The sequence below is a fragment of the Dipteris shenzhenensis genome, chromosome 17 (assembly GCF_047967505.1).
Source record: "Dipteris shenzhenensis isolate YYH24624 ecotype China chromosome 17, Dip_SZ_1.0, whole genome shotgun sequence".
Taxonomy (NCBI): domain Eukaryota; kingdom Viridiplantae; phylum Streptophyta; class Polypodiopsida; order Gleicheniales; family Dipteridaceae; genus Dipteris; species Dipteris shenzhenensis.
In genome coordinates, this window is record NC_141612.1 from 54,970,265 (window position 1) to 55,035,516 (window position 65,252).

Genomic DNA, 65,252 nt, shown 5'->3' on the forward strand with positions numbered 1-65,252 from the left:
TAATGCATCCAACTCATTCCAATCATCCTCAGACATATTTGCAGGCTTAGCTTCAATCCCTGCCAAGGGTTTAATCTGCTTCTTTTGAATAAGCACATCCCTTATTTATTCTTTCCACAAAGAAAACTTTGTCCCATCAAACTTTTTAATGCTGAAAAACTCCTTTTCAGACATGGAAGAGGATGCCATGATGCAAATGAAACAAAATCCCAAATGCTAGTGCCTGCAAGAGAGAATCACACCAAATACCAGGTGCACCCAAATGTGTATGCCACAATAGAGTGAAATATCACCAAAGCTCAAAGCTCAAAGCATCAAAAGATGCATCTGACTCATGTGCATATACTATGCATCTATATGAGCAAATCTGGCCCAAAAGAAAATGCCAATAAGTGCCAAATGACTCAAGCATAAACATTGTCCACTGGCATATGCATCAATAATATCTCATCCAAGAGAGCATAGCACTATCAGTGCATCACCTGCAATGTAATAGCATCCATATGCAAAGCGTCCATAAAAATAGCATCCCACAAGGCAATTTGGGCCTATCAACACATCCAATAAGGACCGCAATGCATCCAAATGGCCTATAAATCATCCACTACAACCCAATGCATACCACGAATGAGCGCACACTGCTCAAACTACAAACAAAGTGATCTGCATAAGGTATGCTCAAGAAATTATAGTCCCACGGTAATGACCGCTACTGAAAATAGAACCTGAGATGCCTCAAAACATGGGTGCCATTGCATAATTGGAATCAGCAAGAAAATTTGCAAATATCTCTCTTCTACCAGAACTCCAAAATTCCAACCAATGAGTGAGAAATGGGAGTCAACACTTATCCACTGCCATGTGGCATAAATCTAAGCTTTCAAAACCTTAGAATGAAAAATGCATAAGAGAGAGACAAAATTGAATACACAGAGATCTATAACTTTGAAAATCCTCCAACGAATTGCACAAGAACTGATAGGTAGGGGTTTTTGGGCGTCCAGAACGCAATGGGACAGACGGTTTTGGAAACCGTGGTCTCAATCACTGGGTCCAACACACAGACTGAAAAACGTTTTTGGAAATAGAGCTGTTTGTAAACTCCATCAGAGTGTGAATGATGAGCAACATAGAAGTTTTAGGACGTCCTGAGTCCACCGGAACTAATAGATCTGCAAATGGTTGCTTTAAACTTGAGTTCCAACACCTGGGCAAAAAACGCAGAAACTGACACAGTGAGTCAGAAATCCAATGAAATGATCCTAGATTCAAGAATGAAGGTGTTTCCAAGCTCCTGAAGTGAAGTGGATGCCAAAAGTAAGCAAAAGTTGCCTCTACAAGTCAATGTGGAGTCTCTGTCATCGAACGGAACAGGGAAAAGCTAAAAAAAAACGACTTTTTCTTTGAAAAACACTTAACAGGCTCTCAAAACCACTTCGCAAAGCCAAAGTGACTTTTCCAATGGTTCCTCTAAGGTCTCTGCACACTCAGATGCAAGTAAAGTCACCCACAAAGCTTCCCACAATGCTTCTCCTTCCTCCCACGGAGCTACTGAGCTTCAAGCATTCACACACGCTCAGCTAGATCACCCAGGATTTGATACCAGTTGAGAGTGCTATCAACGGAAGCAAGAACAGAAGAAGGAGAGAGAGAGACAGAGAACCACACAAGTTTTGGTGGGTGCAGAACCACCCTAATCTTCTTTTTCATTCATTTATATATGTGTTTGAGTATTGTACATAACCGGGGTAAAGGCACAGTGACCTTTAACCCCCACAATGACATAGGAGAAACACTTCATGATTTAAAATTTGATCCTTTCATGTATGTATACATGTCATCACATGCACTTTTAATGGTCCCACACCACGCACTTGGAAGTCAAACACCAAAATTGATCCACATACTCACTTAGCTACACTAAAACTAATCCACATAGTCAATTTTAGTAGTCAAACATGGAAATCGATCCACATAGCTAGCCGATTACACTTGGAATATCATCAATAAATTAGGGGGAAAGTGAAAAATATGCATGGTATTAATATTTCCAACTAGCAATGTGAACTAGACCTATTCTATTTTCCTTATCTTATGTTTAGTCATCCATACATTAAATACAAACCTCGTCCATCTATTTATTGGAGTAACTATGCATTTTTACAATATACACATTCAAGTCCACTTGTGTATTAGAGTAAGCAAGGTTAATGCATGGTAGATGGGGCAAACATCAAGCCTCCAACACAACTTTTAGAATCCACAGATCATGTTTTGGAGCATTGTGTGTAAGTTTGGCATTGAAAGTCTAGCAAGAAATTGTGAATTTGTTAAGATTCAATCATGTCAGTGTGCAAGAGATGCAAGGTGGTTTGAAGACCTGACTACTTAAGCTTTTGCAGGGACAATCGAGCATTAAGCATGCCATTTTTAGTCTCCCAAACCACATAAAAACCCACAAAATGAAAGTTAATAATTCAAGCATGTGTGTACTACAAGTACTTCCATTCTTGTGAACGCTTTTCATGGTATTTCTTCAGGCAGGGAGTGTTGTGCTTGTGTACTTGTATGTTGTAAGGCCCTTGTAGAGAGACCTACTCACCTAGGAAGGCATAAAATTCAAAAAGCATCAATAGTTTGAAATGAACTTCCTAGTAAAACCTAATCCTAGCCATTTGAGTTAAAAGGAAGTGAATGTTTCATTTGAATTAAAAAAAACTAAGCCCTCAATCATAATAAAACTGTTATCTCATTCATCCATCTTGAACTCATTTAGGACACCCGTCAATCAAAAGGTAAACTAGTCATTGAGATTGAAAAATATTCCCAAAAAATTATAGGTTCTCCCACTTACATTATTTGCAAACAACTAGGCTCTTTGTTGGTAGCCTCATGCATCCAAAGATCAACCTATAGAGAGATAAGTTAGATGGCAAGGGTATAAGTAACGGGGGGTGGCACTAGAGGGCAGGTCTTGACAAAGGTGTAAATTACACCATAGAGGTAGGGTTCATGAGGATAAACCCTAACCCTAGCACTAAACGGTGAGCATGTATATATTCAAATTGCTTTAGAATACAACATATTGTATAGTTAGTCATCTTATATGCACTCCTTGCTATCTCACTCTCTCCATCTCCTTCTACATGGTAGTATGAGCTCCATCTTTCTTTGTGAGAGTTAGGCCCTTGCTTTAGTCAAAGCATGAAGACCTTCTTTTGAGGCATTGTTCTACTTTTATTTTCATCCAATAAAAGTTGCACTTTACCAAATTGTATAAAAGGATGACATGTTCTAGGACGGTCATGACATTTAAATAAACTCTTTTCTATATGTCATTTGTATTAGGTATACACACTTTTCCCTTGCAAAATAACAATCCCTTCCAAATTGTGCACTGATTCCTAGCATATCTTAAGAATCCTTATCTATTTTGGAGCTACCATCGTAGACATCTTGCTAGATTGGATCAAAACACTCGTCTACCTTGCATTGGTCTTTTACATAATGACAAATATTTGTTTTAATATAACCTAGCACTTTAACTTCTCCAATCAGCAAAAAGCATCAACAACTTGATTCTAGCTACCTTTATGATATCTAATCTAGAATTCAAATTCTTGCATAAGGTTTGCCCATCTTGCCTTTCTCAAGTTAGGCTGATTATAAAAGTACTTAAGAGGTTCATGATAAGCTAATATGTCAAAATTCAAGCCATACAGATATTGTCTCCATGCTTTCAAGGCATGTGTAACCACATATTCTCTTGTGTATTGTTTTAGTTCAACATCATTCAACCTTTTGCTTTCAAGCACAATTGGTCTCCCATCTTGAAACAAGCAACACTTATTGCAAAGTCGCTCACAACCCTGATTGCCAGAAGTCATTAGTATCTATTTTAAGCACAAACAATTTATTAGGATCCACAATAGCTAGCATAGGTGCAATGTTGCATGCATTGAAAACTTAGGTCTTCTTTGCGTGCTTTGGCCAACTTGTTTTCTTCTTTAAACAAGTAGGGTTCTAGCTATCTTTTTTGAAAATAGGGAAAAAAGATCTTTTCATTTTGAAACCACCCTTCTTTCCATTGGTTGGGGATTTGTAGACTTGAGGGTGGCCACAATTGTATAACCATATGCAGCAGGTGGTTGCAATCTTAGGCTTGTAGGTAGTCGTAATTGTATCATCATAAATCTTAGCAAACCATATTTCATTCATTTCTATGAACTTTGTTTTGATAATCACGTGTAAGTCCTCTTATGAACATATTGCAAATCATAAGAGAATCTATGTTTTTGGAACCTTAGCACTCAAATCATGAAACTCTTAGATGTAATGATCCAAACTTGAGAATTGATTTGCAAGCTTCTCAATTTGGTATAGTGATATCCCCTTGTAGAATGAATTCCTTGCAAAACAATTCTTAAAATTCATCCTTCATGAGAGGATTTGTCTTCAATTTATAAAGACTTGAATACTTCTACCGGGTGCAATTTGATAAAGGAAATATGTCCTTCCCCAAGTGTGTTGCAAAACTTAAAACTAGGAGCTATGTATAGCTGTGTTGCCTTTTGTTGGAAAACTCCAGACCTTAGAGCTTGGACTTTACCTTGATGATAAGGCCAATGTTCTAATATTTTCCTGTATTGCTCTGAGTGGCCCTTGCAATCTATTTTTGAAACTATTGTTTTTGAGCATTTTCTTATCCATAGTTTTTATTCATCCACTATTTATCAATTCTACCAAAATAATGGACATGGATTAATAGAATATGCATTCAATTACTTATTTCCAATGGCATTTTTCATCATCCCTCTTTGATTATTTATAGCAAAGAAGCAAGTTTGGTGGAACTCATCATCATATTGAGTATCATATCAATATGTTGAAGGAGCAAGGCCCCAGATCAATGTACTTTCTTTATACGAACAACATTAATATACTAATTTAAGGAGATGGGATTCCTTATTTGCAAGTGACAAACCCTTGTTACCATAACATTTTGCCATACACATCATGTTGTACCAATACTATACACAATCAAGGAAGGGTTGTTCCTTGAGATTTACACAATTTGATAGATGACATGCACCGCCTCTCTGTCCACTCTGTATGTGGCAAATGTGTATATAAATGTGTGCATTTTTACATGCACTATGGGATTTGGGAGAACAAAAGGTAGAACCTTGTTGTCCTAGAAGCTAACCAATCTTGTCTTGTGATGCATGCTCTTGAGAGCAGGGAACTTGATAGGGAATCAATAGAAACCAATACATAATACGTTAAAGATTGTAGCAATGGTGAGGTCCATATCAAAGTCTCATAGTTGCACTCGTAAGTTTTCATAGAAATTTCTAGTCTTGGGGTGAGTCGAGGACTTTGAAGTTGCAAGGTGTAGTTTGTAGAGAAGGACTTAGTCCCTGCTACCCCTGCTACTCCAATCAGTAAGGACCGGCAGCAAGATTAAGTCAAGTGGGGGAAGAGCTGGCACTGGAGCAGTACTTGTTAGGTGAATAGTGGTGACAAATATTGATATTGTCAATGCTTCTAAAGCTGGATGTGATTCATTGCTTTGGTATAAGAGAAGAGAGATTGAACCAGTGTGTCTAAGAGTGTGAGGCATTGAGTTGGCTTGCAAAGAGGCCAATAATTTGGCAGAGTGTTGCAAGTCACTCGGCAATGTTCCGAATGGGTTTGGTTGTAGTGAGGCAGCTACACAAAGTAGTTTCTTTACCGAGACGAAGCTTTTGGTATGTCATTTCACATAACATTGCTATTTCATTGTAGGTTTAATCACTGAGTCTTTGGGAAACACCTTCAATCTCGACTATGTCGGCCTTTTGATGAACTCTTTCACAGATTCGATTCCCAAAACCTTCTCTAATCTCTCTAGTCTGGTGTGGCTTTGGCTCTCTAGTCGTGGGTATTCTCCCTGCTTGGCTCTTCAGACTTTCCTTGGCAAATCTCAATTTAGGATCCAGCTCAGCTCTGGTTTCTATTCCAAGTACTCTTGCTAATCTCATATTGTCTTTGGACACGCTAGATCTATCTAACAACAATCTGACTTGTCCTTTTCAGCCTAGACCCTCACAAACGGGAGCTTTCAACTTGCTTCTTTAAATCTTTCCAACACTCAATTCTCTAGGCATCTAACATGTTTGGAGTCTTTTGCTTGCCAAAATTAGCCACCTTGGATTCCTCTTTTAATTATTTCTCTTGCCCATTAGACACATTTCAAAATTGCATTTCACTTCCTACAGTTGCACTTGGGCATAATCAACTTCATGAAGTTTTCTGGAAATAATCAGCGGGGTGTGGCCAAACTTGAAACACTTTTGGCACTTGATACCTGACCTTTTTGTAGTTTCCACAGTTTATATTTACCATTTAAAGCTGGATGATGGCTCACTGGTTCTCAATATCCTATAGAAGATGAAGTCATTTTGCAATGGGTTCCTCAGCAACCTAAGATCATTGTACATGAAATTGATTAATTGGAGAAAGAGCTTAGTGTTCCACAACATCGACCTGAGATTATTATTCAAAAGAAGGATCAATTGCAAGATGAATTGTGGGAAGGCCTTCAATATTACAAGGACCCATAGTTTGCGAAGTATGTTGCTGAAGGCTCCCATTGCTCTCTATGTCGTGCCACCATCCTGAAAGCCTCGATCGAATATAAAGTTATCCAAAAATGGCACACTTAATCTCCTGGAACTTCAGTTATATTATGCTTCTGTTTTCACCTTCTTTTTCTTTTAACTTCAACCTTAAATTGGTTAAAAATGTATAAAAGTAAATCTTGAATATATAAAACTTGGATCTTTTGTAAAAGTTGAGCACTCCTTCATTTGTTTACATGACGGTTTTCTTCTATTATTATGATATGAATACTATATAATTGATTTATTCAAGATTTTAAATTCACTTGCAATTTATTCATTTACGAGTTTACATAGATTCTTGTAACATCATTTTATAACCAAGAGTCCATTTTAAATTGTAGTCCTAGAATTTTCTAGAGTTATATAGCTACTATGAGTCTATAGCATACCTAAAAAACTTTGAAATGCTTATTTTCTGCTTAATAGATAAATTTTTTACAAAATTGAACTTAAACAAGATCTTGCACTTGATCTTTTAGAACTTTAATTGCTTTATTTTTTTGTTTAACATAACCTTTTATATTATATTGTGAGATTATATATGATATTATATATTGTAAGTTTCTACTTGTTTGCTATTTATGATATCGCTTTTAATAGTACTGATATTAAATTAACATATTACTATGCACTTTAACGATTGCATCAAATATACTTTATCTAGAATTACTATAACATGAGCAATCAGATGTGTAATCATAAACAATAATCTAGATCATCTTGATTATGTAATGTTGTTGCATGTTTTATGTTCTAGATTACACTAGCTTGATGATATCTCTTTAACTAGTAATTAGTAATTGGTGTGAGTTTCAAAGCTTCAAAGATAGATAACTATTACATAGTGTATATCTAATTTACACTAGTATTAAATATGTAGTACTATTTGCTATAATTTTTAACTTCTAAATGTATGTGTATTTTATCGATATCCTATTTACTTATATAAATACTCCATTTATATATGATATTATCAGATTGTAAGCTTTCACTTGTTTGATGTTTAATGACGTAAATGTTAACAGTATTAATGCTAAATTCATATGTTATTTTTTATTAAATGCGAGCTTACATCCAGTTTAAAGATAAATCGTTAATCTGCATATTATATTACAAGATTATAAGCTTCTACTCATTTGTTGTTTAATGATATCGATGTTAACAGAGGTAAAAGTCATGAATACTACACAATTCGTTTATTTAAGATTTAAAATTCATTTATGATCTATTCATTTGGCAGTTTACATAGATTCTTGTAGTGTTATTTTATAACTAAAAGTCCATTCTAAATTCTAGTCGCAAAATTTTATAAAGTTATACAGCTACTACAAATCTATAGCATATCTGAAAACCTTTAAAATGTTCATGTTCTATCTACTAGATAAAATTTGTACAAAACTAAACTTAAAGAATATCTTGAACCTAATCTTTCAGAACTTCAACTGCTCTATTTATTTGTATAAATTGATCTTCGATATTACATTGCGAGAATATATACCATATTATGATATTATAAGTTTTTACTTGCTTGCTATTTAATGATATCGATGTTGATAGTACCGATATTAAATTAATATGTTGCTTTGTATTCTAACAATTGTATTAAATATACTTTATTTAGAATTACTATGGCATGAGTAGCTTTTATGATTTATTACTAGTGCTACTTGGTAGAATACTTACATAATGATTGTTGATTGGTCTAGATCATCACGCAATGATGGAGAGCAAAAACTCAACAGAGGGAGATAGTGCGAAGTTGAAGTTCAAGATTCAAATGCTTATTCATGAGCTTTTAATCAGGTATGTCATGGCATTGACCAATGAGGAAATTAGATCTACTATGACTAGTAAACATTTGCTAGATGAAATGCAAAAGCAAATATTTGAAAAGTTTCACATTGCTTGCAAAAGCGTGGACAGAAAATAGGACCTGAGATCCATGAGACAGTAAATGGATTCTTTCCTAGAATACTTGGGGATATCACAACACAATTACAAATACTACTTAAGGCAAAACATATTATCTTACCAATTGATGGATATGATAAGTTAAACCTATGGACAATTCTTTGGAAAGAATCATATGTTGCTATCCATAGGAAAAATATCAAAGACAGAGGATCAATAGGAAAAGCAACTACCAATGCTCTTGTTCATTATACTAAGATGGCTAGTGGATTGGAGGAAAACACTAATACTGCAGACATACAAGGAAGGGCACAAATTGAACTATGCACTCAATTTGTTGAATTGTGTTCTTCTACCATGCATTTTCACCAGCAACATTAACAATTCATGAATATTTAGGTGGTGGAATAGAAGGAAGGGTATACCGAGTGCAAGTTCAAGGTGTTTCAACTTTTAGACCAACATTATCCTATGCTAGCAAAAGACTTCTAAAGGATAATGCAAGAGCACATTCGTCACTAAAGACAGAGTTAGTAATGAGTGTGACACATAAAGTTGTGTGTCGAGCAATAGGCTATGTGCATGACAAGGAGCTTTGACTAGTTAGTCCATTTTTCAATGGTGGCACTATCCATGCATGACATGCTCATGTCTCTTCCTCTATCTTCTGGATCATACATCAATTGGATAAAGAAACAAAATCCTTTAGAACAACCATGTTTCTCATGGCATTCTACAATCACCAAGATACAAGTAAGATTGTTTTGCCAGAATGCTTTACAAATTGCAAGTGCGATCACAAGTGCAATGGGTTCAGTGCACGAGCAAAATTTCACACATACTGACCTGAATCCTTGCAACTATGTTTTAGATTTTACTAGTGATGATAAATCAATAAGAGTAGGAGTCATTGATTGGGGAAAGAGTTTACACTACTGGATTGAGAGTAGACCTGAGCCAGATCATATATTTGTTTCCTCAAACAAGTATCCTTGGCTCGCACCAGAATTATATGCAAGTGTTAAAGCAGGGCCAAAGCATAAGGGTGACTGGTCACAAAAGTCAGATTCCTTTGTTGTGGATTGGCTATTTGGACAAATAGCTACGTTTATCATAGATTCTACAGATGCATTACATGATAACTTATATATGAGAGGAATTGTTATCAAACTCCTCATGGATTGTCACAATAGTCTATGTAACAAAGATCATGAGAAAAGAGCTACAATGAAAGAGATTTTAACAAAACTACATATGCATCATGTTGATGAGAACATTGTAATGCGACCTATAGAAGAGATGAAATCATGTTTGTAAAAGTTTTTATTTTAGCATCATGTATATATATAGTTTCAACTACTTTTACAAAATGTTTCAAAAGTAGACATCTTAAACTCTCTAAACAAACTTATATTTACATTTAAGCATTCTATGTATAGAGTTTCAACTACTTTTACAGTATGTTTCATAAGTAGGCGATTCAAATTCTATAAGTTACATACACGTGTTCCAATCTTTTATGACATGTTTTACAAAATTTTCTAAACATACTTGCATTCATTTAACCAATGCGTGTACAGTTTTAACTTCTTTTACGATATGTTTTATGGATAAACAATTTAAATTCTCTAAATCATTTACATGTATTTCAATTTCAGTATTCCTATATTATATACTTGTATTTCTATTTATATTATACATTATGGCTTTTTACAAGTTACTTTTTTTTTAGTAATGTTTTTTCGAAGTAATTGAACATTTATATAATAAGATATACATACAAAAATAACATGATGATTCATCTTTACATTTTTATCTTGTAAAATCAAATATGTTTCATAAGTAAGTGATTCAAACTCTCTAAGTTACATACACGTGTTCCAATATTTTATAACATGTTTCACAAAATTCTCTAAACATATTTGCATTCATTTGAGCATTATGTGTACAGCTTCAATTGTTTTTATGATATGTTTCATGGATAAATGATTTAAATTCTCTAAGTCATTTACGTGTACTTTAATTTCCGTATTCTTATATTATATACTTGTATGCCTATTTATATCATACATTGTGACTTTTTGCAAGTTACTCTTCTTTCAGTAATGTTTTTTCGAAGTAATCGAATATTTATATAATAAGATATACATAAAAAATATATATATAATGATTTTTTTTAACATTCTTACCTTGTGAAATCACAGTTAAATATTATTATTTTTTAAACTTTTAATTTGTTAGATTACAACCAAGTACTAATTTTTAATTGCTGATTTTAACGTTCTTTCGTTTAACTTTATACAATTATATAATTGTGTAGAATGGCAGCTATGCAGCTACACAACAATAAGTTGAAAGTTGTCAAGGTTACAGACCTCATCGAATGGATGCAAGGAGTTGCATTTGAGGGATTAATCCTTAATCATTACGAAACATTTGACTTCAACAAAGAAAGTTCATATTTAAATGTCCATGCTGACTTGTAGATGATGAAGGACTTGTAACAGTTACATTATAATTTGACAAGGACTAATAGAAAAGTATGAGCAATATATACAAAAGAAACATCATATAAGAATAAAAAATTTCATTGTTTCGGGAAAAAATACATCATACGATAAAGGAGACGCTAATATAACAATAAGAATTGCATACTATACAAAGATATTCAGACTACATCCAAAGGTAATCAAGGTTAAATTCTACCCTAATACAAGTATCAAATCATTAACGGGTACATTCAATAAGGAAGCAGAAAGCACTCTTGTCATTGCTATCTTGGAAGATAGCGGAAAAAGAGACACTCACAAGACTATGATATTCTACATCCAAGTTGCTGATGGCGTGAATGAAATAGACAATGAACTGGTAACTAGCTACACTTCTGTTAAAATATTTGGTTAAATCTAGTACTAAAGCTATACTAAAACTATGATGTTTTTTTCATTTTTTGGAATTTTAGATTACCTTTTTCCCTGAAACAAAAAGTGAAAGAAATTGGATGGTTGATGTGCTACACTCAAAGGATTTTCCTATGTGCATTTAAAAAAATGTACATGTAAGTACATACAGTAACAAAAGAAACATTCAATTTCGAACATCCAGTGTTGTTGCTCCAATAAATGATGCTGCAATACAAGAAGAGTTGATCCAGGTAGCAAGACATTGGAGAGAGCAAATTTCTTATAGAGAAGTATATATATTTTTTGTGCCCGTACATTTACAATCAAACATTAAAACACCTTTTAATGTCCTTAAGTTTTATTAATGATGTTATTGCACTTGTGTAGGTTGAAGGTGAATTCAAATTTACTCCTACAAGAAAACCTTTTTACCATGTTTGTTCAAAATGCAATTCAAAAGTTCAAATCAATAAAAACTTGAATAACGATGCTTTCTATTCCTTGAAGTGTCAAAGTGATGTTGAGTCAAGATCAATGTTTTCGTCAGAGACCAATGGCTTCTATCATTTCTAGGAACTAATAAACCAATTGAAACCTACTATAACGAGAACCAAGCAAGGTTTCACAAAGAAACTAATCCAAAAAGGATACATGGACGGTTCATGCTAACTGGGGCAAACACAATTATTGGATACGATAACATTGAAAGAAAGAAACAAAAAACAAAAAGTGACAACAATACAGAAAGTAACAAGGGAAAAACAAAGATTGACTAATCACAGGCTAGCCTTGGGCAATAGAATTTGTTGTCACTAAGTACCATGATTGGTGGTTACTATGACAAAGTGAGGATCCTACTCTCCTAGTCACTAAGACAACATCCTAATACAACACTAATCTACGGAGGATGCAACCTAAGTGCAAGCATAATGAAGAGAGTGCTCATGACATGTATCTCAAGTCAATTAGGTTCCAAGATAGATTAGCTTGGACTCATAAAGAGAATCTTGAGATAGTGCAAAGTGCTTGATTGATATTACTTCAAATGAATCTCCCTTATATAGGTGAGGGTACTTACATCCATTTTGCTTGCTCACATGTGGGATATCTCCTCCATGCCATGTGGCAGCTTACCCTTTGCTCATACCTTTGCTCTACATGTGCTCATGGCACCACAACTCTCAACACCTCCCCTTGGTGCCATAATCCTTTGGCTACTGCAAGGTGGTCAGATGTGAGTTACATTCCATCACCTCCCCTTAGTGCTTGCATTGCTACTTAAGGTGGTCAAGTGTGGCTTTTACATGTCAATACCTCCCCTGGGTGCTTTCATAGCTACTCTCAGGTGGTCAGGCTTGATTTACAAAACATAGGCAAGGTTGGCAAGGTTTTTGCTTTTCAATACATTCCATTGATGTCACCTTTTGGCTCATGGCTTGATGATGACTCCACGTAGTTGACTTGTTGATTCTTCAATCTGCAATCTTCTTCCTTGTGTCCGAGCTTCTTGCAATGGTGACACTTTGGTTTGTTCTTCAATCTGCAGTCACTTTGATAGTGACCCATCCTTCCGCAATGGTAGCATTTCACTGATGTTTTACTGAATAGTGCTTGTTCTTCATTATAGCTGTTGTGTGTTGATGTCGATGTTGATGTCGACACTTTCAACTCTCTTTCTTTTTCGAGAAGAGAGGATATACATTCTTCAAACTTTGGATCTGGCAAATTCTTCAAAGTGGTTGTCAATGCACTATACTCTGCAGGCATGCTTTTAAGGAGAATTGCAAGTGCATCTTTCTCTCCTACTTTTGCATTTATGCCCTCTAGTTGAGTCATAATGCTTTTGATTTTGTTGACAAATTGTGCCATGGATTCATTGAAGCCCATGTGCATACCATAGAATTCAATTTTAAGATGGATTTCTTGGTTTTTGGCTTTTGCACCAAACACTGTGTTCAACTCATCCCATGCATCCTTGGCATGATCCTTAGAGTCTATATGATGAATTATGTTTGGACCCAAGTGCAATCCAATGAGTGATAGTGCTGCTTCATCTTTTTCCTTCCAAGCATCATTTTGTGCAGTGGGTATATCTTCTTTTACAATCTTCCAAAGCTTTTGGTGCATCAGAAGATATCTCATTTGTGTAGACCATGTGTGAAATCCATCCCCGGTGAACTTCTCAACAGTTGGAGTGCGGATTGCCATTGCAAAGGTCTTACCAGTTTGATGATACTTTCAAATCTGGCAGTGTCTAATTGCATACAGAAAATCTGAGTTGACAGGTGCGTAGAGCTTGAAAAGACGATCACTTTTCCTTTTTGGAGCTTGTGCAAATTCTTCCTGGATTGCAAGTTATGGCTTGTTGAAGCTTTTGTGAAGAAGAGGGCCTTTGATGATGTGGCACAGGGATTCACATGCTGAATTCAAACTGTGCTTAACAAGAGGCTGTGCTTAGAAGGCACTGCTGACTGTGCATGGTTATGTGGCTTAACTAACCCTATCTACTTGCTGACCAAGGTTAATTCTACCCAAGTTAAGTTAACCAGCAGTCAATGACCACACCTAACTAACCAAGTTTAACTGTGGTTGGATTAACTTAACCATAGTCAAGCCTTATCCTGCCACGTGGCTTTTTGTGGGAAGACCTTGGAGAAGGAGATGGCTCCGTCCGTCGATCTGATGGCGTCGCGTGAGGAGAGGCATTGGCGCTGTGAGCGGATCTGTGAGCGGCTATTGTTGCAGGCTTCGTAGAAGAACCGCAAACTTCTCTCTTGCTTGGCACATCGCATAGCCATTTGGTGGCTCGAGCTATTGCTCGCGTGGGCTTTCCACCTGCGTCTTTTATTGCAGCGCTGCCCCATCGTGCCTGCGTAATCCTGTGAGCTCTCGAGCCTTGCAAATGGAGCTTCTCAGCTGGCTGCCCTTGGAGTCCATCGTGATTACCTGCAGGTGGCTGTAGAGGTCATCTAGAGAGCCGCTCTTGTGGTCGACTCGACTTAGTCGGTTAGGGAGTTGCTGGAGTGCTAATTTCGATTGTCGTTGAGAAGCTGCTGGTTGCATTGGAGCCTTCGGAGGATGGCACAGCTGAGCTGCTGTTCTATGAGCCAGGAGTCGGCCTTTTTGCAGACGGAGTCGCTACTGCTAGAGATCAGTCGTAGGAGCTTCGTTCTAACCAAGTTGATGGGAGGCGTTGTCCCTGGCTGTAACTGTGATGTTGCATTGTGGAGCTGAGCACAGTTGGAGAGGCGCACTCACACAACCAATTGGAGAGACGTAGGGAGTCCGAATGGAGAGGTTGCTGAAACAACACAGGGGCGCCCACAGATGAGCTAGAGCCTTAGTTTTGCTTTTGCTCTTTGTATACACAGAGTCTCATTTACTCCTCCTAAGCCCTCCATTGATTCTTTCTCCCTCAAAACTCACGAGTCTTAAGAGAAATGCTCTCTTTGTTTCTCTAATCTAGAACTCAGATCTCTCTCTCAACCACTTGAGTGAACACTCAAAAACCTCAATATCTCATAGAAGGAAGAAGAAGAAATTCTAGTTCTCACAAGAACGGAAATATCTCAAATTTTCATGGACGGAATTCTCTTGATCTAAAACTAAAACTAACCTAGGAGAAAACGTGTGCTCCTAATGCAACCTACAACTAATCTAGAAGACTAGACCTAAGCTCTGATACCATGACAAAGTGAGGATCCTACTCTCCTAGTCACTAAGACAACATCCTAATACAACACTAATCTACGGAGGATGCAACCTAAGTGCAAGCATAATGAAGAGAGTGCTCATGACATGTATCTCAAGTCAATTAGGTTCCAAGATAGATTAGCTTGGACTCATAAAGAGAATCTTGAGATAGTGCAAAGTGCTTGATTGATATTACTTCAAATGACCCTCCCTTATATAGGTGAGGGTACTTACATCCATTTTGCTTGCTCACATGTGGGATATCTCCTCCATGCCATGTGGCAGCTTACCCTTTGCTCATACCTTTGCTCTACATGTGCTCATGGCACCACAACTCTCAACATACTACTTGTACGTGAACAGGAATACAGTCAACATGTTATCTGAAGAATAACAAAAGATAGAGTAGACCTTCATCTTTGTTTCCACCTTAGGAGTGTTTCATATCTACTTCAACATAGAAACTCTTTTCCTAGTCACATGTTCCTAGCAAAATGGTTTTTAGTTTTCATTGACTCTTTATCATTTTACCTTGATCCATCAACACAGTTTGTTGAGTTGTAAGAAGTAAATTTACCATGTTTCCCAGCTACATGTTCCTAGTAAAATGTTGTTTTGTTTTCATTGACTCTTTACTATTGTACCTTCATCCATCAATATTATTTATTCAGTTGTAAGAAGTAAATTTACCACGTACATACACATTTTCTTTTAGCTTAATGCCATTCAAATTTAGACATTGTGCTATGTTCTTTTCTTTTTTTACTAACTTGTCATTATTCTAGTATTTGATTCTAATTTAAATGACCTATTACACAGTAAAATTTTAACCGCATTACGTCTTGTTCTTTTTTGTTACCTACAGGTTCCAAATAAAAGTATACATACAAGCCATGGATAGAATAGATAGAGCCCTAAGCCTGCATGGCTTACATCATCCCTCAAATTGTAAATACGTACTTGGTGATTGTTTATTTGATACTTTAAGCTTTTAATGGGTTTTAAGCAATCTACTCCAAACATACATAAAATCATAATCGATAGTTTCCTAGTAGCTCTTAAAAACAAAAACCACAATGCAACCACATGCATGCGTACTTTCTTGACACTTGATGTACTTTCAACTTTACATGGAGTATACACAAGAGAAGAATACTTTCACCGTATACGATTACCAGCTTTAGCCAATGGATTATGGGGTGACCATTTCTACATTTTCTGGTCAGCAAGGTGTTTTGCTTGTTCAATCACACTGTGGTCCTCAACTCACATAAAACCATACATTACATATATCGACAAATGCCACATGCTTTCCTTCAATATTTTATACGATGACCAAACTGGACATACAGGACACTTCGAGCCATTAACACATCTTGAACACTTTGTACAAACAACATGCGAAGATCAAATCACAACACAACTGGACATGCAATTAGCAAAACACGATCCACAACGAATCCAAGAATATGATTATATAGATGGAGATTCGCTTTTTGATAGTAGTTCTTACTTACTTGAAAAACGTTTTACCTCTCAACAGGTATGCTTTGAGGCTATTAAATAGTTACAACTCGCATTTCAATACTCAGATATTACAGTTTATAGTATACAGTATTCCTTTGACCAAGAACTCTTCAAGTTGCATGGAATTAGTACCATGGATGAATACTACGTTAACATGTGTAAAAGCGTTATTGAAGGTGGTTCAAAAGGTGACTTCTTCATGCTATATTGGATAGTAGAGTGGATATAAAAAAACATAATACTTTGGTCACATGCAACAAGTCAGCCATTTCTTCAAATAAATATCAACCCTAATCTAGAGAAAATGCATTTAGTATACTATGATACACAACAAAATAACGGTCACTATGAACTAGTAATTATTAAAAATAAAGCGAAAAGAAAATTTGAAAACTTTGAGAAAGATGAAAAAATACAAAATTGTAAAGTTTGACAAAATAAAAAAGTAGAACATGAGAATGAAGATCCTAACAACTATAACAATGTAACACCATCCCAGAATACAAACACAAGTATATCCATACTAGACAAAATATTACATGAAAGACGATTAGTGAGAGTACTAAGCTATAGCTACAATGTAGGAGATTGTCTTTTTGATAGTATCTCTTATATGTGAAAATTTGTTTACACAAGCCAAGAAATACGAAACAAAGCTACTTCAAAATTTAAAGAAGAACTTATCCAACAAACTGAACATGCACTACAAATTGTGCAAGTACACTTGACACACGATTACTTGAACATCGTATACAATATTTATACTATTGACCAATATTCAGCAGGTATGGCTACAAACGATGCTAATGGTGGGTTGTGGGGTGACTCAGTAATATTGTATTGGATCGCAAAAGCGCTTAATATAAACATTACTATTTGGTCTAGCTCAACAACCCGCCCATTTTTAAAGTGCACGTTTGAAAATTCTTATACATGTGATATTGTATACTATAATATGTTTCAGAATAATGATTACATCTAAGTTATGAAATGAACAAACCAAATCAAAGACATGAAGACAACAAGATAGTGATGATAATATTGAAATCTCTAACGAAGAGGCCGTCGATGCTTGTATAGATACACTTGTACATGATTTCATGGATTCAGGTGAATTTTTTGACACCGCATCTAATATTATAACAATAGCGTCTTCATAAGAATACCATCCACTTGGATTTTTCAAAGATGAGGATTGTGAAGAATTAAATTTTCCAAAATTATTCTATGGCAACGAGAGAAGAAAAACAATAAAAGGAAGAATCAGCTACCAAAAAATAGCACAATGGGAATTAACAAACCAAGACCGACGATTTGCTACACATATTACTAATATATTTTTCAAGATGATCAAAGTTATGATCCAACAAATCGCATCATCATCATGAATTTGGCTTCGAAAAGGAAAACTCAAAAATAGAATCATTTATGCAAAAGAGGTTAAAAGCTGACCTCGATCGAAGATTACGTTCAGACATAGGCTACTGAGACCTGCAACGGTTGCATACATCACCAGACTACCTTGAACAATTGTGAAAGAACCTATTTGCTATGATACGTCAACTTGGTCCACCTACATTTGTGATGTTTACTAGCGGAGAACGCCTTTGGGAACCTCTCCAACAAGCTCTACAAATACTAGCAAAAGACAATGATAACCAAGATACTAGTAAAGATAACATACATAAACTAATTAGACAAGATCCCATTACATGTGCACGTTACTACTCACACAGAACTTCTTCACTTAGAGAACTTCTAAAACGTAGCCTAACAAACATATGCACTAATCCGTTTTCACCACAGCTTATAAGTCTATGGAAATCTAATATGGACACCCAATATATCTTGGAGCCATATGTAGCAGCATCATACTGCACATCGTACCTCACAAAATGCGACAACACAATGATAAAAACTTTTAATGCAATTATAGAGGAATGCAAGCATGAGCAAGGTGATGCTGCTACGCATATCAAGCAACTTGGATCAGCATTCTTAAACACGCAACAAATGTCTGCTCAACAAGTAGTGTTTATAATACTCTTGCTACCCCTGTACCATGCCTCTAGATCATTCCAATTCATTAACACGGCACCTATAGAAGACCAATATTTTGTACTGAAACGTAATTATGAGCTTCAAGCCTTACCTGACAATTCGACGGACATAATGTGTACATCTGTTACAGAAAAATACAAGGCACGTCCCTCTTGCCTTGACAACTGTACCCTATCTAACACTGTTGCATTTTATAATTACAAAATGAGAGCTTTAGAAAGCGGAAAAAAGAAAGAATCATAAGATCAATAAAATACAATAGAAATCGTGACCTTGAAAACCACTACAGAGAGATGGTCTTACTACATTTACCTTTTCAAGGAAACGAATAAAATTTGAAAGGTTCACATACAACATGGAAAGACCTCTACAATCTCCACATTGATAGTATAACAAATAACGTAAAGAAATACACACATGCTTACTGTAACAAAGAAGGCTCTAACTGGAATAACTTTGAAGAAAATGCTCATCAATTGTCAAAAGACAATGACGACTTCATAAGCTCAACACCAACCGACTTTCATGAGAACTATATCAAGTTAACTAATGTTGCAAATGTCGAGTTATATAACTTAACCTACGAAGAAGATAGCAAAAAGGCTAAACACGCTCGACATCTACCATTTGGTGGAGTGCACGTTTTCTTTTTTGGTGACTTATATCAAATCCTGCCTGTACATAACAGGTGGATATTCACACAAGAAGGTATACTACCTACAAACATCTGGACACATAATTTCAAGTACTATGAACTCTCACAAGTTATGCGGCAAACTGACACCGAGTTTGTGAATATCCTAAACAAATTTCGAAAAAACAAACAAACATAGAAAGAAATCAATACAATAAACGAAACATGTTTCCGCGAACCTCCAGTGACTTGACAATACCACACTTATTCTACACTCAAAAGGCTACAACCAACATAACAACATCGTTTTCTAAAAAACCCAAGTTGAAATTCACATCTTCGAAGCAAAAGAGTTTTACAACGAACATTTTAAAACAAGCATAATGTTACCAAATAATCCAAACAAAACAGCTAGTTTACATAAAACGCTAGAGTTAAAGCCATCAATGTTAGTAGAACTATAACATATGGATTGGTTAACGGAGCAGATGGCTACTTTTGCGCATCAACAAAAATAGATACGAATGATCCAATTATTTGGATACAATTCCTTCAACCATGTGTAGGTGCACAAACACGAGCCCGATATGCAGACTTATATACAGATTGCATACAACACAATTGGACATGCATCTTCCCCGTCTCGAAAGAGATACAAATAGGACACCACAACGCAAATACAGTAATCAGAAAACAATTTCCAATACAAAGAGCTGCAGCTCGTACGATAGATCGATCACAAGGTTTAACTCTAGAACAGGTAGCTTTCTACCCAGCAAACATTACTAGCCATGGGCTAACATACATTGCACTATCACGTATAAGATCAAAGGAACACTTATACCTACTATCACCACTTACAGATTCGAAATTTCATGTGGACAATGCCGTCGAAGAAGAAACTAAACGACTATTGATAGAATCCTCATGGCAATTTTCAATGTTACAAATACAAGTTACAAGACTTCACTGCAGGTCACCACAATATATTGACATTAAACACTCGCTCTTTATCGGCACATGCAAACGATCTAAAAGCACAATACTTTATGGAATACAGTCACATCATTTGTTTAACAGAAGTCAACATGCCTCAAGTAACAACATGCTTCACTAGTAGCAACAACAAATACAAATCTATCATAGCTCCTAGTAAACGCGCAACAACACTTCTCTATGATAGTGAATATACTTTAAAAGAAGCACTCGTAGAAACAACTGATTATGACATAATCGAAACAACATTACAGGCTACCTAACACACATTACTCCATATCATAGCAATATATCGTTCACCTTCTAGTAACCAAACAGCTTTCCCAACAGTAATGAGCAACAAGATAAAGACAATACCAACTAACACTGTAACCTTCATCCTTGGTGACTTTAACATTGATATGCTCACAGATAGTAAAGAACAAAGAACATTGCAATCATTAATGTCAGCTAATCATCTAGTACTAGCAAGCAGCTTACCAACAATCAATTACAAATCACTCCTATATCATATATAGACAAATGCACCACTATCAAAATAAGTTGCCAATAACATACCGATCTATTGGTCAGATCATGACGCAGTGATACTATCGTACAAAACACCATCGTATATGCCTTCATTCAAAATGACACAAAAAACTTGACAATAGAAAACTTCATACTTGGAAACTTGGAACTTGAATCTGAGATAGCTAGAAAAATGGACTTTCAGATTCCTATTCCTCGGTTAAGATGATCGGTAAATTGCTCTCTTTCTATTAATACTAAATACATCAACAATCGATCCCTTCAAGTATGCTCGTAAATAATTCGATCGATAACCGATCCTTTCAGGTTAATTTATTACTAACTCGCATCAATGCTTACTTACCTTATTTCCCTCTCTTTCACATCTTAACTTTTATTGAACTATAGCTACTTTTACTAAACAAGCAGTTCTCTTCACTAGCAAAGTTTTAATGGCACTAACCAAATCTTGCTGTATTTTACAAGAAAGAAATCAACGTCCTGCAACAAAAAAAACAAAGACCCGAACGATTAAGTCACTAATTGAAATACAGGTAAATTGCATACGAAGTCATGTAAATTGAATCATGGCTACAATCTAACCTACTTTCTTTTAACTCGTTCACAGGTCATAGCAATGACGAGATCAACAATAGTAGTGTAGCAACAAAACTGCAAGTCCAAATATTGAACCCATTCAAAAACCCTATAAACAAAGCATGATCAACTTCTTCGACAACATCAAAGTTCTTACTACTTAGTCACATCAAATGATATCTACAAGATTCGTCTCACTATACTGGCACAATCAAACATTTCAATATCAAGTTTTTAAGGCTCCACATAACTTATGCCTTTCTTTGAGCTCCTCTTAGAGAGTTATAAATTTTCTTTAATTCTTTAATTAATTTAGATTTCCAACTCGAAAATATTTTGACCAAAAAACGAGTCACTCTTTAAAAAAAAAAAAAACACTTTTATTCTTTCTTTCTATCATTTGTTACTTTTGACGATATCATGTCTGCTGTCTCTACATTAGTCTTCTCTCAACGTTCGACCTGTTGGTTCGAGGTTGAGCTTTCCGGGGTTTGATTCGTAAACCTGTAGCTATCTGGATCCGTTGTGATCGCCTGGCAATCTCACGAACCCCGCATTTCGTTCTGCAGCTCGCAGATCCGCTCAATAAGCCAGTTTGAGCACTCCCCGACTCTTAGATCTCGTAAACGCTGCTTGAATACATGCCCTTGCTGGCGTCCAAGATATCTCAGGGGCGATCTTTGCTGATCGGGTCTTGGCACAATGTTGACGAAATTCGAGACCAAAAGCAATAGGGTCAAGGGGCTCAGTCTCCATTCTCGGAGACCCTGGATCTTGGCCAGTCTACACAGTGGCGTGATTCAGCTATGGGATTATCGAATGGGAACGCTGATAGATAGGTTTGATGAGCACGATGGACCTGTTCGAGGGGTGCATTTTCATAAATCTCAGCCTCTTTTCGTTTCTGGAGGTAAGGTACTAGACTCCCTTGAAAGGTTTTTGTTCGGTTGCTCGAAAATTGCCAATGTTGCCGAGATAAAACTTACAGCGGTAAATAAACGCGAGATCTACGCGTTTCTGAACAGTCGGAGCTCGAATCGAAAGCTCTTTCTTTCCACGATGTCGGGAACACGTTTGTCCATAAGATAAGGAAATGAAATGAAACAAATTGCGACGATGAGGGAATGATTGCTTGGAGTGGTATGCTTGTTCGTTTCCAAACATTTGCAGGGGACGATTACAAAATTAAAGTGTGGAACTACAAATTGCGAAGATGTCTTTTCACTCTGCTTGGTCATTTGGATTACATCCGTACCGTCCAGTTCCATCAAGAGTACCCTTGGATTGTGAGTGCCAGTGACGATCAGACCATTCGGATCTGGAATTGGCAGTCTCGCACGTGCATTTCTGTCCTCACTGGCCACAACCATTATGTTATGTGCGCTTCGTTTCATGTGAAAGAGGATTTGGTGGTGTCTGCTTCTCTGGATCAGACTGTCAGAGTTTGGGATATTGGTGCTTTAAGAAAGAAAACGGTAGCTCCGGCAGAGGATATTATGAGATTGACCCAGATGAATACCGACCTCTTTGGGGGAGGTGATGCTATTGTCAAGTATGTCCTGGAGGGTCATGATCGTGGTGTCAACTGGGCTGCCTTCCATCCGACTTTACCATTAATCGTGTCAGGTGCAGACGATCGTCAAGTCAAGCTTTGGAGAATGAACGGTACGTGTGTTGCAACCCATGGTTGCCTTGGCTCATTAGATTCTTTTTATCTAATGGACTCGTAGATTTTATTCCTTCATTTCTAGCCTTATTTCGTTTGGAACTGGAAACGCAGCATGCAGTGCCTGTCTTTGAAAGTAGCTAGTGGGTATGCAATATCAAACCGTGCAGAACCTGGCATATTATATTGCTAATAGAAATGTTTGGATACTAAGTTATCTTGCCTGGCCTTTTTTTTGGGGTGAGTATGGGAGTGGGTGCATGCTTCTTGCAGGAAAAATTAATTTTCACGTACAATTTTCTATGTCAAAAGCGATTTAGGTATCTATCTTGGGTTTCAAACAAGAGAACACTTTTTATGTGCATAGTATGAGGTACTGGTAATTTTAAGCTGTGGTGTGCGCTATAAATTGGGTACTCGAGTCATTATGTTAGAATTGTATTTTTGTCTCAACTTTGTAAAAGGCTTGTACAGTCTGTATCTCACAATTCTATGGAAATTTTGGATCCCCGTGGGAAGGCTTCTACCCGGGGTTTGTTTTGTGCCCTATTTTTGTATGTGTTCCTGTGTGTATGTGGCATGTTTGATGCAGGTTATATGCAACGGTGAAGAAAGTTACTAGATACTTGGAGCCCAACTAGGGGTTTGAGAAGATATCAGGTGAGAACAATTGCGATGTAGCAACAGGGCAGGCGGCGACATGGCTTTCATCCTATAATTAATCATGGATGAAAACTGTTAAATTGTGATGTGATATTGACATTAGGCTAGAGGTAGGTATTCAAGATATAGGAAGCTAGAAGTTTGTATATCCCACATGCAAACTTGGATGTATCAGTTATTTGTTTAATAAAATGTATATAAGGAGGACTGTAGATTTTAGGAGATGAGGGAATTTTGTAGGATTGATTAAATGGACCTCCAAGGCCTTGTTAGTGAGGCTTGGTAGACTCCAAGTGTGGTATGGATGGGAAGGACCTAATCTATGGCTCACCATGGAAGGTTTTGACCTTTGCAAGTGCATCTTATTGGAGAACCAAACTTCCTCCCATAGCATTCTTATATTCATGGCATTCCACATGTTGCACTATTCTATCGTTTTTTGGAAGAATGTCAGGTTATGGCTCTAAAAAAAGGCAGAGAGACAAGTTTATCCTGATGGCGTTGAGCCTATTGCCGAGAAAATGCTTGACCGGTTTTGCAAACAGCTCTACGCCTTGGAGCATTGTGAACTTATGAAGCAAGGAAGAGCAGGTTACAGGGAGTGCAAAGTGCAGATGGCATAGGAAATGAAGCTATGAATGTGGAGCTTGGAAATTTAAACATCATGTCTTGGGGAGGTGCCATGTTTGATGAGAAAGAATGGGTCTCAAGAGTCAAACCCCACGGTGGAGCAAAGCCCTATACAAGGGGCACATATGTAAACATGAAAAAAGGGGGGAGATAACACAACAATGCTCGTGGAAGACTATCCTTCATTATGGGGAGATGCAATACCATTACATTCACCTTCACTCTTATTACCTTCATGAACAAGAAGGTCCTAGAGGCTTTTCACACCCATGCCTTAAAGATCCCATGTCATTGACCCTATACCACTCTATATCCATAGTATATGATTCTACATCCATACACATGATCTATACGTCAACAATCTCCCTGTCAAGCTCAGCATGAGCTTGTACATCACATAGGCCTAAAGCCTCTATGAAAAAACAAAGCTTATCTTTATCCAATGACTTGGTAAAGATTTTTCCAACCTGTGCATCTGTTTTGACATATCTCATGTCAATCTCTCCACTTATCACTTTCTCCCTGATGTAGTAATAGTGGACCTCTAAGTCCTTGCATGGTAAATGGGATTCCTGGCCAGCATTATATTGTTGATGTTGTCATTGTATATCACTATTCGACCATCAATGCATACACCTAACTCTTGAAGAAGTAATCTCAGCCAAGTTCCTTCACATGCTGCTATGGCAGCCCCTCTATACTCAGCTTCCGTGCTAGACAATGCAAATGTGGGTTGCTTTTTGCTGCTCCAACTGATCACACCACTTCCAAGCATGCATACCCAATAGTTGATCTTCTATCATCAATGCTGCCAGGCAAAGGCAAAGGCAGATCTTGCAGCCCTTAGTGAAGAGCTCAACCATTGAGTAGATCACATAGAGCAAAAAGGGTGCTGATAGGCATAGAGTTTTAAGCTTCTTTGACTTAGATTGGGGTGGAGATATTGACACTCGGCATACTACATCTTTGTGCTTTTTTGTCTATGATTAGGTCTCATATTCTAATCCAGTAAGAAGCAACAGACGGTCACACTCTCGATAATGACAGCTCACGGCCCTCCTCTAGTGTTACCCCAAGGGCACATATGTCAAGAATGCAGATGATGGTGATCTAGTTTGGATTGATGCCTTGCATTTGACCAAACAATTGAAGTGCCTCCTTGCCATGCCTGTTCTGGATACATGTTGCCATCATGGCATTCCATGTGGTCACATCGTGCATTCACATCTCTCCAAATACAGCCATTGCATCATGTACATACATATTGATGAGGGTATTTCCAACAATGTTGTACAACTCCCACCAGTTGCTAGCACCAATAGCATGCATCTCTCGACCCTTTCTAGGACTGCCACATTGGCACACACATCCAAAACACAGATGAATGTGAAATTGTTTGGCTGAAAGCGTTTTGCCATCATCCGAGGAAGCAATAGTAGGTATATATCTATATATCTAGATGAATCCAGGAACATGCCCCAACTCATCCTCTAAAGATACAACATAGCGTGTAGTTTCAATCTCAAAGCCATAAACTACATCACGCATAGCAGGGAGTAGCTACTATGATATCCCCATTGACATCATCGGCGCCCAACAGTTGGTGTAGACCATAGTATAAACATATGCTCACACATACAAATCCACACACCCACACATACTTGAGCATCCATTTATACAAAGGTCTTCGTACTGAGTTTCTATCAGCACTTAGGAGGTGAAGGGCAGACTCAGCGGTGACAAAGGCTAGTACTAGAGGGCTTAGCCGTGACAAAGGGCCTCCTTGCCACAAATGCTGTGGCCATGCACTGCCATCATGGCATTCTAGGCAACCACATCCGGCAATGGCAGTTGTGCAAACAAAACCCTTGCATCATTAAGGCTACTGCATTTGCCATACATGTTGACGAGGGCTATTCCCATAACAACATCCGACTCCCATCCCTTGCCAGCAACAATAAGATGCATCTCTTGACCTTCTTCTAGGGCTGCCACACTTCCACACGCATTCGAAACACACACGAACGTGACGTCTGGCTTGAAGCCTTTTGTATGCATTTGACTGAATAGTTGTAGGGAATCCTTGTCATGCCCATTTTGAGCACATGTCGTAATCATGATTGTTCAAGAGTACCAATTCCGATCGACTAGTTTCTCAAACACGGATTGTGCATAGGATAGCATAGCCGAGGCTACCACACTTGCTGTACATTTGGACAAGAGGCTAATCAAACATGTGTTGCGTGTGTATGTGCGGCTTCCTACCATGGCCTTGGCTTTGTTACAATGCCTCAAAAGTGAGATGTAAGTGGCAAGATTTGTCTTTGGACCCAGTTGACCAAGGATCTTCTCATTTAACCTTTTGGGGCAATAGGTTTCCCTTTTGATAGGGCTGCTCTGGAAGTGTGCAGCTTGCTTCATAGTAGGGCCACTTTGGAATTGCCCATCTAATGCAAGGGCAACAAGCTTGCAAAGTCCTAAGAATCGAATACATAGGTTTGTATGTTGCCTCCCTGCCCCTTGGCCCATCTCTTGACCGAAGCAACAAAGGTGGATCTCCACACATTTCTATATCTCCCCGCCTAATCTAGCTCTTAGAAACCACTGAGAATGTCACTTGAGTTGTATGCGACGCTGTGTTCTTGGGTACTCTTGATGTAATGATTCTCTCTTGGTTCTAGTCAAGAGCTAACTCAACAATTCAAATGCATAGCTGATGTATAGTTTCATATTTGAGAGAGAAAGCAAAGAAATAAAGATTTATTAACGTCCTCGGGAGGCCTCGTGGGCTAATGGGACAAAGTACACAAAGCGAAAAAAGCTTACACAAGCCTCGAAGGGTACAAGCAAATGGCGCGCTAGGGCCCTTGCTGAGTACTATGATAAGCTGAAACTAAAGCTAAAGATAAAGAGCTAAAGAGCTCAAACTAAACTCAAAACTCAAATATAGATTGAAAGCTGAGGCTCAGAAACCGAAGCCCAGCATCTTGGTGGCTCTCCGGTGAGCTGTGAGGATCTCTCGGATATATTTTTGTTGAGTTGTCTTGCTATGCGGCAGAGAGCGTGGTCTCCTCGATCTCGGGATCCGGTGGGCTATCCTCTCTAAGGAGGGTTGAGATAGGCCGTACCTCGATCGTACATGCTCTGGTTCCTCTCCTTGTCAGGTGAGGTCTCTGTGCCCCTCTCTCGAGAGTGTCATGTCGGCTCTCTCTACTGACCAGAGTGCCCTCATATCAACTATCTCCTTCTCCTTCACCCTACTAGGTCCTGGAGCTGTGACTCAAATGCATAGTAATTTGTGACATGTCTTTGTGCTTGGTCTGCCTCAGTAGCCTGTGGTGCAGTCACCTCCTACTGCTCTTAGATCTGTCGCAATTGTGTCTCTTTGTGTTATCACATCTCAAGCAAATAGAGCCCGTGATCATGGAGTTGGATCAAGCGTGAAAGTGGACTAAAGCCATGTCCCTTCTGAAAGAGGCAGTGGTATAGTTTGGGAATGTTCTTGGATTCATCTAGGTATATAGTGGTATCGTCCCCGAATCTTGTAGTAGGCTAGGCAGATACATAGAAAATGCTCCTTTGTCTCGATCTTGTCTGGCGTACGTACTCTGCAGATCCGTCGATCTCTGGGTATATGTGCAGTGCTCCCTGTCTCAATCCTCAGCTCATGGGATGAGATCCGCATATGTCCAATGGCAATTCTCAAAGCATGTTAGACTTCTTTGTCCTTGAGGTACCGGGGTTTGATGATGAGTCCATCCTTACTCTCAAGAAGTGGCCGCGATAAAACTGGATCTTGCTGGGGAACTCCTGCTCCCCTCCCCAACTCCGAGATGTATGGAGCTGGAGGAGATCTAATCGTATGATACGGTTAATCTCATCATGTTGGATCGACTTGGGTGGTAGAGCTTGCACTTTTCTCTATATTTCAGCCAATATATGTACATGCTACCTTTCATCTCTTGCTTGATTCCATCTCTATTTGAGATGTTGTGACAGAAGACATAACGAAGATCAGATTGGAGTAATAATTTTGTATTAGGGGTTCGGAGGAAGGAATTGCAGCTCTTCTTTGGGTGTTTTGATGGAAGATGATGGCATTACATGTTCTTTGGGGTCATCATGGAGGCGGAGGTAACATTAGCATGGTGGGCAATACTTTAGGCTTCAACTCCACTCCTTTGAAGCTCACAAAGGACTGATGAGGGAAATGGGAGAGGAGGAGGAAGAGGCAATGGTAGGAGAGGACAAGGGTTTGCTTCATTGTTTAAGTTAGACAATGCAGATTATTGATGTTCACCTACCTCCATTTCTCACCCTAGAGAAAGGTTCCTCTTGACGAGGTTCAAGCATCAAAGTTAGGTTTGAGTTATTTGCCTCTCACCCTAGTGTTGTTGAACCAAGGATGGTGTATGAACCATACATGGAAACCAGAATGGTTCGTTTATATGGCACGAAAACCAGCTCATTGTAGACTTTTCGAGACAATGGGATCAAGCCAACATATAGGCCAAATGAATTTTGTTCAAAAGCAGCTTTCTATGTGACAAACTCTTTAAGGCAAGTCTTCAATCTATTCTCGTTTTTAAATCAATGTGCAAAATTTGCATGGAGAGAAGCATCCTTTTCCTAGAGTAAAGTGTTTCAAATGGATGTGGTTCGAAAGCCAGGACCATGTTGAGTGGGTGGAGTTTTGTGCAAAAAATTGGTATAGGCTTGAAGACATAGAAGAAGATGAAGAGTATGGCATTATGATTGGACCAATTTGTCTTACCAACAAGCTGTATTCAGATCCAACCAATGCCAAGCTGAATATTACTCCACATGAGCTGTGGAACTACTTCAAGTGGCTTTTTGTTCTAGATAAGGTGGACTTGGCTCTTCGCTTGTGTGAAGCTAGTGTATTGTGAGAAGTGTTATGTAGACAATCACTTGTACAGCAGAAGTAGATTTGTAAAAAATTGATCAAAGTTGTTATGATCACATAAACCTTGCTATTTGCATACTAAGATTGAGGTAGACCTTTCTATATGTAGTTGTTTTCATAAACTTTGTTGTGATTAATGCGTTGATAAATAACTACTATATTTACTTGCTTAAAACTCTTTCTAATGGCTATTTATCTTAGTAATCATATTTGTGGGTTAATCATAGAAGGCTGGAGCTGATGCACACATAGCATTAAGACTTTGGGTTTAATGAACAACCAGCTTCAGCCTTGTATGATTAATCCACAAATATGATAATTGAGATCGATAGTGATTACAAAGAGTTTACAACAACTAAGTATATGTAGTAGTCTATCGGCACATTAATGACAACCAAGTAAAATGTAATTAATTGAATATAGAAAGGTGCAAATAGTAAGGTTTATATGATCAGAAAGGCCTCGATCAATTTTACAAAGCTAGTGTACAGGTGATTGTCCTACATCACGCTTCTCACAAGCTTGTCTAGAACAAAAGCCACTTGATGCAATTTCACACCTCCATATAGTGTAATATTCTGCTTGGAATAGATCGGATCTGCATATAGCTTATTGGTAAGACAAATCACTCCGATCTTCTTCTGTGTCCTAAAGCCTATAACAATTATTTGCACAAAAATTGATGCAATCAGCAAGATCCTGGTTTTCAATTCACTTCTATTTGAAACACTTTACTCTAAGGAAAAGGGGGCTTTTCTCAAGACAAAATTAGAGTATGGATCAATGGCTTACTATATTGGATGTGTTTATAGAGGGGGTTCAAAGGCCTGCCTTAACAAATTTGTCACATAGAATTCTTCTCTGGAACAAAATTCGTTTGGCCTATATCCCTTCTTGATCCCCTTGTCTTGAAAAGGTTGCAATGGGCTAGTTCTCATGCCACGATATAGACGAACCATTCCGGTTTCCATATATGGATCATACACCATCTTTGGATCAATAATAGTAGGGTGAGTGGCAAACAACTCAGACTTAGCTTTGATGCTCAAACCTCGTCACAATAGAATCCGGAATGTGCGCCCCTAAGGGGTGTTAGAGGCGTTATGGCATGCCTCTTGCGCATAAGAGGCATGAAAAAAAAAGAGAGGGGTTAGTTTTTGGTGGTGCGTTGGAGGTAGGGAATCAGATTGGTGGGATATGGAGGGAAGGTATGGTATTGATGCTGGCAAGTTGTATTACCAGTTATAAAAACACAGGTCAAAACATTTCATACTTACATAGTTAAGACTTCCAATCTTTGTAAACATACACACTGCCCATATATTCTCTCTAGCTCTACCTTCTCACTCCATGGGATCTCCATCACTGCAAAGCCTCTCCATCGTTCAAGGTTGTGATCTCATGCTTGATGCTTATCCAACGGTTAGCCTCTCATGCTCATGCATGCTCAGGTTCTCAGAGACTCAGTTTATGTGATGAGTTATGAGGCATATCATATGTGATATATTAGCCCTCAATTTTAAAAGGAGGGGGGGGGGGGGGGGGGCGCTGGAAGTGAGGTGGACAGAGCAGGAAAGGCAGCGCGGAGAGAAGGAAAGGGGGCAGGGAGGTTTGAATGGGAGGCAGAGAGAGAGAGAGAGAGAGAGAGAGAGAGAGAGAGAGAATAGATCTACATAAAGAGAGAGAGAGAGAGAGAGAGAGAGAGAGAGAGAATAGATCTACATAAACGTAGCTCAATGAAGCTGAAAACGAATCTCCAAGAAAGCTCCTTTCTTAGCGCCACCTTATGCTCTCCTAGGAGGTGTAGGTCTGCACCTAGGAGTGCTGAAGACTCTTGGATCTCTGTCCTGCTGGAACTGCTCAGTGTGTTGCTCGCTATGGGGCTCCCACTCCTATTCTCTGCTGCACAGCGAGCTGCAGGGTGAGCTCCCAAAGAATACATGGATCCATGCAAATGAGGCCCTATTTATAGGCAAAACCCCCAGCAGACTGGCTGACCCAGTCTGGACAGGGACAGACTGGCCGTCTGGCCAGTGTACCTAGCAGGGCTGCTGCCGTGAACTGACAGACTGCCGGCTGCAGTCTGTCTTTCTGCCGACCCTCTTGCCTAAAAATAGGCTCTTACTGTTGCATCGCAGCCTGTTTGTTAGGTGCCTCTGCTGGGGTCCTCTGCCAGTCCCAGTCTAATGATTGCTTCTGCTGTACGGCACCTTTACCTGCTGCTGTACGGCCAGTTCTTCTGTTGCTGGTACTATGCAGTGATGCAGCCCACTTGTCGCTGCTGTACCTGATAGAGCTACCTGCTGCTCTACCAGCCCAAGGACCTTCATGCCTTTCACCTCGCAGTGGATCTAGGCGCTCTGCCCATGTGGCAGCCAGTTTGCTGCCGACATGGCGATTCTCACTATAGGGGCTCACAAGTGGGGAGGTCACCTTAATGTTCCAGCAAGTAATGGCTTAGAAAAGATATGAATAAGAGCAAATGACGCCCGTCATGGAGCAAAATAAAAAGTGCAAGTTGGTCACATCAATGCTTTGTAGAGGAGCTGTTGCAACAGAACAGTTTGTCATGTGGTGAAAAACAATGGGGTTCAGTAGGACAAGTCCGAATTTGCCATCATGCCAATACCTCTTCAATAATGAAGAATGAATGAAACATGGTGAGTGTGTGTGTGAGAGAGAGAAAGAAAGATATATTAACGTCCGCGGGAGGCCTGGCGGGCCTATGGGACAAAAGTGTGGAAACAAAGTAAACTCATACAAGCCACTGTGGGTTGGGGCGAAGGGCTCGTTAAGGCCCTCGCTGAGTACTAGAAAACACATAAGCTGAAATACTGATGTAGTACATCATATAAAGTCAGGCCAGAAAAGCCAAATAGTGTGTAACATGAGTGAGGCATGTCAGGCGCTCAGGGCTAATGCTCCAAGAACATGATCTGGCTCCATGTATCCAGGCTTCGTGATAGCTCTCTGGTGTGACACAAAGAGCTCACGTATCTGCATCTGTCGAGCCATCTGGCGTTGTGGTGGGGGCCGTGGTCTTCTCGATCTTTGGATCCAATGGGCTATGTCAAGTGTAATGCCACGTCTTTGTCGGTCGCCTCTGAGGAGAGCTGAGATAGGTCGAACCTCAATTGTGTGTGCTTTGGTCTCCTGTTGCATGTGAGATCCCCCGTGTCCCTCATCTAGTAGTGGTATCGTGTCGACTCCCTCTACTGACCCATCTATCTCTCATGTCAGCTAGCTCCTCCTCCTCTACTCCGGAGTGCCTTGGAGCTCACTCAAATGCATAGAAGTCGGTGACCTGCCTCTGCACTCGATCCACCTCAGTGTCCTGTGACGTGGTGGTCGCATCTTGCTACTCTCTGATACTCTTTGATCCGTCGCAGTAGTGTCTCTCTGTGTCTCCGCATCTCCATCAGGTAGAGCCCAATGTAGACTTGATCCTGGAAGTGGATCAGTCGTGAGAGTGGGCCGTGTCCCTCTTGAAAAAGGCAATGGTAGCGCCCTTGGATCTCGTAGTAGGCGGGACACATACAAAGAAAGTGCTCCTCGGTCTCGACCTTACCCATTGTGCATAGCATACAAGTCTGCTACTCTCTGGGTATGCCTATAGCTCTCCCTGCCTCAATCCTCAGTTGATGGGAGGAGACTTGCATCTGTCCACTGGCGGAACATCATAGAGAGAGCATGCGTATGTGTGCCAAATACCCGGGTCTGTGATGGGGATAGGCGGCTTCCTCTCCGATAGGAGCCCCCATCCGATAGTAGGATCCCCTCCTCTGAATGAACTAATCACTTCGTCCATCCTATGGGTGAGGAAAGCCCGCCGCTTGCGGCGTGTCAGCTGTCGTGAGATCCTCTGTGCCTCAGGTGGTGTCAAGTGGCCAAGGGCTTGCTCACGTGTGAGGTGAGCTCTCATCTCTTTGCACTCATCATCATACCAGGGGTTTTGAGGCATCTTTCCCACTGAAATGTGCCCAGGCCGAGTTGTAGGGAAGGATCTCATAGCTGCGTCCGTGACCACTGTGGCAAGGGTGTCTGATGCATGGGTGAGGTCTACCTCGTTCCCAAGTAAACCTCGGAGCTCTTGTGCCAAATGGCTCACGTAAACGGGGTCAAGGGTCCGGTCAAAGTGGACTCGTACACAGGTGGGAGTGGGGGGGGGCTGGTGGAGATACTGAAGGATAGGTATGAGTGGTCAGCACCTAGCGGGGGAGGAGGCACAACGAAGTCGTGTACCCATGAGGTGAAGGATAGGGATCGAGTAGGTAATCCACTGTACTAGTACCTCCGCCATGCGGGAAACAAGTGAACCCACCAGATAATGGCCATCTCTGTAGGCCATTATATATGATTAGGTCATGGATAGCCCCCAGGTGAAGTAGATGCCAGCCGTATCCCATCACGTGTGGTGCATCCGTTGAGTGTCTCACTGTCCCAAGCTCTACAGTGTCTAGTTCTGGTACTATGAGAGAGTCTGATGTAAAGTCAGGTAGGCCCACTTGCCTGTCACTTGTGCGTGCATTGAAGTCACCAAGAAGGAGGCTGTCTCCTAGTCTGGAGAACTCAATGAGATCGTTATGTATCGTCTCATATGGGCTGTGTCCCTTCGTAGTGACTGCGTGTGCATAAGGTGATGTGTCTGGGGGAAAGTAGCACACTACCATGTAGATTGGTCGGGCATCATGTATCTAGACACGGACCCACATATGTTGCTGAAATGAGGGGTCTCAAGTGTGATCTGAAGAGGATGGCCACTCCTCCGGAGCCACACACTCCACTGTCTCCCCTCATTTCCTTCTGGTGGGCTGACTCCCATGTCTATCCTGCCACAGTGGGCAGTCCTCTCTCTGGACTCTCATGTGTCTCGGTGTATCATGTCTCTCCTAGTGTATGTCTCTGAGAATCCTCCTGGGTCAGACCAGAGTGTGCCATTGCAGTTCCACACTGCCATCTTGAGCTTATTATGTGCATTCATCCCATTGGTCCGACACCGTCATAACTCCCCATCTTCCTTCTCTTCCCTGTCTGGTCTCTCACGGATAATGACTTTACCATCTCTATATACAGCCCATTTTCCTGCCTCCCTTGTTGCCATTATCCGTACCATTCCCTCCCTTCTATGCTGCTGCTGTAGGAGGGTTAGATCATCATCCAAATATATCCTGGTCCCTTTCAATGCTGCTCTCATGCTCATAATGGTGGACCTATCCATGGCATTCCGGAATTTCAGTACTAAGGGTCTCATTGGTGTTTCAGCTTTACCTACGCTCCAGGCTGTCTCGCATGTGAGATTAACCCCCATTTTAGTGAACAAAACTTGGGCATCTGCCATTGGGGTATCTCCCACCGTCAAGCCCCTTACAAGCACATTCAAGACCTTGCTGGATCTCCTTTTCTCTTCCTCTAGAGTCTTAGAGATAAACTCCTCCTTCAGTGCAACTGATCCCTTTTTAACCACTGCTGTCCATTCAATCATTTATTTTTTCCCTTTATTGAGTTGTTGTGTGATCTCAGCATGTTTCCCAATCATCGTGGCCTGCATGGCCGCCATCTCTTTTTTGAGAGTGCATTCTCTGTTCTGAGTATTTCCATGGCTTTACAACTCCCCTCTGAAGGCATTTGCATATCCTTCATTTGCTGTAATTCAACACCCAGTGAATGCATCTTGTCTTGGAGAGAGAGAGGCTAGGGTGAGAGGAAATGATACTGAAATGAAGACATGATAGAAAGGATTTCATTCATTCATCAAGTATGATATGACAAGTGAAGTACAAGCATTTATAGGCTAGACAAACACACACACGTGTACCAAGTGCATATGGGATAACTCCCTTGGTGACACGTGGCACTCACACATGAACCACTACTAAGATCTACTAGTACAACACATCACACACACTCTTTGGCTATGATTTCTCCAACACCCCCCTTCAGAGCAAAGAGTGTAAGACCAAAACGTAAGGAGTAGCCCGATTCCCCCTCCACCACAATAGTGCAAAGAGCAAGTTCGACTATCAACACCTCCCGTGTGATAGTGACTTCTCAGTCAGCTTGCGACCGGCAAGGGTGGACCATCACTCGTCACCTCTCCTCACTTTGAATTGGGTGGTCAAGACAATACCAAAGTAAAAACCATACAATCATTTTTGGTGGACAACCCAGGGCAGAGTACCCTTAGTGACTCCAAATACATTCATTTTAGAGGGACTACTCAAGGTTGAGAACCTTTATTGACTCAACACCAAAAGACTAGTAGCACTAAACATCATCTACCACCTCAGAGAGGGATATATAATCTAATGTAGCAGATAAAGCTTGCTCCTCAGGTTTAGTAGATGTGGCGAAAAGATTATTGAGCTTGTCCAATATCTCCTTGGCTGAACTATTGAGGTCAAGATGATGAAGTAGATTGTTAGCCAGCCTCAAACCAATAAGTGCTAGTGTCATGTCATTCTTCTCATCCCAAGCTGAGACTTGTGCGGATTGATCTTCACCACGAGGACGAGGCTCCATGTGTGCAAACTGAGGTAACAAATGCGTAGCACCAGTTGAAGAACCAGCAAGTATGGCGGCTGGTCTAGGACTCCAAAAAGCAATAGCAGCCTCCACGTGTGCAAGACAGTTGAAGAGGTGCTCCTGTAGATAGTTGTAGCAGCTGGTTTGACACATTACATACAAATCTCTGCCTTCTTTTGTCGTATCACGGGCACGGGCAGAAAAACCTCAGGAAACTTCTTCTCGTGATTCAAGCTCACAATCACAGGCGATGGCATCCAGATTATCCTCCCAGCCTATCTCATGGATTGCATGCACACAAGATACGTAATTCATTCTCTTCATGCCTATCCACAAGCCCACAAATCCCTAGATGGTTCCCTCCTGCCACATGTCATCATTTTAGACCTTTAGCTTGGTACACCATTTACCCCTCTCTTGGGGCACAATTAAAACATTTGCCCCTTGGCATTCTTACACATTTAGGTGCACCTAGGCCTGAGCAGTCAGAACCACCTAGTCGATGCTAATACACCCTCACCTAGGACCTTGGCAGTTACTTCCCGTCCTCTAAGGGAAAATGCCCACCGATCTTTCCGAGGTCATGCTATCTCGGCTAGAGCATAACATTCCTTTCCTCTTCAAGCATCAGCGTCCTCGATGATGAAATCTGGGAACACTCTCCGTAACTGGTATACGGATTCCCACGTAGCTTCTGATAGAGGTAGACCATGCCATGCAACCAACACCGCGGGTATCTTCCGATTGTGCACTTGCATTGTTCCTCAGTCCAGGATTCCTGTTGGTTTGCGTCTTGCATTATCCTCTATCTCCTGAAATAAAACAACACCTTCGATTAGTAAGTCACCTATATGCAAAAATTTCTTTAAACGAGAAACATGAAACACTGGGTGCACTTTACAATCCTGTGGCAAATGTAATTTATAGGCTACCTTGCCTATTCTTTTTAGAATTAACCATGGCTCACAATATGGAGGTGATAACTTAGCACACTCTCTTGCAGTCAAAGACTTAGAGTGCGAAGGAACTCTGAGAAAAACTTTTTCTCGTTCCTTAAATTCTCTAGCGGATCGGTTTTATCCACATACACCTTAGCTCTATCCATAGCTTGGCGGATGTTAGCTCTCGCAAGTGCTAGCATCTTTCGCATCTGAACCACAAAGTTCGTGGCACTAGGCACTTTCTGAGGTATTCCAACTATAGTTGGATTCGCTGGCCTATAACCATAGTTCAGTTCAAACGGACTGAACCCCGTAGAGGAATGTTTTCTATCATTGTAGGCAAACTCTAACAATGGCAACCACTTGTCCCATGTATGTTGCCTCAATGACACATATGCTCTAAGCATATTCTCTAAAATTTGGTTGATTATTTCCGTCTGACCATCCGTTTCTGGATGATCTCCACTACTCATTCCCAAATCAGTCCTTAGTGGCTCAAATACCGCAGTTCAAAAATGACCGGTAAATTTGATATCTCTGTTTGACACTATGGATTTGGGTAATCCATGCAGACGAAATATATGTCTAATAAACAAATCCGCCACTTGCGGGGCACTAACAGATTCTCTAGTTGGAATGAAGTGAGCCATCTTGGTAAGACGATCAACCACCACAAGGATAGAATCATATCCACCTTGTGTCGTAGGCAGCCCTACAATAAAGTCCATGGAAATGCTCTCCCACTTACTTAGTGGTATCTCCAAGGGCTGTAAAAGTCCGGGTGGCTTCACCCGCTCTGCCTTACTTACCTGACACGAAAAACAACGTGTCACATATTCATGAATATGCTTTTTTATCTTTGGCCAAAAGAAATCTCGCTTCACGAGATCATATGTCTTCTCGACTCTTGGATGTCCCGCACATGGGCTATCATGGCATTGTCGAATGACTCTCTGTCTGAGATCATTCTGATTAGGTACTACTAGCTTGCCATTTCTTTTCATCATACCATCCCTTATGGCATATCTTGCATAAGTTTGGCCTCTTCTGGATGCCAAATCATCCTTTTTCCCGGGTTTTAATACATGACTCTTAGGCCAAAGGCTCTGGACGAAGTCGTCCACCTTTTGAGTTTCTCTTATCTCGGTCATTAGAGCACTCTCTAACACCGTGAAACTCATGTTATGCATAATGCATGACAACGCATCAGCAACTTTATTATCCTTTCCTCTTCGATACCGAATCGTCAAATTAAACTCTTGCATGAGTTCTGCTCACCTAGCTTGGCGGCCTCTCAAGTCAGGTTGTTTACAAAAATGTTTCAGAGTATCATGATCAACATCCACATAAAACTCAGATCCATGTAAATAATGTCTCCATGTTTTCAAAGCATGGACAGCAGCATACAACTCTAATTCATAAGTTGGCAAATTTCGTTGAGAGGGAGAAAGCTTCTTGCTTTCAAATACTACTGGCCTTCCCTCTTGGACGAGAACTGCTCCTACTGCAATGCCACTTGCATCAGTTTCAAGGAACAACGGTTTCTGGGGATCAACTATTTTTAACACCGGTCCTGAGACCACAGCTTGTTTTATGGTGTTCAAACTTTCCTGTTGATTCTGTCCCCATATAAAAGATACTTTGTCTGAGGTCAGATCAGTCAATGGCGATACTATTTCGGAATATCCTTTGATATGCCTTCGATAAAATTGGACAAATCCCAAGAATGATCGCAAAAGGCGGTCAGACTCTGAGGGATTGGCCAAGTCAGTATTGCAGCCACTTTCTTTGCATCCATTTCTACCCCCTTAGGAGTAATTATGAATCCTAAATATTCAAGTCTTACCATACACAGTATAGTTTTCTTTTTATTTACATAAAGACTGGCTTTCCTCAAAGTACTGAACACTATTCTTAAGTGTTCATGATGCTCAATAATACCTTTACTGAATACCAGAATATCGTCAATAATAAGGCACTATTACCTTGATTCTTCAACTCCCAAAGATGCCTCCTGATTTGAAAAGGTGTTGAATCGTACACTTTCCCAGGCTGAAACATGTACGTATGATGCATCGGCTAGCACTGAGGCTACCCAAGATGGGAAAATGGCCGAGTTGGCTAAACAGATATCGGAGAAGTACTCTGATTGTGTTAGGGAGGAGTTACCTTATGGGTTACCTCCAGAGCGGAATGTTCAGCATAAAATTGAGCTTATCCCGGGGGCAAAACCTGCAAATAGACCTCCCTATAGATTAAGCTTTACAGAAGAAGCTGAGATGCGAAGACAACTGGAAGAATACCTCAAGCTGGGACAAATTCAACCCAGTTTTTCACCTTTTGCTTCGCCAGTGATATTAAAGAAGAAGAAAGATGATACTTTTCGTCTCTATATAGATTACAGAGCATTGAATAATATCACTATTAAGCACAGGTATCCGATGGCTCGGATCGATGATTTGCTAGATGCATTACATGGGGCCGTAATTTTCAGTAAGATAGATCTTAAGTGTGGCTACCATCAGATCCGTATTAGAGCCAAGGATGTGCATAAAACCACTTTTAGAAGCAAGTTTGGACATTATGAGTTTTTGGTAATGCCCTTTGGACTTACCAATGCTCCAGCTACATTCGTCATGCTTATGAACGATTTACTACGTCCGTATATCGGAAAGTTTGTAATACATTCGACTCTACCGATGCTATACACAGACACAGAAACGCTTATGGAGTCTTCCGAATTTCCATGGCTGAAATCAATGGTCCTCGAGGTAAATCCTTTTGACCTCGCAAAACATATTCTACCTCGTTGATCTTGAACTGGTAAATATGCTTTTTCCAATCAATGGCTGGATTTTTTCAAAAATGCCAAGCCATGCCTAGGGCTATATCTGCGGGAGCAAGCCTGGTCAACTTAAAGTCCAGCTTCTCAATATAGTCCTAAATTCGAAGTTCCAACTGGGTAATCCTCTAGTCCCATACTTCAGTTGAACTTCCGTCCGCCATCTTGACCGTATAAGCATAGTCAGACGGACTAGTTTTCAACTTGAGCCTCTTAATAAGCTTCGAGTTAATTACATTGTGCGTTCAGGCTGAGTCAAACAATACAATCACATCATGATTGGCTACTTGCCCTTTCATTTTAATCAACTCGGGCTCATCGAAAACCGTATACCCCGTTGCTGCAGGCTTTGAAAGAATGTTATCGGGTGCACTGCTTAGTAACTTAGTAACAGACACACTTAACAACACAGGTACTAACCTCTGAGAAGGTCCCGCCAATTGCATCTGCATATGTTCCGCATTGGGACTCCCCTGCATTTTCGCGTCGCATTCAGATATTATCATATTGGCCGTGCGACGGTCTTTGTTTAGTGGACAATCTTTCGACTGATGTTGTTGAAGGCAGCTGAAGCACAATCCTTCTTTTCTAGCTTTTCTTTTTGCTCAGGGGTCAACGAGGACTTTGACTAAGCCCGGGCTGCCATTGGAGTTACTTTTCTTTTCACCCCAACGGTGGTACTTGTCTTTGCTTGTCCCTCAACCGGCTTCACCTGCTTGGTTTGGCCACTTGGTTGCGAGACACTTGCCTTTGAAGTCCATTTCCTCTGAAATCCCCCTTTTCTCAGGTACTCATGCTGAGTCCTTGTCTGCACAAACCCACTAGGTTTGCCTCTGGCATCCTCATAGTTTAAGGCTACTGCAATCGATTCATCTAATGTAGTGACATATTTAGCCCGAACTTCCATTTTAATCCTGTCGTTCAGTCCATAGATATAGTCTTTCAACTGAACCGACATAGGGAGAGGGTTTGTTATTTTCATAACACATTCCTTGAACTTGTCAGTGTACTTTGCCACCGACAAATTCCTCTGGCGAAGGCTTCTGTAAGCATCCCAAGCTCGGGACTCTTCGTCAGGTGGAAGAAAGTGTTTCTTAAATTCAGCCTTAAACCCTTCCCAGGTGGTAGGGGCAACTTGATCTTTCTGTTGTTTTATCCACCACCTATCTGCTGCCTTAATAAACAGGTGAGTGGTCTCGCGGATTTTCTTTAGATTAGATCTGATTTCACAAATGGCGAAGGCCTTCCCACTTGTGTAACCAAACCTCGATCACATCAGAACTGCGCTCGGTCATCCGACCAGCGTCCTTTTCCGGTCTATAATTGGCTGGCGTTCATTTTGACCAGCGTTCACTTGAAGCTGCTGGTTCATGATCTGTTGGAAGGCATCTTCCAGCACAGAAATCCTACCCACCAGAGTAGGTGCTGTGTGGTGGGACACTCGTTGCATAGATCGCGCTCTAGATTCACCAGGATTTACCCTGGAATCTTGTCCCTCTGCCTCCATTCTTTCAAAAGGGAAAATAGATTTTTTTTTTTCACTTCTTCCCGCACGCCAAAACTCCAAAAGTATATCACACTTCAAATTTCCCTTTGCTGTACATGAATAAATAGACTGCAAACTGAAAACTGAAAATTTGTATAGAAGGGAAAAAAAAGATGCCCCCTGGAAGCTCCACGAAGTCTTGAGAGGATACTCTTATCCTTGGTATTCAGATCTTCAATAAAATAGTCGAACCAACTTCAAGAATGAAGATAGGCGTTTTGATGCGCAGTAGTCTGGTTCAATATGAATTTCGTCTCTCAACTTCAGCTAAGAAATCCCGATTTATTTCCCTGGTCCTAAACTAGCTGCAGATCAGTGAGTGTTCAAGATTGCTTCACGCCTGTCTTTCGAGATTCCCTTTGCGTGATACCAGGTATGAACCTGCGGTGACGTCCAACAGCTGCGCCGTTCATCCATGCTACCCAGATAACCAGCAGCTTGGCTGTATCGTCGTCCTAAAGGTAACCACCCGTAATCCTTGCACGATGCCAACGGACGAGACAACTAAACTCGTGACCACCTAATAGCATGCGTCGCTCGTCGTCACACGCCCAATACACCCTGCGCTCCCTTCATACGCAACTCGTATGAATCCCATCGTCCAGCCTGAGCGCTCTGATACCAAATGACACATTACATACAAATCTCTGCCTCCTTTTCTCGTATCACGGGCACGGGCAGAAAAAACTCAGGAAACTTCTTCGCGTCGATTCAAGCTCACAATCACAGGCGATGGCATCCAGATTATCCTCCCAGCCTATCTCATGGATTGCATGCACACAAGATACGTAATTCATTCTCTTCATGCCTATCCACAAGCCCACAAATCCCTAGATGGTTCCCTCTTGCCACATGTCATCATTTTAGACCTTTAGCTTGGTACACCATTTACCCCTCTCTTGGGGCACAATTAAAACATTTGCCCCTTGGCATTCTTACACATTTAGGTGCACCTAGGCCTAAGCACTCAGAACCACCTAGTCGATGCCAATACACCCTCACCTAGGACCTTGGCAGTTACTTCCTTTGACTTTTTAATTTACTCACATAACATATTACAGAAGTCGGTCCTCTAAGGGAAAATGCCCACCGATCTTTTCGAGGTCATGCTATCTCGGCTAGAGCATAACATGGTCGAAGGCCTAAAGGACTCCAAAATACACACATAGGTCCGAAATGTGCAGGGCGGTTGATGTAGATGGCTAGGCGATAGTTGTAGGTGCTCCAGATGCAAAGGTTGGGTCTCGAAAGCTGCAAAGCAGCTCAGCAAGGCACTCCAACAGGTCACCACAGTAAAAGTCGTCTGGTATATGTATGCTGGAGTGCTGGAAATAGCTTGGAAGTGGCTCTGTTGAAGGCGGTTATGCAGCAGCAGAACATAAGACATCGATTTTGGCGATGGAAAGCTCCAAAACAGCCCATAAGGTCCACCCGTACAGGCGCAATGAACCAACCAGCAAGTAAGGAGGCCGCCTAGATAACGTAGAGCACTCGGGATAGCTCCTAGACAATCCGGATGGAGGCAGCAGGCTGTGAAGACTCTAAGCTGATGCAAACGGGTGCAAGGAGGAGGTGAATAGAGGCGAGATTAGGGTTAGGGCTGGGGAAGGTGATGGCGTGACAGGGCAGATTAGGGCATGGCTAACCTGCTCTGAAACCATGAAGGAAACATGGTGTGAAACCGTAACTAAACCAAAGAACAGCCCTCAAACCAATCGCAAATTCCTCCTGGGCTCCTAGGGCACGGCTTGCAGGCGCTTACGGGTTTCAATCCACGTGTAGAAACCAAAATCGCAGCAAAGGGAACACTCTCGGGCTCATGAACCTAGCACGCAATCCAAGAAACTTTGTAGAAGAAATCGCAATTTTTTTTGCACTAGAATCTGTAATCGGAACTTGAACAAAGCGTGGGAACGTTGAAGAGCTTGTTGAAACGTGATTGCCGACAAGTAGAGTAGCTGGGAGATGAGAGAGAGAAGCAAGAACATAGCACTAGGGGCCAGAAAGAAGGGCTGGCCCCGCCCGAAGGTCTTTATTGCAATAGAAGATAGTCTTTGTACAACTAGTTCAGGCTCTTCACAAGAGCATGAACTGAGTACAAAACTGAATGATCTTGAGCTCTTTGACTCTTCTTTTATAAACTTGGCCTAGCAAAAAGCTAAACATGCTTTCTGAAAGCTATTTCTAGCTTTAGTGCTTTTTAAAAGCTATTTTATGCTTTTGTTCTTCCTAAAAGCTACTTTTATACAAAAACCAAGCTTTCTAGCTTTTTCTGCTACTTTTAGGGCTTTTGTTGAGAATTGCGCTGCTTTTTTTGCTTGTCTGCCTAGCTGGGGCCCTCCTCCATATAAGCGTCCACTTTCTGGATGCTTTTTGCCTTTGCTAAGACCTGCTTTTTGCACTTTTCCCCTAATTCTAGGGCTTCTTTGCACTTTCCTTGGTCCTACACATTGCCACAAACAACATTCAACACTTTAACCCGTTAAAGGTTAGTCTAATGCATGCATTCTAGTTCTTGGACTATTTCTGGTCCCTTGTGGGCATCCCTACAGTTCTATTTTTACTGATGCAAAGCAAAAGTAAAACAATAAAACTTATTCTTGGTTAATTAACTTAACCATTCTTTGACCAAAGTCAATTCTAATAAAGATTATTCTTTATTTTCTTGGAAGAAGCCCCAACTGGTGACATGGTGAGTGTGAGCGAGAGAGAGGGATAGGCTTGGGTGAGAGGAAATGATACTCAAATGAAGACATGATAAAAAGGCTTTCATTCATTCATCAAGTATGATATGACAAGTGAAGTGCAAGTCTAGACACACACACACACATGTACCGAGTGCATATGGGATAACTCCCATAGTGACACGTGGCACTCACACATGAACCAATACTAGATCTCCTAGTACAACATGTAACACACACTCTTTGGCTATGATTTCTCCAACAAAGAAGATAGTGATAAATTGTTTATTCAAGCAGTTTTATTAGCTAGTCATTCCCTCCGAGATGAACGATGGCGGATTAAACCACGTAGCCTTGTTTAGTTTGATTGCTTCTCTCATGGAAGTTTATGACACATGCAGGTGGAACTCATTATAGATAATGTCAAGGGATACTTTTTTTATGTATATCCAAAAAATGAAGGTGATTTGATGAAACAAACAACTCATTTCGGAGATCCAATACTTGTTCTTGTACTATTGCAGCAGCTTTGTATGGACTCACAGGAGGAGTAAAGTAGCCTAATTTGGTGTGATTGCTTCCTCACGGAAGTTCATGACACACGCAAGTGGAAGTCATTATAGAGAATGTCAAGGGATATTTTTTTATGTATATGCCAAAAAATTGAAGGTGATGTGATGAAACAAACAAGCCATTTCAAAGATCCAACTACAAGCCTTATATAGGCTAAGCACACACACATAGATGTACCAAGTGTATATGGGATAACTCCGAGAGACACGTGGAACTCACACATGACTCACACACATGAACTAGTACTAGTAGTACACACCAACACATCACATCAACACACTCTTTGGCTATGATATCTCCAACTATTTCTTTGATTGTTCCCTATATATTTGTCCAACATGTTTCCTAAACTTTCGTTTGGAAATTTCAGGATGTGTTCATTTTGACTCATTTATCACATTCCTGCTTAGAGTTTCATAATCATAGTATTTTCATTTTGACTCATTACCTCTAGGATACGTGCTGACAAACTCATTTGAGGCTCTTTTTTTGAAGAGTTGATATTATTGGAGTGAAAGGAAAGCAATCAGTAGATGCATGTATTGGTTTGATTCTCTGGTTTTTGCTTGAAAAGTTTGAACCTTTTGGGATCCCTAGTAGTGCTTTGGTAGGTTTGTTGCATGACTCTTTTTTTAGTATTATTTTCAGGGGGAGTGTGTGTGTGTGCATGCACGCACACACGTGTGTGGTGCAAGGCCAGAGAAATTGTAAAGGTCATAACTTTCTCATCTTTTGTGAGCTGGACATTTTTTCCTTCTATTTTCTCAATATTTAATTAATGTTTTCTGGGACAACATTGACTCCAGTATTTTTCCCTCTTCATACATTTCTCATCTATTTTTGGTGATTTATTTTTGCTGGCAGATACCAAGGCTTGGGAAGTGGATACTTTGCGAGGCCATGTGAATAATGTTTCATGTGTTATGTTCCATGCTCGGCAAGACATAATAGTTTCCAATTCTGAAGACAAAAGTATTCGTGTGTGGGATATGTCAAAGCGTACTGGTGTCCAAACATTTCGTAGAGAGCATGATCGCTTTTGGATACTTTCTGCCCATCCTGAGATGAATCTCCTTGCAGCTGGACACGATAGTGGGATGATTGTATTCAAGTTGGAAAGAGAGAGACCAGCATACACTGTGTATGGAGGAACTCTTTATTATGTGAAAGACAGACACCTTCGAAGTTACGACTTTGCTTCAGCAAGGGACAATTCTTTAGTGTCTATTAGAAGGCCAGGAGCAACCGGCATGAATCAGGGTCCTAGGTCAATGAGCTATAACCCTGCTGAAAATGTAGTTTTGATTTTCTCAGATGTAGATGGTGGCTCATATGAACTGTATGTGATACCGAAAGACGGCCCGGGAAGGGAAACTCAAGAACCCAAGAAAGGCCTTGGAGCATGTGCAGTATTTGTAGCTCGAAATAGGTTTGCCATTCTTGACAAAAATAACAGCCAGATTGTTATAAAGAATTTGAGGAATGAGGTAACCAAGAAATGCAGTTTACCAGTACCAACTATTGATGCCATTTTCTATGCGGGCACAGGTAATTTGTTGTGCCGCTCAGAAGCCCACATTATTCTTTTTGATGTGCAGCAGAGGACAACTTTAGGTGAGATCCAGACCCCATCTGTGAAATATGTGATCTGGTCCACAGATATGGAGAATGTAGCTTTGCTGAGTAAACATGCAATCATAATTGCTACAAAAAAGCTTTCACACAAGTGTACCTTGCATGAAACCATCCGTGTGAAAAGTGGAGCTTGGGATGAAATCAATATGGGTGTTTTCATTTATGCAACTTTGAATCACATTAAGTACTGTCTTCCAAACGGAGACACTGGCATTATAAGGACTTTGGATGTACCAGTGTACATAACAAAGGTGTCAGGGAGTACTTTATGTTGTTTGGATCGTGATGGGAGGAATCACACTTGGCAGATCGATTCGACAGAATATATCTTCAAGCTTGCGCTACTTAGGAAAAAGTTTGATCAGGTCCTTCAAATGATCAAGAGTTCTCAGCTATGTGGACAGGCTATAATTGCTTATCTTCAGCAAAAAGGTTTTCCAGATATAGCTCTACACTTTGTGAAGGATGAGAGGACTCGATTCAATTTGGCTGTTGAGTCTGGGAACATAGCAATTGCTGTTGCATCTGCTAAAGAAATTGATGAGAAAGATCATTGGTATAAGCTTGGTGTGGAGGCTCTAAGACAAGGAAATCATGAAATTGTGGAATATAGCTACCAAAAAACCAAGAATTTTGAACGTCTTTCTTTTCTGTACCTTATTACAGGCAACCTGGAGAAACTGAAAAAAATGATGAAAATTGCTGAGATGCGGAATGATGTAATGGGTCGTTACCACAACAGTCTATACTTGGGTGATATCCAGGAGCGAGTGAAAATACTGGAGGATTCAGGCCATTTACCTCTTGCATATGTTACTGCAGCAGTCCATGGGCTCAACGATGTCGCAGATCGCCTCTCTGAACAGCTTGGTGAGAATGTTCCACCGTTACCTGAGAAGTCTGAACTTATTTTGCCACCTGCACCTGTGCTACATGATGGCAATTGGCCTCTGCTCTTGGTTAGTAAAGGTCTCTTTGAGGGTGCTTTTGGTGAGACAAGCGCAATGGCAGAAGAGGAAGACGAGATTGATGCAGGTGCTTGGGGTGAGGAAGTGGAGATTCCAGAGATTTCTGAAGGCCAGAATGATACTGTGATCTTGGTTGAAGATGAGGAAGGCAAAGCAGGTGATGATGAAGAGGGAGGATGGGAAATGGAGGACTTGGAGCTTCCTGCAGATGTTGGTATCGCAGAAAGTACAGGAACCATTTCCAACTCTTCTCTATATGTTGCCCCTTCGCCTGGTGTGCCTGTTAGCCAAGTTTGGATACAGAGGTCATCTCTAGCTGGAGAGCATGCTGCTGCAGGCGCATTTGATTCTGCTATGCGCCTTTTGTGTAGGCAATTGGGCATCCGGAACTTCACACCTCTAAGACCACTGTTTCAGGATCTTCACACAGCCAGTCATTCATTTTTGCCTGCTTTTGCCTCAATGCCTGTAGTTCCCTTGGCATTAGAGAAAATCCGGACAGAGGCATCAACCTCCACCTTGCGAGCTCCTCCAACCTTGATTTTCAAGATTTCCTTGTTGGAAGAGAAGTTGAAGATGGCATACAAATTGACCACAGAGGGTAAGTTTACTGAGGCACTGAAGCTCTTCCTTGGTATACTTCAAACCATTCCTCTTGTAGTGGTGGACAGTAGGAAAGAAGTTGATGAGGTAAAGGAACTGCTGGGCATTGCCAAGGAGTATGTCCTTGCCATTCGGATAGAATTGAAGCGGAAGGAGACGAAAGACGATGCAGTTCGTCAGCAGGAGCTTGCAGCTTACTTTACTCACTGCAATCTTCAGAATGTGCATGTGAAGCTTAGCTTACAGTCAGCTATGGCACTTTGTTATAAAGGGAAAAACTTCAACACAGCGAGCACATTTTGTCGTCGGCTGCTTGAACTTAATCCCTCTCCACAAGTTGCATCAAAGGCTCGGCAGGTGCTAGCTGCTTGCGAGAAGACTCCACGTGATGAGGCCCAGCTGAATTATGACCCAAGAAACCCATTTGTTGTCTGTGGAGCTACTTTTGCACCTATCTATCGGGGTAGTAAAGATGTGTGTTGTCCATATTGTTCAGCACGGTTTGTGCCGAATGTTACAGGTAGCATTTGCTCTATCTGTGACCTAGCCTTGATTGGTGCAGTTGCTTCAGGTCTGTTGTGCTCAACAGCACAGGTAAGATGATGAATATGCTTTGAACACAGGCATGTGCCTTCCTGTCCAACTGTTTTACACAGATAAGGTGATGATTATGCTTTGAACACAGGCAGGAGATTATTGAGCCTTCTCATCCAATTGTTTGCTTCTTTTTGGAGCACATTTTCTGCAATCAAGGGTTTAGTTCACTTTTAAGCAAAATTTAGCTATAATTTTCTTCACTTTTCACCTTTAGTGCATGGTAGGGACGCAGCATGTGAGAAAACTCACATTTATTCTTCCCGTGGACTTATGCAGTGATGGAAGCGATTCTCCTTTTGTGAGGCTACTAAAGATTTTGTCTCTCTTATTTATGGAAAAGGAATGCAATAATAAAGATTCTTCTTGTTAGTCTCTCAGAAGTTAAACCAGAAGTTTGTATTGCAAGTCTTGTTTGCATGGAGAGCATGGAATATTGAAAGCTGCTGGGATGTAGGGGTGAATGTTGATGGGATGTAGTGCTGATAACTGATTCCAGTGATGTATAGTTACTATTGTGCTTGGTGTAGGTTAAACTGGAATCATTTCTAAGGACAGCCTCATCCTTTCTTAGTTTCCTTTTTGTCAAAGAGGTGTGGGGTTCCATGTCCGGACTGGATGGCAAAGGGGTGGATCATCAGCTGCTTTTTGAATCATGGAAAGTGTGCAAAGCTTAAGCTTTATTCTAGCAAAGTGCATGGGTTTTGACTTTGGCATCATTGTACATGGACTGACCACACACATGAATGTCCTTTCTTGAGCATGTTGTTTTACACAGTGTTACTGGAATGCGGGATGTTTTTTGTTCTGCTCTTCACACAATAACAACGAAACTCAGCAGATTGGTCTCTAAAAAATTGATAATGACCTTTTCTCTCCCGATAAATGGGTTTTAACCTTTTGAAACCATTTAGCAGGCAATGAAGTCAATGTTAATGCTTTTCAAGCTTCTTGATACTCGTAGAATATACTCATGGTTGTGATGGAAGGTTCAACTAAATATTAAGAGAATATCTTGTGTTGTCAGAAACGATTTTAATTTATTCCAGTGAGCTTGTTGGGGTAATTGTTAGTGCATTTTGTCTGGCCCTTTTTACTTTCAAGGCTGGTTTAATTTCTGGTTTTCAGGGAGAGGGGAAGGGGTAGTTGGGGGGAGGCACAAAGTAATATGCCCATTGTTCTGGTTGGACATGAATGGGCATGTCAGACCAGGAGCAGATGGCTTGAATCTTTATGAACAGACTCCTATCACGCCAAGGTCATTTTTTTTTCAAGCGAGTCATGTTTAATTTGTTTGTCTTATCTCTTCTGTTTACCAGTGGTTGTCTGCATTTGGTATGTCAGTATCAAAGTACCTTGAGGTTATGTATGGTAGAGGTCTGTCCAAGTAGACGTTATTGTTTTGGCTGAGTTTACTCCGCGTGCATGGCTAGTAATTATCCAGTGTTTGTTTTTTGGTTCTATTCAAGAGAATTAATGCAAGCACCTGTCCCCTAAGGGACCTAACAGCTGGTCCATGCATCCTTTTGAATTCTACTTCATAGTTCATACTTGGTTTTCTTTGTGGTTCCTCAGTATTTCAACAAGTATGCAATAAAAGCAGGCTACGGGAGAGAGGGAGACAGAGGGGGGGGGGGGGAGGGAGAGAGAGAGAGGGGAGGGGGGGGGGGGTGGATTGGAGGGGAAATGGAAATTTTCTAGGGGGGGAAATGTACAGTAAAAGGGAGAGGGAAAGAGGATTTCAAAGAGGAAAGAGGGAGAGAGAGAGGATCTTAGATGAGGTGAGGCCATAATCATCTCAATGAGCCTAGCTGGGAATTAGAGGGTGTAGGTTGGGTGTAGGTTTTCTTACAAGCATACATATTCAAGAAAGAAGTTGTTGCTATAGAAGAGGGCATGGGTCCTTGTCTTGGCTCTGAGAGAGGTCATGCTTCCCTCCCCTTTCCCCATTTGGGTTAATGATGAGGAGGATATTAATCTTGAGGAAGGAGGCTGCAGCCTTGGATCTTGTAGCCTTAAAAAGTCATGAACAGTAAATGGAGCTATCAATTGTTGTGACTTCTATGATATTGTGACATGGCCTACAATTGCATCAACATTAGCATTATCATCCTTCAATCTCGCATCCATCATGGTCATCTCTTTTTCCCTAATGATCCATCTCTATCGAGAACATGGATTAAAAGAGAAAGCTGGTCAGGTTCTTAGAATATCAATTTACTCAAACAATAAAATATTTTTGTATATATATGTACACGTATGTAGGTATGTATGTATGTAGGTATGTAGGTATACGTACATACATACATACATGTATGTACTTATGTAGGTATGTAGGTATACATACATACATACATACATACATACATACATACAAGCTCATCTATATTTTCCATCTAATTATAAGAGCTTGTAATCTCAACAAACTATTTCATACATATAACTTGATTTAAGGAGAAATTTAATTGAAAAGGCCTTTATTTTTCAATCCCTTTTAAATAGAGAAAGTCAATTGATTTCTTAGGTGGAGTATCCCAATTAAGCTAAAGTAAAGGATAGCTTCAAAACCTCATGCAACGGGGTGACTTCAAGTCAATACATCCACTATGTACTCTCCAGGTCTTCCCCACTAGGCTAAATGGAGATGTTGTAAAAGAAAAAGAGTATAGGTATGATAAGAAGGGAAGGTGGACCTCCCATCATGAATAGAGGGAGCTCCTCACTAATCACTCTCCTCTGTATCCCTCCCCTTTCCTTTTTATCCCTATTCTTTTGAAAAGAACTTAAAAAGAATTAATGCATTTTTGAATTCTTTTCGATTAGGGATTGGACATATTAATGTGCTAGGAGAATGTGGAATCTAATCTAGATCATTTCATATCGAGGGTTCTAACTTTTAAAAAAGCACCTTTTTGGTTGTAGGAATAGGGAGAATGGAGTTATTCCCTACCAAACTAGCATTCTACCGCATAGTCTTGCCAGATAGTATCAAGTGATTGTGGCTCTCTCACCTTGGGCACATGAGATCTTTTTCAAGCCATTCAGGCAGGTTCGAGCTGAGGTGGCAAACAGAAGGCCACTAGAAGGCCAAACCTTGTTGGACCTTGCAATCGGTTCCGACAACCAATGAAATGTTGCCCAACCTCACACAACACTCCTTGATGAGCATGTGCCCGTAAATCCGGCAAGGTCCAGAATACTTCAGGCAAGCATGTGCCTGTAAATCCGGCAGGCACCTTATATCGAAAATGAAACGGAAATAGAACGGAACTCATATTACATGTGTTCACATAAAACATTGTACATTTTTGTTAACAAAGCACCTAAAATGTGTGGGTGTGTATGTACCGGCAAGCCTCAGGGGCGGCTCAGGATTCTATCTTGGTCACCTTGTTATATGGGGTGCTATTGGCGCTTTTAATTTCAGTACAATGCAAAAACCTTAAGTTCAAAATTTTAAAGGTTTTAATTAAAAGTTTGCAAGCTTTAAGCAAAAATATTAACAAAAATGGCTTAAAAGACAAGCACTAACAGGCTTCTTGCATGTCTACCCTGACATATAGGATGAGCCACCAAAAAAGAATATGATGAACAATGTCACTTGTGCAACTCTATAGACTTTAAATGATGGTTCCTTGCTTTAGGCCCAGCATGCTCCAAGGCGGGTTGATCATGTTGTGCAATCATTGCCTTGCAAGAGGTATAGGGGGTGCTGATTTAGGCAAAAGACTTGCAATGGTTGATGGATGATCTTGGCTTTGTACCAAGCATGCTAATGGCATGTTGAATGTCTTAGTAGACGCTAAGAACAATTGGGTGGCCATCCAACTTAACTTGCCCTTTGGAGAATCACTTTGTGTCATTTGTGTCATTTTATGCCCCTTATTTTGTCATGCTAAGGAAGATTATTTGGGAGTAGTGGCCTTTCTCGTCAAACTGTACTTGTTGTAGATGACTTCGATATGGTCAATAACCTATTAGATAGATGGTAAAATAGAGGCTCCATAATTAGAGGCTCGAAGCTATTGGCTTGGGAGTTGTCAAAGAAGCCTCAAATTTGGTTGACATTAGTGACAATAAGTCTCACTTGGTCAAATCAACAGTAGACAGAGGTGTCATAGAGTTCTTCTTGATGGAGTTTATATCTCTACAATGCCCTGAAGTCTCAATTTATCAATGAGCTTAAAAATTTGGGAATCTTGTCCTATTTTCGAGCACAAACCTATTTACTTCTCCTTTGGGTTAGGGAGAAGAAAACGTTCCACTTAGTGTAAAGCCTTCCAAGTCCCTATATTGAAGGAAGTATAGTAAATATATGGGGGATAACCTTTGATGATAGAGAGCATTGCTTTGATTGATGGGCAAATGCAACTACGAACTAACGTCTTCTTGTAATGGATTGAAAAGGCCTGTGGCAAGAGATTTGAGCTATTGGAGGCCCAGATCTCTGAAGCTGTTGTTGATGCTAAGTCTAGCTCAATAGATAATCAGCTCGAGCTCTTATAGTTGAGGAGCTAGCTTAGAACTCAAGAAGAACTTAGATATTAGCATGCCAAGCTCTACTATAGAGAGATTGGTGGTTAGGGAAGATTGATCAACCCACCAAAGAATGTTTCTACCTCATAAGGAAGAAAACTCTAAAGGAAGAGATATGTCTCCTTAAAGTTAGTGATGCAAATGACCCAAGACAAGGAAGAAAACATGAGTTTGTTCATATTTAATTACTCAAAAGATCTAAAATAACTAGGTAGTTGTAGTTGGTGGGCTAGGGTCAAAGTCTTGTCAATGTGTGAGAGATCGTGGTTGGATTCTCCAATCTTTTTGAAAGAACTCTTTGATGTGGTCTCTTGTATGAAAGATGGGAAGACCCTAGGAGAAGATGGACTATGGTGAAAATTCTACAAAACCTTTGGAATACTTTAGGCCCAAACTTTTGTTGGTGTAGAACATGATCTATAGTGATGGTGCACTCTCCCCCTTCTGAATATGGGAATAATCAAGCTCATTCCTAAAGGAGGGGACATGCAGCAACTTAGGAATTGTGGAGACGGTTGTCCATGCTCAACTTCAGTTATAAGATATTCGCCAAAGCCTTAGCATTGAGAATTCCAAGGAAAAATTAGGTGGTCTACATAAGGGAAGAGCAAAAATGGTTCACTTAGCGAAGATACATCTTTGATACCATCATTTTGAGTATGCTATGGAGAACCGCTAGGATATTTGTTTCCTCAAGATAGACTTTTACGATAGGTTGGATTGGAATTTCATCCTCCTCTCCCTTGCAATTTATTAACCACATAAGCATCCCTAATGCCGATGCCAAAGTCTGTGAATGGGCAATTATCTCCTTGTTCTTTCTCAAAAGATCTATTAGGCCGAGCTGCCTCATTGCTCCCCACCTCTTTTCAAGTGCAACAGTTGGTCTAGGTTCGCTCATACACCACAAGGTCTTAGTTGGCAATTTGATTGGGCTGGAGCTACTAGATGGTACTCAAATGGTAAATCAACAATCCATTGGTGATACCAATCTTACACTAAGAAGCACGATTGAAGATGTAGACTGCATCTTGGATTGTGTCACTATTTTATTTAGTTTATGGTTCTATTATCAATCATTGCAAAATAGCCTTTGTGTCATTCATATAATGATGTCCCTAATTTTGAGGCCTTTGGCTATAGCAAACTGCTAAGGGGACAAATATTCCTTTATTGGGTATGGGCTTTGAAGTCAAACTCTCTGAGCCGTGGAACTAGGTTTCTTGGGAAGGTCAAAAAGAAATTTGATAGATGGAAAGGCCAGTAGCTAAACTAGCTAGGAGGAAGATGGTCTTGAACCACTACCTGTATCCTATAGCCATTTAGTGCCTTTCTTGCCGACGTCTTGCCTAGAATGGCTCTAGAGTCCTCATGTCATTAAGTCACAGCTTTTTATGGGGAGGGAATGACAAGAACATTTTTGTATTCTCCGCAAATGCAAAGGTAAATGGATATGTCCTGCTCTAGACTCCCCTGCATTCAAGTACTTCCATTATTCTTTTGAGAAACTAACAAAGGTGAAGCCCAAATGGTCTCCTAATGGTATAATCTACCAAGAATAGATGCTCTTCAAGCTCTACTAAGGGTAGTGATTTGTGGAAGTCTAAGGCAAGGGTGTCTTTAAGGGGATGGACTCAATCTGGTTCTTTGTAGGGGATGATCAACTTGCTTTAGCCCTCAAGCTCAACAAAAAAGGGCTATGTGTGTGGGTGACCTCTGAAACTATAGACCTTGGGCGAAAACAGTGGAGGTGTACTTGAAGGGAGTTTTCCCTTAACAATCAAGCTTGTGACTTGATTATGACTAGCATAACTTTGGGGGAAGATGGTCACATTTAATTGTAGGATTTTTAACCCTTTTAGCATAGGGGTATATTTTTTACCTTTCATGTCAAGTATGAGTTTATAATTTTAAAGGTCTATGAACAAGTTTCCAGCTAATTAACATTTGAGCTTGTTGGTAGGCTTTAATTATTTTGAAATCTCCTTATTTGTTTTAAATTTATTTTAGTTCCTCTTCGTATGTGAGGTGTTTCTAGTATGCGCTTGCATTTCAATATTTACGATCATATACATAATGTCTTGCATACGTATATTGTTGCCTTGTTGCGATTGATTCATTGTTTTTTTTGCATATATCTTAGTCAATATGTAAAGGGTATAACCTTTCCCTAAAAGGGTTCCCCGAGCTCTTCCACACTCTATCTTTCCAAGTCTATGCCTAATTATAGTATTGCTTTCACACAAATAAGCCTATAGGTCAAGCATTTATTTACCTTGTTTGAATTTCTAGGGCATTGAGTGCCATGCCATCATTAAAGGGCCACAATGTAATAGCCGAATTCTTGTAGAGCATATGGCTTAGGTTCGCTTGCACAACTTAGTTGTAGGTATACTAAAGGGACCATTACCTTGGTAGTGTTCTCTACCTTCAAGTTGAAAATCCTCTTGAATGTCTAGTATTATGACAACAAATGGTGTAATTTGCAAGTTTTTGTTGAGATAGAATAAGTTATTAATGTCTTTACTTTAAGAATGTCCCCCCTCCACAACATTGCCTTGTTTTAAATTTATGCCTTGTGAGAGAATCTGCAATTTCATCTCCTCATTAAGAAATTTCTAGTGTTACACAAGAGATTTTAGGATGTTTCAAAATCAAGATGATAGCTTATGCTTGAGAATATAAGCAGAGCTTTGCTTACTAAATTGTGTCGTTTTCTTGGTGAGAATAGTGGGTTTATATTAACATATGGTATATTCCATAATTACCTCTACCCCATTAATTCAACAATAACAGATTCTGAGAAGCATCTAAATGACCTTTGGTCGATACATTCGAAGAGCACAAACAAAATGGAACCATGTTTATTCGTCCTCCTCCTTGGGTGCCATTGCATTCGAATTGAATACAACTTTTGAGTACCATTATATTTTGTTATTGAGGCACAAATACCTTATGAGAGATAACTCCTCTAGTAGAGAGAGGAATAGGTTGAGCTAAAGCTATAGTGGTGTGAATATTCATTTTTTGGGAGCCCATGAGCTTAACTCTAAACACAATTCCCAGGAGTGGAAATTTCTTTCCGTCTTCCTTCCTCTTTGTTGTTTACAAAATTTGGATCGTTTGGGGGGTGACAGTCGATACATGCATGTGAGGCTCACAGGAAACGTCAAAGCTATTTACAATTGGAAATGTCAGAGTTTGTGGAGCTAGGGCGGTACTAATCAAATATGCCACCCAATTAGTTAATATGGTGTTTGCTATTTCAATATGGGTTTGCAATCATTTAAGTTGATTTCTTTACTTGAAAGATGAAGTTGCTTAGAGCGGATTGGTTAGCCAGTGGAGTAGAAAGAGTCAGGTTGGTCACAGACGGAGCACTTAGGTGGCTCTTTAAAGTAAGTGTAGCTGCCAATGCACGCTTGTATGGGTGGCTTCCCTATTATCCCCTTCTACTCCTACGAGCTTGATATACCCCTTCAGTATAGAAACATGAAGTATGCAGTTTCTTGAGACTTTGCTCCTACTATAGATGGATCATTAGACACTTTGCTGATATAGTAGTCCCATTTCATGGTTCAACCCCATGAAGTTCACAGTCTTCAAGTGGGGAGAGTAGCCTTCAATACTCTCACAACTGAGCCGATCCTTGTTGCTCTAGACTTACACAAATATTTTGATGTGGATTGTGATGCATACGGAGAGTGCATGGGAGCTTCTCTTACCAAGATGGTCGTGTTGTGGCCTATGAGAGTCAAATATTTCTTGATGCTAAGAGGTCAATGGGTACTTATGAGAGAGAGAGAGAGATGTTGGTTGTAATTCATGTAAGGTCAAAGCCATGACTCTATATCTCTTAATGGACCTTGACTTGGTATGCTTTAAGTCATATTAGACACGAGCATCGTACCAAATCTTGTCCCATTAAAAAAAAAAACCATGGCATACACTAGAACATGTGTGGGTCTCCAACATTGCTTTTTCATACCCATGTTAGGCATTGATTTCTCATTATTTCAAAGCATTAACTTCTTGGAGATGATTTCATGTCAAGACAGATCATAACATCTCATATATTTCTTCAAGTGCTCCAATTTATCATTGGCTTCATGTTGTGGCTTGTGCTTGTACATGGTCTAATTTTCCAAGGCATGCGGCTTCATTTGACCGATAGCTTCACAATTTTGTGCAAATATTTCTTGGTTTCATGTTGGCTCATTTATATGTGCTAGTTGTACACGATTGCTCTTTGCATGGGCATTAGCCTTTCTTTTTTAGGACTTGGGATTCACACTTCATTTTTGTGTGTGAATCCTATCCTGAATAAAAGGCCTCGAAGGTAATGTCTTTGACTATCCATCTATACTTTTGCAATGTGTCGTCACTTGCTTGGCACTTTATTGTCCCATCTATTAGCTTCCACTATAACCACCATCACAATTGGAGTCAACCCTATTAGCAGTTGTCCAATATGTTGCACCAATCTTTCTATCCACTTTGTTGTTCTGTTGCAGCTCTCTACTCAGGTATTGCTACTATTTGCATAGCTTGCCTCATCAATCTTGTAGTATAGCTATTTCTATGTCAGTAATCTAGTCCCTATACTTTGCTTGCATGAATCACCTTTTTGTTGCAATGCTATGCTTTGCCAGCTCATTCTGTTGGCTGCACTGAGCTGTCTATTGTAGTCTGCATGTGGATGGCAGTCTCTGCCTTAGCTTTGTCACTCTGCATCTGTCCAATGCCCGTGGCTTTGTGCACTTATGAAGTGGCATCCCCATTTCTCATCTTGCTACATGATTCTTTTAACGATTCTTTCATGTGCGATGTGTCGAATTCTTCCTAGTACACTTGATTGCATGTTTGGAGTGCCCAGATTTGCATTGCTACCATGTAATGATGTAGTGCCTGGTTAGATATTTAGATCTGATACCATATTAATATTTGTGATGACCCAATTGGGAAGAGTAGCCTTCAACACTCTCAAAGAAAAGTTAATGGTGGCTAAGCGATCCTTGTTGTTCCAAATTTACACAAGCCTTTTGATGTGGATTGTGATGCATGCGGAGAGTTCGTTAGAGCTGCTCTTCACCAAGATGGTTGTGTTGTGCCTTACAGTAGCAAAAGACTCAGTGATGCTACAAGATATGCAGATACTTATGAGAGAAATAGATGCTGGCTATGATTCATGCCCACACTATTTGGAAGCATTATCTTCTTGGAGTTGATTTCACGGTCAATACATATCACCAGAGTTTGAGGTATTTCTTGACATAGACAAAGCTCTCCAAAAAGTATATGAGGTGGAAAAACTTCTTGTCCATGTTTCATTTTCAAAATGTCCACACTCCAAGAGTTTGAAACAAGGTAGCAAATACTTTATCTATAAGACCCCATGTGAACAATGTCACTATAGCCTATTAGAGGGATCTTGAAGAAATGAAAGATCTTTATTTGCAGGATTTTGACTTTGGAGAGAATATGAGAAATATTCAACAACAAGTGACAATCATCCAGCTAGTATTCACTCAAGGATTGGTTACCTCATGAACGATGATCACTTTTGTGTGACCCAAAACATGCAAACAAAAGTTTTGGAAGAATGTCATGCCACTCCATATGCAAGTCATTGGGGTATTTCTTCTACTACCCAAGCTATTGAGAGGTACTTCTTTTGGCTTGGAAAGATATCCAAGATTGTAACTGAATGTCTTACATGCCAAACAAAAGGCTTCAAGACTTCTGATGCCACTTCTGATACTTCAAATCCCATGGGAGAGTATTGCTATGGATTTTATCTGTGATCTTCCATGATCAAAGAATGGGAATGATGGGATATGGAATATGAGCTTCAAACACCCATGGGATGTTTAAGTCAATAGTAAGTAACCAAGATCCAAGAGTGACCAGCTTCTTTTAGAGAGCACTTTTTGATAGTATGTGTATGAAGATGGATTTTTCTTCTTCTTTTCATACCTAGTCAGATGGTCAAAGTGAGATTGCAAACTCCACGGTGCTAGATCTCTTGAAGTGCTACATGTCCAAATGAAAATATGAGTGGGGAAAATACCTTCCATAGTGGAATTTGGATATAATGTCACCATTCACAGCTCTATAGGAAAAGCCCCTTCTGAAGTAATTTATGGGAAGGTGGTTTTACCACCTATTTTGAGGACCAATGATGAGATATTTGTAGTTGAATAGTATGTTTGAGACTTTGATACAGCCTTCTCTGAGGTTTGGATAGCAATCAAAAGGTCACAACAAAGCCAAAGAAAACTACAGATAAGCACAGGAGGGAAATGAACCTTCAAGAAGGAGATTAGGTACTTAAGTTTGAGAAAGCTAGACTTATAAAGATGAAAGGAAAAGAAAAGATATACCCAAAATTGTCTCCTAGATACTATGGGATTAGTAAACCCATAAATGAAGTTGCATATCAATTAGAGGACAAATGGAAGATTCACAATGCTTTTCACACATGAGTCTTCTAAAGAAGTACAAAGGACCAAAGCCCATGGAACAAGTTCAAGAAGAGCCACTAGAAGTGGAGGAGATGGAGGAGATCCTCCAACTAGAAAAATTGTGTATTATATAGAAAAGAAAGGATCCAAAGGCAAGGTTATCTGCAGGCACCTTGACATGTTCAAAAACTATTCGACCCTCAATGCCAAGTGGGTAGATGAGGAGTTATTTTTTGAAAGACTGCGTGCCCATATGAGGGCTCCATATGCACTCAAACGAGTCTTCAACACCAACCAACATACACGGTGGGATTAGTTCCTAAGGGAAAGTTACAATATCCATAAGAGTATTATTACTCATTGGTCAATTCTAAGGCAAGTGGTGGTTGTCCATCTTGAGATTTTTGCACCTCAATGAGTTAGTATCTCAGCCAGATATGGTGAGTCAAAAATGTTGAATAAGCTACAATGTATCATACAGATAAGTAAGCATGATGTAATTGTATGCAATCCAAATTATAATAGAAAAGATGTTAGATAGATTTGTTGAGAGGGTTACCTCCTCTAATCCTAGAAAACCATGTCTTGAACCTATGATTTCCATCCCAACCTAGGGACTTCTTCCCCCTCAAGTCTTACCACTCATCGTTTAGTTCATTCACTTATTTGGTTCCAAATTGGCCCCCATTCTTAACGATCAAGTTTCAACACATAGAAACATTGATTTTTTTGTGGTTGGTGCAAGGAAACAAAAAAATTTGCCCTTCAAGTCTTACCACTCATCATGTAGTTCATTCACTTATCTGGTTCCAAATAGGCCCCCATTCTTAATGATCAAGTTTTAACACATAGAAACATTGATTATTTTGTGGTTGGTGCAAGGAAACAAAAAGTGTTGCACTATTTGCAACATAACCTCTAGAATCAAAGCTATCTTGCAAGACACCAATCTCCAATGTAAATGTGTAGGTGGCCTCATTGAGAATCAATCTATAAAGTGTAATTGGGCCCGGGAAGGTTTAATTCTTCTTTGCATTTGAAACTCATCCGACATATCTTGCAAAAGTTGAATTGAATCTTGTTCCCAAGGACTCTTAGATACATTGAAGCAATTTCTTTTATCTCTTTTGCATTTTGGTGTTCTCCTTGCCTTAGGCTCCTCCTTGCTCTCCCTAGACTTGGGGATCTTTTTGCACTTGTTGCTATCCAATTCCATGACTAATCATGTCCTCTTCTAGAGTAATAGTAAACTAAGTTTATGCAAGTGTCACTATTCATGGATTGTTTGTATCATTGTGTGTAGTATGAGATGTGCACTTCTCACTCATAGATCTTCTCAATGGTCTAGATTGTAATGCATAAGACCTAGTTTCTTTAAATATATATAATAAGCAAGAGGGATGAGTAATATCTCATGTCTATCATAAACATGTGAGGGATATTCAATACCATAGAGTTTTAGAATTAATCTCTTGTAGTTTCTTTCTCCCTCCTTTCTCCCCCCTTGGTGCCATATTATCACGATGAAAATGCTAACACTTTCTAGCTACATAAGCATATCTTTCTGAAAGAATTCAACAAAGGAAAATTTAGAACAATTGATAGCCATTAATGAGAGGAGTGAAGATAGCATTAAACTCCCCATCATCCTTAACTCATTGATTGTAAAAATAGCATTTCAAAGCTTAATCATAGAAAATGGAGACAAGTTGAATCAGATCTTGAAATTGGTTTTAACATTCCACCTCATAACCATAGAAAACACAACAATATAAAAGCTCAAGTTTCATCCAATATAACTGATTGCATCAGCCTTAGAAGTGGCACTAGAATGAATGCCGCGAAAAATGAGAATAACTTCAATCACCATTAAGCATTAGATCTCTAGCATGCTAGGAGAGCTACGCGTTCCTTCTCAATTTCAACCCATAATTGGGCTGTATATCCCTTCCTTGATAGAAGAATGATCATGACGAAAGAAGGGAGGGCTGTTGAGTCCCCTCTTATTTAGGTTTGAATTTTTGTCTAAACAATATGCCACTGAGGGGGAAGAAAGCAACTCTATATACGATAATGATTGACATGAGCTATTACTCATCCTTTTTGCTTCTAATATATATTTAAAGGAACTAAGTCTTATGGGTTGCGATCTAGCCCATTGAGAAGATATATGAGTGAGAAGTGTACATCTCATTATGTAATTAGTCATGGAATTGGACAATAAGAGAGCAAGAAGAGCACCATGGCTAACGAGAGCAAGGAGGGGCCCAATGGCAAGGAGAGCAAGAGTGTTTAAAAAAGATAAAAGAAAAAGTGTCAATGTATTTAATAGCCCTTGGAAAAGAGATTCGAATTGGACTTCTACAAGATGTGCTGGATGAGTTCTGGATGCAAAGAAGAACTAAACCCCCTTCAATTTCACTCTATTGACGCCATCCACACATTGACATCGGAGATTGGTGTCATGCAAGATACCTTCAATTTTAGAAATTATGTTGCAAATAGTACACCATTTTTAGTTTCCTTGGGGCCAAAAAATGATCAATCTTTCTAGGTGACCAAACTTTTTCATGAAGAATGGGGGTTTATTTGGAACCAGGTAAGTGATGACTTTGACAGTGAACTAAATGATGAGTGACAAGACTTGATGGGAAAGAAGTTCCTAGTTTGGGATGGGAATCATCTATTAAAGTCATGGTTAGAGAAATTACAACTCTCAAAAAATCTATCTTGCATCTTTTCTATTACAATATCCATTGTAGACGATTATGTCATGCTTACTTATGGGTATGATACACTGTAGCTTATTCAATAATACTGGCTCACATATCTAGGTGAGATGCTAGTTCATTGAGGATGCAAAAATCTTAAGAAAGATAGCTACTACTTTTCTCAAAATTAACTAATGAGTAAGATAACGATTAATAATACGCTTATGCAACCTCATTTGAGCATATGTGGATGATAAGACAAGGGTGGAAGTGGAGATGGCAATAGAAAGAAAGAATAGAAACCCATGGTACGTGGACTATCATCCTAGCATGACTTCTTTGAAGGATATTTGCTAAACTAGAAATGTTCCTTGTTTCATTAAAGGTATCAACAAAAGAGCAATGTTCTCATTTCTTGTTCCTATGGAAGCATCAGTTGCCCCAACCCAATCTTTGAGTTGTTTCATTGTTGACATCACTGCACACTCGAGCTCATTTTGTACACATAGTGCTACACAAATTGCAAGAGCGGGAATCTTTACTCGAGCAACTCACCTTCACCAAGCACCACACATGGGATGTTCCATGAACACCGAGCACCTTGGGGGTTAATATGTTTAGTGTGCAAACTAGAGTGTCAACAATCATAGCATGCATGGATTGCATGAGCATGCTTCTCTTCTTCATGATCCTTCTCTTGTGTCATAGGGCTCTTCCCTACTGTTTTGGCTCTAGCATCATGAGTTGGCTCATCTCTTCCCTACACTTTTTGCTCTAGCATCACGGTGGCTCATCTCCTGACATCTTGAATATTGTTGTGTGAAGGTTCAAGGAAGGTACAGATTCAAGTAAGATATTCTGCATGCATAAATTTAACACCTACAAATCGAACATGCAATCCATAGGTATAAGTAAATTTTAACAATTACAAATGTAACTTGCAATGCATGCAACATGATACACATTTCATGCATGCATGCAACCCAATGCATCATCCATATTGATTGCAATGCAAGCGTGGAATATGATATAAAATGCATGCATGTTTTGTTTTTATAGTTGGATTATATCCATGCAATTTGTATCATACTGCATGCTTGCATTGCAAAAGAAAAAATGAAATGCATGCCAATTAAAAACCTACAAAAACCACTCTCTCTTTGAGAGAGCCCAAGTACATAAATTTCTCAAAAATTTGCATGATTACATAAATATGCAACCCCTAATCTAGCATGGAGCTTGATATTAGAGAGAGAAGTTACCTCTCCAATCAAAGGTAGCTACAAATGAACTGGCTCTTCAATCAAAAGTCACCTCTCCAATCAAACACGGCTATAAATGAACCGGTTGCCCCCTTATATAGCCAGATGTGTTATGAGTGTTACTAGTAATAGTTCCTTTACCATTAATTTACTAGTGGTAAACCTACACTATTGTATTGGCAGTACTAGTATCTTTGCTTGCAGTAATACCCCATGCTGCTTGTGGTATACACTATCTATTTATCGATAATATATTGACCTTTTACTAGTGATATCAGTCTTATCATCGACAATAAATTGGCAATTTCACATTTGTTAAGACTAAAAAGGTTTCACCATCATTGTGTGGGTCATTTCATGGAAAAGATGTTCACAAATGTAAATCATGTAATAAGTGCACATGATTACATGAATATGAAATCCCTACAAGCACATGCACCTCAATATTCTTCCCTATAAGACTTAGATGAAATCCTCTTGGTTTTACTCCTTTCTACTTTTGGTCCTCATTTACTCATGGATTTCTATGCACACTCGAATTTCTAGCACCTATTAAAATGATTTCTTGTTGGAGCTGATGCTAATGCTAATGCAAAATTATTTTTGACTCTAACTTTGACGTTGATTTCCACTTCTTTGAGATTCTCTACCCCTGGCTCTACCTTTTTTGACGCTGTAAATGCTTGCTGATTGGATTGGACTTTACTTGCTTGAATGGCTTGACTCTTGAGTTCCTCACCAAGGAGTGACAAATTATATCTCTTCAAGTGATGGACCTTTAGCTACTGTTGAATACTAAGCTAGATTCTAATATCATTCACCCAATCCATTGAGGATGACTTGAACCATCTCTATGGGCTTCATAGTCTCTCCTGAATGCAAGTTCTTTGTTAATGTCTTTGATCTTGAGTACTTAGGCATGAATAGATTCACTCTTGTAAACATGGATGATTTTTTCATATTAGTTTCATTAAGAAGGAAAATGTTTATATTGGTGTCAAAATTTTGTATGTCCTAATAAAAATAAATGTTTGAAACATTCGCCAAGATTTGAAACTTTTATGTAGAAGAATTTGAAGTTTGCCATCACATCTTTTATTGGGCCAGTGAATAACTAGATGCATCCATTTTTTATGAAGTTCAAGGAATATTGCATATATAATTTGCTGCATTCCATATTGCATATGGATACTTATTCGATTTGTAACTTATGCATTTCTCAATGGAATTTGACAAACTTGGTCTCTAAACTAATCTACACATCTTGAACTTGAATTCGAGATCAAAACATTAAACAATTAGCATCTTGAATGAGATCATTAAACTATCACAAATTCTATAATGCCTATGAAGCAAGTATCTAGATATCCAAAATACTTTAAAAATAGTAAATAATTGTTCGACACCTATAAGAAGAAATTGTTCATTTCAAAGTGCACTACAAGACTATTTCCATTGTTTTTGATTGCCTTAATTATTATTGCCATAGTCTTCTAATGTTGTTAAGATCCAAATCACCGTGTATCTTTAGACCATTGTCTTTGGCTACCTCAATTGTTTGGGACTGCTGCTCTTGCATGTGAAAGAACATTGCCAATATTTCAAAGGTTATGAGGCAAATCTAAACCACTTACCTTATCTTCTATGCTTGGTGTTTTTGGAGGGTAGATAGAAGGCTCTAAAGTTTGATCATCGTATTACTTGGGTTTTGGCTTTGCTTTTAGCTGATTCTTTAGCTTTGCTTAATTGCTATCATCATCATCATCATCTTACTTCCCCATTACTCGGCCTTGCAATTTGTTGGCCGTGGCTCCCTTAGAGTGCAGCCACATGAACCACTAATTCATAGCAAAATGGATCTTTATCGGATCAATTCCTAGCCACGTGCACATAGGAGAGTTGTCCCTTCAAAATTAGATGCAAATGGATCGTTTTGGAGGGCCCAAAAAACCCACTATCATTCAGACTCCCTATCTCTAATGGACTAT

General features: G+C 39.8%; 1 protein-coding gene across 2 annotated transcripts; it reads left to right on the forward strand.

Moving 5' to 3' along the window:
• The first annotated feature begins 21,906 nt into the window (after positions 1-21,906).
• Positions 21,907-48,666, forward strand: LOC147892324 (coatomer subunit alpha-1-like). 2 transcript variants are annotated; one of them, XM_087387920.1, is made up of 4 exons: positions 21,907-21,986; positions 22,067-22,407; positions 22,668-23,162; positions 45,356-48,666. In XM_087387920.1, exons 2-4 carry the CDS (start codon positions 22,200-22,202, stop codon positions 48,298-48,300), a joined length of 3,648 nt encoding a protein of 1,215 aa, XP_087244046.1. In that variant the 5' UTR covers positions 21,907-21,986; positions 22,067-22,199; the 3' UTR covers positions 48,301-48,666. The 2 variants fall into 2 exon arrangements, with proteins under 2 accessions (XP_087244046.1, XP_087244047.1); XM_087387921.1 differs by having other exon boundaries at positions 21,938-21,971.
• Positions 48,667-65,252: the final 16,586 nt, after the last annotated feature.

Bases quoted from the DNA above. Each gene is read 5' to 3' on its own strand.
- LOC147892324 (XM_087387920.1), top strand. From the start codon at position 22,200: ATGTTGACGAAATTCGAGACCAAAAGCAATAGGGTCAAGGGGCTCAGT. The intron at 22,408-22,667 runs GTAAGGTACTAG...AAACATTTGCAG, and splicing joins GCCTCTTTTCGTTTCTGGAG to GGGACGATTACAAAATTAAA. The intron at 23,163-45,355 runs GTACGTGTGTTG...TTTTGCTGGCAG, and splicing joins CAAGCTTTGGAGAATGAACG to ATACCAAGGCTTGGGAAGTG.